The sequence below is a fragment of the Lutjanus erythropterus genome, chromosome 11 (assembly GCF_056507025.1).
Source record: "Lutjanus erythropterus isolate fLutEry1 chromosome 11, fLutEry1.hap2, whole genome shotgun sequence".
In the NCBI taxonomy this organism is placed as follows: Eukaryota; Metazoa; Chordata; class Actinopteri; order Lutjaniformes; family Lutjanidae; genus Lutjanus; species Lutjanus erythropterus.
In genome coordinates, this window is record NC_139327.1 from 22,691,880 (window position 1) to 22,753,069 (window position 61,190).

At 39.5% G+C, this 61,190-nt stretch overlaps 1 protein-coding gene across 1 annotated transcript; it reads left to right on the forward strand.

Moving 5' to 3' along the window:
• The first annotated feature begins 11,635 nt into the window (after positions 1-11,635).
• trpc4a (transient receptor potential cation channel, subfamily C, member 4a) lies at positions 11,636-54,504 on the forward strand. The gene is made up of 15 exons (XM_084729676.1): positions 11,636-12,248; positions 18,356-18,585; positions 20,373-20,591; positions 29,148-29,288; positions 30,823-30,999; positions 31,995-32,195; positions 43,849-44,185; positions 45,827-45,966; positions 46,055-46,255; positions 46,375-46,496; positions 47,416-47,611; positions 47,716-47,910; positions 49,556-49,597; positions 50,016-50,105; positions 52,109-54,504. The coding sequence occupies exons 2-15, from the start codon at positions 18,427-18,429 to the stop codon at positions 52,802-52,804; spliced, it is 2,916 nt and encodes a 971-aa protein (XP_084585802.1). The 5' UTR covers positions 11,636-12,248; positions 18,356-18,426; the 3' UTR covers positions 52,805-54,504.
• Positions 54,505-61,190: the final 6,686 nt, after the last annotated feature.

Consider the following 61,190-nt stretch of genomic DNA (forward strand, 5'->3'; position numbering starts at 1 on the left):
CACAGGTCACAGAACTGGCTTCCTTATTTATGAAAAGAGAAAAATGACAAGTAGAACCATATAAACCAAATTATGCAAAATTAAATAGCAGAAAACATGTAGTTTACATAGACATTTTTCACAGCAACCACTTTGACATATAATAGTAGTGTAAACACAGGTGTTGCCAGTGATACTAATTAAGATTCCAAACAGAGTCACTGGAAAGCCTCTGATGCACTAAATGTAACAGGACCTTCATGAGAATCATTGGTAACACCTGTGTTTACTCTACTACTTCATATCAACATGACAACTGTGATAGAAGTTTATTCTATTGACTGCATCTTAAGAAGTTTAACCTACACATGTGCGTCCTCACAATGTCTACTAGAGGTGGACAGAGACGCCACTATCTGCACGTGTTCAACAAAATAATCTCTCTAAATCTGTATTTTGATAGAAGGCCAGAAGAGGGTGTTTTGCTGTAAGGGGATTATGCGATCGCTCCTGTGTGTGCGTGCGAAAGTATGTAAGTCCTGCATCATCATGTCCTCGCCTAACACATTTTTGCCATAACTTGAGAAATCATAGACTAATTATGGCACAATTACATACAATATAGTGGTAAGGTTCTCATTAAAGTTCTTTAAAATCTTCACTACAAACATAATATGAGCCTGGAGAAACATGGATGGAAACTACAATTTGACTGGTTGGTGGAGACATACCAATGCGAGGCAGTAATTCTATTTGCTCTGTTTTATACAACCACTGACAGATGACTTCTCACTCTTCTTAACCAGCCGCTACAGGCCGCAAATGATCACCAGCAATCTGAAATCTTGTTTCAGCTTGGGACTGTGTATGTGGGGGTCATGTTAAGGTTTGGTTGCATTGCAGTAGGTGCTTCACCATCTGTTACCTTGTGGGGAGCTGCGCTCTACTCAGTACACTCTGCTAGTTGGCAATGCAACTGCTGTGCCTTCAAAGCAACAAGTGGATTTAATATTGTAATATGAAATATATTTCCACATCCTAATTCTGTAACATTTTCCCTAAAATAATAACAAGCAACTTAGGGTGGAAGAAATATCTGTTTCCATTGTATTAATCACGTTTTCATCATTATTTGCTTACTTTCCTCACTATGAATAGTTAAAGTTTCCAGCCTAATTTCATCCACTGGCGATTCCTAATACAAAAAACACAGATCGACAACATTTATTTTAATTTAAAAGCTCCTTCCTCTTACACAGTCTTTGACCAGTAGATGTAGTTTAGGAAACTACAGGCAAGGATGAAATTAATAAACTTTCAGGCTATCTTATGACACCATCATACTTGATTAAAATAATCAGTCCTGTCTTGGCGGCACTCTCTTGTAGATGTCAAGCGATGCACTCTGCTGCACTTCAATGTGTGAAAGTATGCCAAAACATGTCTTCAGAGTAAAGACTGCTCTTTTATTATTCACCATCCTTAAGTTTCCAACTTTAAAAGGCTTAAAAACGGACTCACTTTTGCAAATGCGAGTTTAATCAATGTTAAAAGTACAGCCCCTTTTTCTTTTGCAAAGTAGCTTTAAAAGCAGACTGTAGACATTCAATTTATCAGCAGGCCATTCCCTTCTGTCAAAAGTACAGCTGAGGGTGACAGATAAAGGGGAAAGTGGGCACATTCTGCAGCTGTATTATGTTGTTTTTGAAACTACTGAGTATTCAAGGGCAACCACTTTCATTTGAGTCCTGATGATAATAGCACGGTTACTGCAAAACCAAAAGGAGCAGTCAAGTGGGATGGAAAGATCATTGTTCAAACATAAATTATTTATTTGAATGGGCAACATTAACAGCAAGATTGTCTCAGTGGTTCTCGTCTATCACAGTTTTAATCACCCGAATAAAAGTCCTCAGTGGTGGTCCCTGAAAAGCATGACTGAAAAACAAATCAAAAAGAAACCACACAGCGCTCTGGAAACATTTTGTGTTTTCGTACAAGTGAGGGGAAAAATGTAGTGTTTATTGTTACATAACCCGAAGATAACTGCAGATAACTGCCTTGTCCTTGACAGATCACTGCGGCGGAGTCAAAGCTGCTCTTTCAGAAGGGTCAGTGTTCGTGAGCATCCTGCACAGTAGCGCGGAGCTTCAGGACGTACTTACAGAGGATGTGTGTGTACTCTGAGACAATCTGTTTATTCTCTCTGGGGTCTGGACAATGATAGCCGAGCAGTACGAGTCATTTCTGCTGCTGCAAACTGTGGTTTCTTTGGAAGAGCTGTTTACTCGTCCTTGGCATCACCCATATAGAGGAACTCCCCTGAAAGACGGTGTCTCAGTATTACACAGGAAACTGCTTTTAAAAGTCACTGGAATTTATACTCACTGTACTGTATTTACACCCTATCCAAGATTAAATGTCCATTACTCACAGGATATATATCTGGAGGGGAGTTTTTACATTAAAATAAACAAAGAAATAACAAATACACATTCTGGCTGGAAAAACTGGCTGCTCTCCAGTCAACATGTAGGCCAATGTCTTTATGTAATGCTGCCCAGATTATGGTTGTTATCAACATAACAAGTGTTTACATTATAATTACCTGCAAAATGTTCATTGTCAGTATCTGTCATTTGTTTCCCTTATGTTGTTCCGATCTGGCAGCAAAACCATTACCAATTTTTTTATGCTTGTGTTTTGGAAACTCGGTGAGAAAGAGTGTATTTTTTTCTTTTTCAGTGTCACAATAATTGCCTAAACTCATTCAGTATGTAAGGATGAGTTCACACCAGCTTTGGTTAGTCTGGAACTCTGGAGCTCATGCTGTGGTTTGGGTTGATGTACGAAATTTACGTACTAAAACAGGCACATACGTTTCAAATGACATAACCGTCTCTGCCCACATACTTCCACGCGTCCTTTGTGTTGTCATGCATTTTAAGAATACATCCACTCGAGGGTGCTGCTCTGAGTCAACCCCCGATACAGAGTCAAGGAAAGAGTCAAAGAAAAGAGTCACAAGTTTCTGACGACAGCAAACATGGCAACGCTGGAGGAGGCTTTAGTTTGTACTTCTTTAAAAAGAAGGAGGTCGTCCGTGTGTCATTATATACATCACAACATGTGGACGGAGAATTCTTTAAATGCCAATGTGATGACAAATTTAATTTATAATACTATTGGATTTTTAGATCTTCTTCGTTGTTTCTCGTGGTCGTGTCTCACTTGAAATACCAGCTACATTGCTACACTGCCCCCACGACTACCGGTGGTACTGCTTCGTTTGGTCCATAAGCTTTCAAAGAACGTGCAGAAGTCTGAATGAAATGAAGGCTCCATTCATATCCATATCCGTAAAGTAGAGCATAAATGAACATTTACACCGCTGTCAAGTGTGGTTGGGAGCAGTTTTCTCTTTTCCTCGTTCTCTTTTCTTAACTGATGCTGCGCATATGCTACCAAAATGTGGACTGGTAGGAGACAAGTCTGGACTCATGACAAAGTTAGAAATGCCTACATGAATAAATTATGTAATATCTAACGTCTTACGAAATGTTCATATGTGTGGTTGTCTAAAGTCTGCTGATAGGAGCTCCAGATCAACTCCAACATTTAACAGAACTTCATGGTGCTCCGTGATGTACCATCTCCATGTAGAAACTGGGCGGTTGGTTTTATCGTTACCCTATGACTGTATGACAAATAATTGAAAGACATTTCCACCACATTACTACATACATATAGGAGGGTTTCTACTTTAAAAAGGTATATGATTTATAACCACATACCACATACATACACACATGGTTTTGATAAAAGGTTGTCACACTTACTGCATTAGAAGAAAACAGAATCCAAGCAGCAATTGCAGTTCCCATCAAAGATATCTGGCAAAGCAATTTAGCTTTAAATTAAGAGAACTCCAGTCTGTGAACACACATAATGAAAAGTTGTTTCTTTTGTTTCTTCTGTCTTTTGCAAAAAAATTGAAGTGATAGGAAATAAAATACAGAAACACAGAAGCAAATAATTGCCCTTTACTGCAATGCCGAGGTGATGCTCTTTCTCTTTTCGCTCATTTTTGCTTACTGTAACAAATATGTATGTCGGGGAGCTAGGGTGGCAGTCTCACCCTCAGTGCATCTCCAGGGAGGACAGAGACAGATCAATTTTAATTACCCAGGAGCATTGCAGAGAGCATGAGAGTAATGGGGATTTAAACAGCTGAGATGGCCGCACTAACCTCAGGGAACCCCGAGAGCCACGCACACAAAATATTGCTCGCCTCCCACAGATGCACCCAGGAGAAAAGAGGGCTTATGAAAACCTGCAACTTATATAATCACGATGTTTGACAGGGGCACTGCGTTTTCAAAAAGTGATTCTATACATGGCGCGGTGTAACTTCATGAAAGGGTGACTGATTATTCTCAGAAGCGTGGGACAGGATGAGGACGGCGCTGCGTTTCCATGGCGATAAAAGAGAAACTCTGGGTTAGAGCACAAGTTTAGATTTCAGGGAACAGACACACACAACAGAGAGCAGTCCAACTCTTTGTCAAGCTTTGAACAAAAGTGGGTTTAACCTGCGGCTGTGTGAGAGAAAGAGCGTGTGGGAGTAGATAGGAGCTAGAAAAAGGGGGAAGACGGAGGAGACAGACGGACAGAGGGGAGGCTGCAGAGGGAGATGTCACTGCCAACTGGATGTTCATATTGGAATAGGGTGCATGTTACATTTCACAGACGGAGAGGGTGCCTGTTTGCTTTGTAGCTGCAGAAACAGCCTGCTGCACATTCTCTTGAGTTTCCTCTTACCTTGATGAGAACAGCACCATCTGTTAAAGCTCATGCAACTCTTAACTACGAGTACGCTGCTCTTCACTTGGTCATAAATGGACATCTGCAAATATATTCTTTAAAAGGCTGCTACACTACAGTGCTCTCTTAGAAATTAAGGTTCTAAAAAGGATCTTCTTTAAGGGCACATGTTTTAACCACAACCCCTTCTGAAGAACCCTTTTTTGGAAGAAAGAGTTCTGCAGAACTCTTTCATAAAGGGTCCTTTGTACCATAACATAATAGGGTTCTCGATAGAACCCCGAAGTTGGATTCTTGATAAAACCCTTAAGGGGCCTTCACATGACAAGAAATTTGCTTTTCACTCACTGCCAGGTAGGGCGCAGAGGCGCTGAGCGGACGCGGTAGATCTCAGGCATATGTCATCAACAAGTGCGAGCTATTCACTGTTGCTAGGCAACACCAAACAGTACTTGTCACTCCAGAAAGAAAAAGCGGCAGATCCAAGTGGTGCGCCATGCCGAGGGTGCTGCTTGGTCGGGCGACACTGCTCTCCCCATAGGAAAACAATGGGACAGCCAGCGCAAAGTGTTTTTACCGCTGATCATGTGTTGGGGCCTTTAGAGTATAAAAGTGTTCGCTATTGAATCCCCTGGATGGATTCCTGATGAAACCATTGGAGCCTAAAGGGGTTCTTGTTAGCACCCTTAGAGGGTGGAAGGATTCTGGATAGAACCACCCAGGAATAAGGGTTCCAAAAGGATTCTTCCTAAAGGACTGAGGTTTTACCCAGAGCCATTAACTTCTTCAGAACCCTTTTTTAGAGAAAGGGTTCATCATGGATTCTTTGTGAGACTGAGGGTTCCATTAAGAACCCTTTTTGTCCAAAGAACCCTTTTTGGAAGGGTTCTTGGGACAACCCCTTGCATGGGTTCTTGATGAAACCCTTGGACCATGCAAGGGTTTTGCAGTGAAACATCCTGGTTGCTAGATGAAACCATTGGAATATAAAAGGGTTCCTAATAGACCCCCCTGTGTGGGTTCTGGTTAGTACCCTTAGAAGGTGGAAGGATTCTGGATGGAGCAAACAGAGAGGATTCTGTGTTATTACATCATAGAAGGGTTCTCTCATAGGCCTGAACTTCCTGAACTGGTTCTGTTCAAGATTCTTGGAAGCTTGGTGCTATCTAGAGTATTTTGAGCAGAATACCTGACTTTCCAAATGGAAACGGTTTTACCATAAAAGGTTTTACCAGGAACCAAAAAGGTTCTAGTTAGCCCTTTTATTTCCATGAGTGTGCAGCACTGAGAGGACTTGAAGCAACACCCCAAAAGCTAAAAATGTGCCGCAGCAGCAGAATAGTTTGCGAAATAAAGTCTTATCAACAAGCACAGCAATAACACTGTCTTTATGCTCACTCTGCAATATGCTGTAACATTTTTATTAACAAGTGAAACAACACTGTGTTACTGATAAGGGGAATTCACATCAGGCAAGTGTTAAGTGAAAATAGAAAAAGAGCCCCCTGCCTCCACACTCCCCTGGCAGCATAAGCCATTACTGTGCTTCCCCTCGATGCAAAGTTCCATCATTACAACAAACGGTCTGTGCAATCATGAGCCAGCTTTTAAAAAGTGAATAAATCAGTGTAAGTGAAGCAAGTAGAGTCTCCCGTTTTGCTTTCCCCCTCCACATTGCATATCCGCCCCAATCAATCCCCTTTCAAGGCCCTTTTATGGGAGAAGAATTAGCTTCAGGACTATTTTTAGAATCAATGATATTTCCTGATTTCTGACCTGTCAGCCACACAGACTGTGCTCTGTAGTGTAAAGGAGATTATTTAAATGTGCCCCACATACTACTGAATGAATCTATTTCAGCTTTTGTTTGAAAACTTGCTCATCAGCATTATGCAGAGAAATGGAGACAGAGGGAACTAGCAGGGAGTTACTGAAACAGTAGCTTACCTTAATTGACTATTGATTACCATGTCTTTGATTCACTGGTACAGACGTGTTAGAAGCATTACCAATAATATGTCATATTTATTTCAGTCAAACTCAATTTTCCACCCTCCTGTCATGATCAATGCATTGCAGCCTTGAATCTCTATGAGTATGTGTGTTCAGAATCAGTTGGATGGGATTAACTCAGGTGGGGCAACTCCTAATGTACGAGAAAATCATCTGTGATGTAAAGCTAAAGCTCACAATTTATATGCTCACACTGTACGGATCGATTGTCAAGCCATGACCTGAGAACTCACACTGCATGGGTAAAATAGAAAGGCAAACTGGCTACTGATGATGGTCAATAAAGATTCATTTGGAAGCTCTGAGGCAGCAGCTAGGAGTTTGTTTGCTTGCAGTAATGCTAACTAGGCAGAATCGTGCTGCCATGATTATCTGAGCGAGGTGCATCTACGTATCAGCAGCTGGCAAATATGATGTGGACAATATGGTTTGTCTGTTTTGCAGAGGGATTTGGAGGTAAGCTACCTAAGTTTTACTCACTGTGTTTTTCCTCCACATGAAGCATTAAGTCATCATGACAGTTTCTTTCAATTCTTTGTTTACCTGTGCAGGTGCAGTGGAAAAAAGGCACTGGCTTTGGGGGATCAATTCGCTGTGCATCAACAGTGCGAGAGCCTGACAACGGCCGACCAAAACTTCTGGCATGCCAGAAATTTATCCGAATGTCACCGCTCCACCCAGCGCACTGCACAACAAATGATGCCGGACCAAGCTGAAATTCAGTCCAACTCCGATGAGTCATGCAAGTCTAAATTCGGGTCAGAAACATGCTCAAATTGTACATGGTTTCAGTATCAGTTATATTCCGCTATCTATGTTTTCAAAGCTCCCAGGAAATAACAGTAACCTCTGAGATAGCAACCTACATGCTGGATGTGTTCCATCAAAACAAGTTCCTCCCTGGTGACATTTTGCAGGAATACTGGTTTCTGCATCCTGGGTTTTGGTATGAAAAATAGGTAGTTGATAATAACACAAAAGGCTGTATCTGCAGCCAGTGTTTGATTTGTTCATTCTGGGCAACCATAGAAACATGGCAGTGCAACATGGTGGACTGAACATGGAAAAAGACCCTCACTCTCTGTAGATAAAAACAGCTCATTCTAAGGTCACTAAAGCACAATGTGTCTATACACTAATGAAAACACACATATGACCTATGGCCCTGGCCTCCTTAGAGGCCTTTACAGAGTGACAAAATGCTATAAAAAAACATTTTTAAAAATATAATTGAATTATCATTAGGTGAATTATTATAAAGTATAATTTTAAATGATATATAACATATCAAAATCTTATTTGCCATGCTCATGCTTCTTATTGTCCACCAGTTGTGCATCATGTCCTAAGCTGTCATTGTTGGCCTTGACTGCCACGAAGCAGCTCTGCTCCTGAAATGTAGTACTAGCTCACAAAAATGGACGCATTTTTCAAAGCAAAACAACAGCCCAGCTGACATAAACTCAGCTGCAAAAAAATCTGAAGAACCCCTGGCCAAATAAAACAGAATGCAGAATGTAGTATACACATAATGGATTTTATAGGCATGTAAGAATGGCTATACAAGTATCACAAATCCTTCATAAACTTTGAGATCCTCTTAACTCAAAAAGGCATCTTGCTATGCCATTTGGGGGGTCCTGGGAACCCTGTTATATTCCATTTTTGCCATATTCTCCCAACAGATCCTTATAAGTCCAACTCACTGGACCTTTAATAGTAATGGAGTCAAATTTCTTGCATGTGTAAACATACTTTGCCAATAAAGCCGATTCAGAGTTGCTGTACTGTACCCAAGAGAAGTCTCCATGTGGGATTTGAGCCGAGTTTCAGGGAACCCTGTTATCCCACGGGTACAGCCATTTAATTTGACTCCATAGAGTACATCAAAGAAATTAGCAGCACCAGGGACATGAATCTGTAAATTATTTTTAATTAAGAAATGCCTTAAGAGGCAGCCAAAAGTGCAAGGACTGAAGGAGAGATTTTTTTTCTGTAATGACTAAATTAGTATGTGTTTTAAGTCTATTTTTCAGCATGTACTAGAAGTATAAGAAAATGTATAAGAAGGCAACACAGTCACAGTCAGTGATGCTAAAGTGAATAAAGCTCAGAATGATTCTCTCGATTATGAAAATGAAAAAGATAAAGATGGATGATGGATATGTAGTTAGTTAGTTTATTTCATTTCTGTGTCACGACAAACATCTGGCCCATCCCACATGGCATTACAAGACACCTCCATCTTACAAAACACACATTTTCCGGTATTGCATAAAGAAGTCAAAAAAGTAAACAAAACAAGCCACTACATCACAAAACACCACCATAGTCTCTCAGAAAAAGAAGAGAAAAAAAGAAAAAAAACTTTTAAAATAGATTTCAAATGAACTGTACACTGAAAAGAATTACCACAAACTCATAATTAATCATGATAAAGATATGAAAATAGTACAAATCCACATTCTGTCCAATCTACGCTGACAAATGTCCCAATGTCACCCTCCTGACAGAAGCAAGCACTGAGTAATCGAAGGCTCTCCATATCCAGAAATCTGTCCCCTGTGACATTTCACTGTGGCTGGACTTGTAGTTTGAGATCTGCCAACATAAACTCACACATAAACATGCACACAGACACACACACACAAGGAATGAGTCTGGCCTGGAGACTATAAACATGTCAGAGCACATTCAACAGCATTACACACTATTAGGAAGAATTTACAACATCAACAGGCCTATAAGTCAGCCACACACACACACAGACACAGTGTTGGCATTTGTGTTTGAAGTATGATCAGTGAGCATGATAAGCTGTTGGAAGAAATCAGTGGGCAATTCATGATGTATAACTTGACTCCAACACCAACAATGTGCAGCGAGTCCAGCCCACAGATGAATAAGTCAGAATGGAGGGAAGCTCCATCCATATTCATGGATATGTATCATATGTATGTATTCGTATTTGTATAATTCTCACTGGATTGTACTTAACTGCAAGTCTACAGTTTATTTTAAGTTATTTATTTGTATATGTAGGCCTTCATGTTGTACTGCCATGTTTCTACAGTAGCCCCAAAGAGCAAAATCCAACACTGCTCTCTTGCAAGTTTCACACTTACCGTAGGTTCACAAAGATGCCAGTAAATCCTACGTACTCGTCATTAAAATTATAGTATGTGGCATTATAAAAGGTCTTAAAGTCTTTAACTTGGAACCCTGCAGAAAACTGTGAAGCTGCCCTGTTTTGCAAAGAATGTATAACAATGTATGTATGACAACGTGTCTAGAGCTGACAAATGCTTTCAGTGCTTCTTGTTTTTTTTAGTATGGATCCACAAGTTGTTTTAAGGGTTTAGAGGTCTATATTTCCCCTCATAATGACTGATGTTGTGTTTGTGTTTTGCCAATAAGTCCATTAGACTTATTTTGACCTTCTCAGAATCTGACAGTTTTATTACCTTACTTCTCTGCAATTGAATGAAAAAAAAGGAATGTCAATAAATGGTCAAGAATTATATTTATGTGTTTGGTTTTCAATCTACCTATAATAAGCTTATGGGTTACTAAAGAATAATTTAATAGAGGTCCTTTACTGAACCAGTGAAGGGTAAATTCTTAGGTTCTAAGTGAAGTTCTTTGGGGCAATATTTATGGTGCCTCAAAGAACCATTTTTTATATGGTTCTTTGAGGCGCCTTTGGTGGTTCTTTAAAAAACCTTTTGCAGAACTTGTTCTTTAAAGGAGAAATCTGTAATATATTTACTGTAATTAATAATAAAATGAACATGATATGTCATCAGAGGTTAAATAAAAACACTTGAAATACCAGCCTCTCCAACAACAACGCTACTGCTGCAGTGTCCTCCTTTGAAATTTCTATTCCAGGCAGTCAGTGAGCTCAAACACCACAGGGTGTACATTCACAGCAGTGAGCTTTTGTTTTTTAAGATAACAGGCTTAACTTCAAATTGACAGACAACTGACAGTTAACAGCTGATCAACTTACAGGACTCCTTGTTGCTTGTTATTGTCAAATTACATTGTTGTGCTTGCCATGCACACTTGCAGTGTTCCTGCAGGGGGGAAACAACTCCTCAGCTCTTTTATTCTATTTCACACTGTGGCTCCAACTTGCTATTTGGACACTCAATTGCTCCATATTGCTCCTTTAAAGAACCTCTTGCTAAAATGTTAATTGTGGAACTGAAAATGGTTCTTCTATGACATCCCTCCAGAAAGCCATTTTTGGTTCCATTTAGCACCTTTATGTGTCTGAGTGTATATGCTAGCAAAATCACAATTCCTCTGTAAATGTACATATTTCTTTTTTATTTAACACCTGCTTTAGCAAAACAAAAAAAAAACTAACAAAAAAAAAACACCTGTTTCCCATGGCAATAAAGCCCATTTAAAACATCTGCATTTCATTTGGTGATAATTGCATTGAGTTTCATTTGTCCAAGATAATTTATCACTTAAATATTATGCTTTTACATATGGGTTGCATGCAGAATTGTGCTTTATTGTATGTTTTAAACGCATTTAATTGATAATCACCAAAATAGACGTTAATCTTGAAATAATTTTAACTGGTCAAATTTAAACGCTCTTAAAATAATTTGCAATTTACAGTAACTGCCTTCTGTTTCCTGGATGTTATTTGTGAGACAAGTAGAGCTTAACTGGAATGTGAAATTATGTAATTTTGTTAGGTGTCATTTTCATTTGTCTGAAGACAGGCTGAATGTCTGGCTGAGGTGCTGGTTTAGATGATTTTCCCCTCGTCTTGCAGTGCCACAGTGCTCAATGCGTCTCCAAGTGCGCACGACCAGTCTGCAGCAGCGCTCCGCAGACCGCCTGCCAGGCATCTGGCTGCTGCTCTGTTTATTTCTGGAGGCGCTGCTTTTTTTGCTCAATCGCCCCCCAACAGGTGGATAAGTCGGGTGGGCAAGAACATCGGTGAAAATACACCCCGAGGGAAGCTGGACGCGCTGCACAAACCAGATGCAAACCACCGAGGAAACTTCGCTGCTGCTTGTTTTCGTCTCCAGGAGCTGAATGCGGTGTGCGCCGTGGCTGCGTTTCCCCCCCCAAATATGAGCGAATGGAAGTCGTGATCAAAACGGTGCGAAGCTGGATGTACTGTGGGAGCACCAAGTCTCTAAACATGAGAGGGCAGAATGCAGACTAGACTAAAAAAACAAGAGAAAGACGGACTGGCATCAGAAGGCGCCAACGCGTTAACAAACAGGGTCTTCGTGCAGATTCACACCGCAGTTTGCACATTTGGTGGATGCTAAATTCAAGAAGTTGAGGCGAATGATTTTACGCATCTGGTTTATTAGTCCTCGTGTGGTGTCGGGATATTTTCCAAAGGAGGAACACTGATCTCCATGAGCGAAGTTCCAATGCCCAACATCCCACAGGTTAGTTATTTGCTCCAGTGTACTTGATAAATCATATTTTGGCTAAGCTTTTTACACTATAAAAGTAGACTGTAAAAGACGCAACTGTGCGCCTTCAAGGTGCTTCAGATTGTAACTAAGTATAAGAACCCAGCAGATATACAAAGAAGAATCTTGTAATATTTTCACAATCATTTTTATTTTTATCCATGCTGTCCCTGGAACCTTTCCCGCACTCAAACAGAAATAAAAATGTCTAAATCTCACCTGCAGGCGCCATGCTGCCACAGTCAGCCTGCCAATTTACACAGAGCTGCTGCCGTTAATTAGTGAAGGCTGCTGACAATTTTATGATTGTTTCACTGCCACTGTAAACACAGGACAGGCCTCTGTCTACATGGACTGCATGGTCCACTGGATAAAGCTCATCTATGCAGCGTGTGTATGTCTAATCAATACAACTTCGAGAGTAAAATACATTTTGGCTAGTGGTGCTCCACTCTTTGTGTAACAAAACAGCTCAGATTTTCTTTTTCTAAACATTGAGTCCAACAAAAGTGTGATTAATAGAAGACAGAGCCCTCTGCACAGAAGACTGTGTGTGTGTGTGTGTGTGTGTGTGTGTGTGTGTGTGTGTGTGTGTGTGTGGTCAATAATAGCACAAACAGTTATCAGCAGACCATCCACAGATCCTCTTGTTGTGGTGCTCCTGCCTGGTGGGTAGTCTTACTTTATAGCTGCTGCATTTTGTGGCAGCTTCTGTCCCAAGTTCAAAATCAGTAATCAGCCCAGTGTGATTTTTAATTGGAAAAGACCTAATTCCAGCAGAATGACACAACAGCATTATAAGCAGAGTAGAACAAAATATACTGAGATGACATCAACCACATGTCGTCACCTGCAACACATCCTCATACCTACACGACAGAATAGGTTGGTTGCCAGTGACTTCCAAAATTACATATATAACTGATGGAGAGTACCAGCAGCAACAGGCTGACCAGACCCAGACGTACGTCACATGACATTACATTTGTGGTTAACATTAATTGTAATTGATTGCAGTTTGGTTAGGTTTAGACATAACAACTACTTTGATAGGTTAAAGTCAAAGATCATGGCTGGCATTAAAATAACTTTGCTATGTATTTTACGTGACAGAAATGATGTACCGCGTGCAATGGAAATAACAAAAATGAGCAAAGATATGTCCAAAAGAAATCTTTTGAATGTCTTGTCACTCATGACATGACAGGGCATAAATGCTTACAAGTGCTGTACTCTGCTATTAAATCCAGCAGAAGGAGAAGAAGCTCTACCAGCACTGAACAAGAACAACTACATGTGTAGCATATGCAGCTGCAACAACAGTTCCACTTCCCAGTTAGTCCAATCTGAACCCCCAGTCTGGGTTCAAGCTGACTTTTTAAAATAATACCACAGGTTACGACGGGCGGGTCAAGTGACAAAGTAGTGGTCAGAGTGAGTATTAAGGACTTCCAGAGAGATGTGCAATAGTCCTCCTGACTTCCTCTCCACTTCTCTGTCTCCCTCTCAGTCAAACACACACGCTGGCTGCAGCAGTGCACAGCAGCGCATCCAGTGCGCTCTGTCAACTCAGCTGATTGGTGCTCAAAGCACAACAAAATAGGTTAAATCTCGAAACTGTGGACTCTTTTTCTACACAGTGCAACCAAATACCAGGCAAAAAAATACAGTTACTTCTATTAAAAATTTACTGTTACAACATTAAGGGACAAACAGGGAGAGAATGAGAGAAATTTAGAGGGGAAATTAATATCTGAGCAGAAATCACTTTTATGTTACTTTCCAGACATGGCAATGTGATCCCCTGACAGTGATCAGTAGCAGGCTCAGTAAATTGATATAACATATACATCATACATTAAAGTGAAATGGACAATTTAGACCATAACTGATTGTATAAAAAATAGAAATATGTCTTTTTTAAGTAGTAAGTATAAATAAGTAAGTATAAATCTGGTATCAGTCCAAAAATCAAATCCTGTATAGACACCAATCTCTCTTTTCACTGAGTCTGCCTTGCTGCAGTGCACTTTCTCTGCATAGTGCATGATTTTTACTCTGCTGTCTCAAGATTGGAGTTATTCAGCGCTGGTGACTGCAGGGTCCCCATGCAGCCAATCCAGAGATATTTTTTGCTTCAAAATGAAATTGTTCCACAAAGGGACCATGGCAATATGAAACGAATGCCCAGGATCTCAAATGAGGTGTGAAAACCTGCTCTCAAAAGAGCTCTCCAGTCGAAAAGTTCTCAATGAAGCAAATCTGTCTTTTTATGATGATTTTTTTCTCTTTTTCATGGACTGATATTAGAGGACATGGAGAGCATTGCTACATCAGGAGAGTGGTACCTCAACTGTAAGAGGAGATGACAGGTGACATACATGTTGCTTAGGAACACCAGCCAACAGTGAATTTCATGTTGTTCCTTTAGTACCTACCTTATTAACTTGCATTTCTGTCATCTTAAACTCCTGCTCCTGCAGCACATCAGGATGATAATTGCTTGTGACCTGCCTCTGAAAATTACTGATCAACCTTGAAGATGAAACCACTCGAGTACCCACTTGAGATGTATCATGTTAACTCAACTAAACAAATACTTTGACTTGGGCATTTCTGGCTTTACTGCTGAGAGTTACATGAGATGACTGAATGATGTCTCTCTCATGTCTTTGCGGTATGTGAAGCAAACTTACCACCAGCAGCTGGTAGCCTTATCTTAGCACAAATACTACAGACACAAAGGGAAACATTTAATCTGGTTCTCTCAGGTCATCTACCTAGAACCTGTAAAGCTCACTAACTAAGACACTACACTATTTGTTTAAAGGTGCAATGTGTAAGATATTAACAGAAATTTAGTTCAGAAATGAACTAACATTGACAAGTCACAATTATGACATTATGTTAAAGTCATTTATATATTGTATTGCAGAGATATCTACTAAAGTTAGCATCGATCTAAGACAAGCACAATTGTGTTGTTAACTCAGAAACAAAATAAAAAACATAATAATAATAAAAACATCTTTCCACTGTACAACAATCATGTATATCTGTATATCACCTCAGTTCAGTATTTCCTGTCATCAGACTGGTCGACGCTGGTCCCTGTGTGGCGATGTTTACTGAGAGGTTGCTGAGCCTGGGTCCATTGCCTGTGCCAGTCTCCACACGTTCCAAGCTGCAGCCAGATTCAAGCTAGAGAAGCTAAGCTAAATTAGTAGCTACAGCCAAAGATAGTTACAGCAAAGAGTATTTGTGAGCAGTAGCTACTCTGATGATATGCTGCCCCGTATTTGTCTATATTGAACAGGTGGCCATATTTTGCACATTACTCCTTTAATCCGTACAAAAAACCTTTGTGTAAAAGCATCCTGCTTTGGTTTTACAGCAGATTGTGTTCCAGACTATTTCTTAACTTCCTGAAGTCTTGTCCTCGTCGTTGGGTTGCCAGGCTACCAGCAGGGACTCCAGGAACTTACTGCACCAGCAAAGAAATTGTGATGCACATAAACTCCCTAAAACCACTTTTTAACACTTTTTTTCTGAATTAAACAAAAAAGACGTGTTAATTAGTGAGCTTTAGAGTTGACAGAGTGTTAACAGAACAAACTCAGCTGTTTCTCCTTGATTCCAGTCTTTATGCTAGAGAACGCTAAAATAAGGTAATTCCTGTTCCAGATTAATATTTACTTCAAAGAATAGAATCAATCATCTTATTTAACTCTCAGCAGGAAAGAAAATATACGTATTCTCCAAATTGTTAAACTATTTCTTTAAATGTGCTATTTTAAGATACAGGGCTTTGGGCACAACACAGTTTTACACATATTAAGAAAAGACATTGCTCTTTTCCTCTTGCTCTTATGAACTAATTGGGCTTCTATGAGTCTGTTTGTTCCTAATCCACTCATTATTCATTGAATATAGTCATTTAGAGCAGTAATGAGTTGTCCGGGGGGGAGACTTGAACTCTTGTCTGTTTTTATATTTAATAAGGTGTAACCTTTTCACTTTACTTTATCTTGTTTAGTGTTTTTTGCTCACGTGCATCCCATGCACCTCCTGTTTTCTTGTCCCCTCAGTCCCCTAGGGATTTTAAATCCCTTATGTTTACTTTTATGAACATCTGTTCAATGGATAAAGTCAACTATAAATACTGATACCGATTTTAGAATGAAGTCATTATTATTGTTGCATTGTCTGAGTAGATCCATATCCAATTAAAATGCAGTAGAGATTTGCAAAAGAACCACCCAGACATCTTGACTGTTGCCTTTTCAGGAAGTATCACTCCACAGTGTCACTCTGTCACTGTGAAACCTTGTTACTGTGAGGCTACACAGCCAAAAGTGTTGGAAGCATCATTTTGCTGTCACCAGGCAACCACTAAATCAGCTGCTGTCGATCAATTAGCAAGCATCACTAATGACATTAAGTAAGCCATTAGTAACCTGAGACTTAAACATCTTACCATCCATTTCAGCTGCATCATTTCAAGCCTGATTCCATTTATTAAGGTGTCTCTTGGTGAAGCAGGTTGGGCAGCAGCAACCACTGCCAGCTTTTCCTCTATTTTTCTTGTTTAGTTTAGATTTACCTGACCAGAGCTGTTTCTCTGAGCAGAGTTTAGCATATTTTTAACATCTGTCTGTACTTACGCAATTCTCAGAAATATGAGCCACTTGGAGATCAAAAGCAATGTTTCATGGTCGCTAAGAGAAAATGCATCCTGGGTGACATATGTTCCTCATTTAGGCTGAAGTTAATGTGACCAGGTCACAGTTTGGGTGAGTTAAAAAACCTCAAATCATAACTATCTCTGCCTCCTCACTCCACTGTGAAGGAAATCATCATAGCTGGTGAACTCGTCACGTGACCTTGCATTTATTGAGGCTCAATCGAGAAGAATGGAGGAGCAATGCAACTGCATCATTGTGTAACTGCCACCTTATTTTGTGCTCCTGTCAAGCAACCTCGGTATTGGAAACTGTACTTTTCCTGAGTTTGCATGTCACATGCAGTGCCCTCTACTTCAGTTGTGTGTCAGTCTGTTTGGTCCGGTCAGTTTTGGTCTGGGGTCAGCAAACTGAGTCGTACGTGGTTCTTTTGCCTGTCTGGATTGGCTCCCTGTGGCTTTGACAAAAAATTATATGGAGATGAACTTTTTTAAAAACGTCTTTTAAAAATTTTGTTTAGCATTCCTGTAGGCCTAAAGTAATTAGCATTAGCATGTAGCCTATGCAACAAGTGAAGTTTAAGATTTCTAGGGCTGCCCCATAATAGTCGACTTAACTGTTAGTCCGTGAAATGAGTCTTAGATTTAAAGGAAATGGAGATCTGTTATGAACTTGACATGCAAAGACATGAACTTTTAAAGGAGCATTAAAACTGAAGCACTCAGGCAACAGTGAGATTCACAGCATCTGTGGGTCGAGGTGTGATAAATCAGGGAATGACACATTGTTACTGATAAGACCCAATCAGGAAGCACATGAGGGTGTCTATGTCATAGTATCCAAAAGTCTCCATTTGCGGCCGTCCAGACAGAAACGAATCCTGGAGTTTTAAGACTGACTGTCAGCAGCATTTCCAAACCCCTCAGTTTTAGGTGTTCTAATATACAGCAAAACTAATGCGAATTAAACGAAAAACACAGTAGTGTGGATGAAGCCAAAAGCATTGCCAGGACAGCTGCAGTGACCGGCCTAGAGACAGAGAGGAGGCAGAGGTAGATGAAATAGGCTTTTAGGATTTGTATGTGACCCCAAACATAAACTGGTTATATTACCTTTGGCTTAAAGGAGGAAATTCCTTTTCTCCTTTGTTTTTTTTTTTTGCTCTTATTGTAGGCATTCTTTGAAACTGCAGGTAAAGACTTAATCTTAGCTGATGCCTGGATAGGTCATGTTCTGAATGGGCAGGGATTAACTTCCTGCTTCATCTCTCTCATTCTGAATTCTCCTCTCACCCCCGTCCCTATCCTCGCTTTCTCATCTTTTCATACTTGTGAAAGTCAAAGCCAACAACAGCAAACTGTCTTTTCCCTCTAACACCTTTGTTCCTGTCTCCTCTAGTGTGAACTCTCCCAGCCTGGCAGCAGCTGTAGCAGTGTTAGCAGAGTGCTGGTAAGCTGAAGCCCGGGGAGATGTCACAACTATACTACCGACGGACTGACAGCTCCTCATACCGGGACCGCATCCCGCTGAGAATTGTGCGGGCCGAGTCGGAGCTGTCGCCTTTGGAGAAAGCCTACCTCGGAGCTGTGGAGAAGGGGGACTATGCGAGTGTCAAACAGGCTCTGGAGGTGTGTGTGTGTGTGTGTGTATAAATGCATGGAAGAATGGATAATTTGATTGGTAAATGGATGAATGCGTACAGGCACTGAAACTCTAAATTATGGATGGATAATTGGACGGATCTTTAAGCCTTAATCTAATTGGATTGATTTAGAAAAGATTAGAAGATTTATGGGTAACATGTGCAGCCATGATTATCCTCCTCTCAATTTCCAATAACATCTGGGGTCTTTATTTACCTGAAGTGTCAGACCCTTAGTAGACAATATATTGCTAGAGAGCAGCTGTTTGGTTGTCTCACAGTACCTGAAATGCCAAGCAGGATTTGTGACATAGCAGTGCAACACAATGCAGTAAAGCAAGAAAAAACAGCAATTAAAGCAACTGAGAAAAGTTACTCCTCGGATATCTATGCCTCACTCCATCCAGGCAGCTGCCTCAGTTGCACTCACTGCTGCACGTCTGGTGAAGTCTGCAGCTGCCCGTGCACACGTTCATCTGTGAGTATATTCAGGCCCTCTGACTGGGGTTGGGCATCAAGAACGATTTCAAATCCATTCAAAATTACAATTCCAAAGGAATCTTTTTAAAAAAAAAATACTTTCAATTCTGCTTATCAATTCCTAGAAAATATTTCACTCATGCTAGTTTAAAACTTAACCGTCTAGTGCAAACATCTACAGTTTATTGATCTGGCTTTCTGTACGCATCTATAGATGTGCAGTTGAATTTATGCATGTCTTTCTGTCTCCTAAAACATTTGTCTTATAACAATCGCACACCTCAGTTTAGGATGAAATACTCTCTATTATTACAGTAAATTAGCCTAAGTAATCCCCAGAGTATTCAAGAAAACAGAAAAGAAACCATCTTTGCTGTGGTTGTCTAGCTAACATTAGCTTAGTTCTGTGTTTCCATTGGTAACATTTATCTGTAATAATTAGCATTTCACACAAGTCTGCTGTGAAGAGTACAGGGTGACACTCAGTGAAGTGTAATTGAAAATTGTTAAGAACTGAAATTAATTAGCAGAATCCAAACCAGAATCACTTAGATGCAAATGATACCCAACCCTCAGACTCACCCTGGTTTAGACATGATGGCCTTAAGAATGTAAAATGATTTTACCTCAGAGAAAAACGCAAGGAGCACTCACTCTGCAGCAGCTTCTGGAAGCCAAAATGTCCCCTGAAGTACATGGCACACAGACAAGGAACAAAAACAAAACCCTGATTGCTCTACTCAAAGACTCTCAGTCGACTTTAAATTTTAAATTTTACGCCCGCATTACCCACAGTGCAACATCCAGCAAAAGTTCAGAGTCAGAGATTCAGGTTTGTTATGCTCGTAGCAGCTAACAAAGCCTTGGGCTGCTAGACTCAAGCATAATGAGCAGACTACAGTGGTCTGGTAACCACACTTCTCCACTCCATATCATCAGATTTTTTATTTTTTTTGCAGTGTATTAAATTTTGCACAGCTGCCCCAAAAGGCTTTATACTTCATTTTCACAGTTGATGTGTAAACTTGATGGAGTTACCCTTTAACTACCGCTAATATTGGTAGGCTATCAGAATGTGGTTACCAGTACAAAAAAAGAGCAATGCCTCAGAACAAAACTTTTAAGTTGTTCTGTTTGATGTGAAAGGCATGTAGAGTTTACATTTCCTTTTAAAAATCAATGTGCATTCTGTGTCAATGAGTATTTTCCCCTCTGATCAATCTCATTCTTTTAAACCAAGTCAGTAGCTCCTGAAACTAACCCTGACTTTCAATTGCGATATTGTTTTGTCAGGAGGCAGAGATCTATTTCAAGATCAACATCAACTGCATCGACCCTCTCGGCCGTACGGCTCTGCTGATTGCCATCGAGAACGAGAACCTGGAGATCATTGAACTCTTACTGAGCTTCAACGTCTACGTCGGCGATGCACTGCTGCACGCAATTCGCAAGGAGGTGGTGGGAGCCGTGGAGCTGCTGCTAAATCACAAGAAGCCCAGTGGAGGCATGCAGGTGAGGAGGGGACTGATGGGAGTGAAGGAGTTTCAAATTAAGAGTGCTTTATTCATGAGGCAGGAGTGTGTGTCGGTGCACACACAGTGAGCTGCTGACAGGGCTGGGGGGGGGAAACCAGGAGAGAAACTAGGATGCTGACGTTCACCTTCTCTCCAGTGGAAACACTTTTGTTTTGTTTTTTCACTCTTTTCTTCCAAGCCAATTATACTGTTTGTTATGGTATTTTCAGCATAAATTCATTTCTATTTTTTGTAGTTGACAAAATATGCAGTGTTAGGGACTTGTGCCAGTTTTTATCCAACAGTATGACACTGTAGAAGAAGAGGTGTGGACTCGAATCACACATTTGATGATTTAAGACTCAGCTTGACAAAATCAAAAAGGACTTGCAACTCAACTTGGACTGTAACACTAATGACTTTCTCTTTTGAGCCTTTTGACTTGAAAACACTTGCTACCTTCCCCAAAGCCCAAAGATGAAAAAGTGTTATTCAAAAGTGTGCCATAAATCAAGTAAAGTTAACGCTATTCATTCCCAGCAAGTCAACACTTAATTCCTCAGATCCACTGTGTTTGAACCGATCCAACAGCATCCAGTCAAATTGCAGGAGAGAACCATGAAGAAAGTTGTAAAAAATGATAAACCAAACCAAAAATAATTTTGTTAGTGTACAAAAGACTACAGGGTGGTCAATAAAAAAGTAACTGCAGTATAAACATGCAGGTCTAAAATTACGTACAGAGACACAATGATTTCTGTCTATGTTTGACATTTGCACAAAGAACAGCAAGTGAAGACTTACTGTTTAAAGCCGCTATATACCACATTAAAAAATGATTATTGTGCCGATGTTTGGAGAGTTTTTTTTATTTTTCAGCACCTGTATGACCTGACAATTATTTTTTCATTTTGATATACTGTTTCAACAAATTGGACCCAAAAACATACAAAACAAATGAAATCCGATCACATTTATATTGACCATATCCCTGTTTTTACTTGGTTCACCATCAAATAAAACTAGAATGGAGTTTCAAGCCAGTATTTTCAACTGAAGTTAACGGCAACACTCAGTGTAACATAGTTTTTATGCCGCGACATCTTGAATGAAGATCTGAGACACTGGGGGTTAATATGACATTACATTTGATGAAGCGAGCATCGTGACTTGTTGAGGACTCAAAACTCAAACTTGGGTCTTGGATTTGGAGCTTACCTGTCAAGACTTTAGGCTTGTTTGTGACTCGCAAAACAATGACTTGCTTCCATTTCTGGTACAAATGTAGCGATGTGTGTGAGCTGCACTGCTATACACATGTGACATGCCTCCCAATGCACCCTCCCAATGTGTCGGCCTATTTAAATTGCAAAAATTTCCCATGTCTCCTTCTGCCTGTCAGTGCCACTGCTGGCCTGCAACATTATCGCTGCCTGGTTTTTTCAGCCGCACCACCACAATGATATTTCCTCATCATTCCTCAGTATGTCTATGTAAACATAACCCGAGTGGAGTGATGACTCACGTCGCAATAACAGTTTATCATAAAATGTAAAAACAGTTATTTATATAACTAAATAAATAATAAAGGCTCAGATAAATTAGGCCACTGGCTCACTGGCCCTCGTGCCAAATTACAAGAGGAACTTTGGATGTTAATGAATGATAGAGTGCGGTGTCAGCCAGTAAAATACTGGTACTCACAGTGTAGCTTATAAGCCGTATGCGGTTGCCTGGAGCTTTTTATATGATCCAAAATAATTGACCCAATATTGTTGGCAACAACAAAAAGCTGACACTTCAAAAAGCTGCCTTCATAAGGCTTTTTCTGTCTTTTGGAAGAGGAACAGGTCTTACAGAAGAAGATTTAATGAGCACGCTCACTGAGAGAAAATATGATATATATTTTGTCCAGAGTAAGAATGTGTTCATAGTTTGTTTTTTTTTTATCTTGGGTTTTAGATTAGTTCACGAATGCAACACTGCTGTTCATAAACAAATCCCAGATTCCAGCTGATGAGAGTTGCCTGTTCAGAGATTTAATTACTGTAATCAGCAACAAATACAGCCAAATTAATTTCAGATTGGTAGCCCTTTGCACTAATTGCTCTCTACTCAAGGAGCATTTTCTTTTACTTTTTCCTGCCACACACGTACAATATGCACACACACTCACAGATGCCTCGCATGTTGTCTTCCTCTTTTCTGTCTATCAGCAGTAGCACACCATAAACCACAAAGGAGCAGATGTTTTTTGGCTCCATCGATCAACTAAACAGAAGATGTTATTGATGTTCCTTTATGTCCTGAAAGAAGCTGTTCATTTAGCTTTGATAGAGAAACTGCAAAAAAAAAGGGCAAAAATGAAGAGAGCATGCACAAGAGGGCTCAGGCCTGTGTGTTAAATGGATGTGAAGGGGACAGATATTCGGGCAGGCAAAAATTTGTAGTCCAAAGCCCTTAGCTGTGATATCTATCAGCTTCCACATTTTCTCTTTACCTTGGTAAGATGGTGCCTCTCTCTATCACTACCAAATTTACCCAAGAGAAGCTCATTGATTATATTAAAAGGCTGTCTGGGTAAAAGAGCATCCTCTGTGTTGCCAGTGTCTTCTCTGAGATTTATTAATAAGGAGATTCATTTTGTGCTTTGCTGGAATTGTGTGTATTTGTCTTTCTATTTCGCAGGCTGTCTAAATGATGTGTTTTTAATAATCTCACAAGTGTTGTGGCTTATTTGTTTTCTGCTGAGGAGCGCATCAGATACCAGCTTTTTAAACAGCTTCATGCATTATCCTCGGAGAACAGATATGCATCTGTCAGAGACACAAACACTGCAGCTCACAGTGTTTCTCAATTAAAAGGGCCTTCAGGCGCTTCTGTGTTTTGTTGTTTATTTTCTTTCCCACTCAGTCTTTTCCACATTTTGTTCATTGTTTTATGGGTTTCCGTGGAACCTACAGATCTTGCACTTAAAGATAATCACATAAGGGGATCCCTCTTCTACCTACATGCACTCTCAGAAATAAGGGTTCCTGAAGGGCTGAGGTTCTACCCAGAACCATTTGCTTTTGAAGAGCCCTTTTTTGAAGAGGGGGTTTGTCAAGGGTTCATTGTAAGACTAAGGGTTCCATTAAAACCTCTTTTCATCTATATAACCCTTTTTGGAAGACAGGGTTCTTCACAGATTGTTGGAATCATTAAAGGTTCTTTGTACTATAGTCTAAAAGCATTCTCTGTAAAATAACCTGGATGTGTTCTAGATAAAACCATTGAAATGTAAAATTGGGTTGGTTGTATGTAACATGCTTGGAATACAAAAAGGCTCTCGATAGAACCCCTTTGGTGGCTTGTAGATAAAGCCTTTGGAATATAAGCGGGTTCTTGGTGGAACCCCCTGGGTGGGTTTATGTTAGCACACTTAGAGCCTCTCATAGGGGGCTCTGCGTAAAACCTTTCACAGATGGTTCTGGGTATAACCCTAAACTAAAGAGCCAAGTTGTTAAGTAGGGCTGCCTGATATGCTAAAAAAAAATCATATTGCAATTATTTTGACAGATATCACCATTGTGATATGATTCATGATTAGTCGGAATGATCATTTTTGCATCATAGTTTTGATTTTAACTGAAAAAATATATATAAAAATCATGATGATGTGATGTTTGTTGGGGTCTGAACATGTTTTCTTACATCTGGAAGACACGTTTTGTAGATCGGGGCATCTCTGCAGCACCGCAGCACTTCATCATAATGCTGTTTTTTAACACCTTTACCCAAAAAACAGCAAAATAGCATCTGTGATTAGGATATTGTACTTGACCATGTTGCAATTCCGATAATATTTCCATCAAATGTGTAGTCCCAGCGACAAGTGAGCTTATTTTCTGCAGTGTCACTGAAACACAAAACCGCTCAGTGTCCCATTTTCTACTAGTTCCAACTAAACAATGTTTGTGATGTTTGTGGATGGCAGGTGGAATCCAGTGGGGAGAGCAGAAAAAGGAGGACAATGAAAACAAAAACACATCCATGCTAATGTTGCATTTTTAATGATTATGCTGATGGTGGATGCCTCATCCTGATATGAGTAACACAATTTATGGACAAGTGGGTAATAATTTTGTTTCTTTTCTCCACTATTATCATAACTTCACATCTACCAGCCTGCACTCCCCCTGCTCTCTGCTTGGGCACAGGCCAAGGCTGTTTGATGTGGATTATTTGATGTCCCTCCTCCTCCCACATGGAGAACAGAGTATATAGCTTATTAGATCACCCGCCTCTGCGAAATATGACGACTCTCAGACATGGCTCTGTGCCATAGTTCAGGGTTGCTGCTTCTGCGTTGTGACAGCTCTGAGAGTAGACTACACAAGTGATTATCGTCCATGTGATCAAATGATTTTCAGTGCAGTATGGATGATGAAACATATTTGAGAAAATGAACCAATCCCCATGATGACAATTGTTTATATTTTTTCCTCAGAGAGTAGAGATGACACAGTTTCACTGATACTATTTCTGTTTCTGCTCCAACAACTGAAACTATTTTTAAAACATCCTACAATGCAGAAATTCGCAGATCTTGTCTTAAATGTGACTTGTGCATTTACATCTATTCTAGACATTTTTGAGTGAAATAAAATCTCCATATTAGGTGTTGTAAAATATAAATATTATCAAAACGTACCAGTCAGACGTCAACCAGCCAATGATCAATGTCCTCAAGCAATGCTAGCAGCACAGCTCTTTAGATGGCAATGTCAGTCTGTCTGTTGGTTGGTCAGTGTGGTCCACCACTTTGGTTTGGACTGAAATATCTCCACAACTATCAGATGGCTTACCATGATATTTGGTGTAAACATTCATGATATCCAGGCAATGAATTTTAATGACTTTGGTGATTATTATTATTATTATTATTACTTTTAATCAAGTGCTACCATCAGGTCAAAGTTTTCATTTGTTCAGTGAAATTTCTCTTCATCTACCAAATGCATTTGCACAAAATTTGGGGAGAATCAATCTTAGTGACCTAAGTGATTCCCTGACTTTGCCTCTAGCACCACCACCAAGTTCACATTTGTGTTTTTTCATTAAATGTCTCCAAAACTATTGAATGGATTACCGTGAAATTTCTAGCTTTTGTGTCATCCCCAGACTATTCATTTAGGGCCACCAAGTCAAAATTTGCATTTGGTTCATGTCCAGTAGTTTGGGTTATGACTAATACTTTGTGTTTTTTGGCTAATCTGCTAAAGTCAGCATGCAAACATGTTAGGATGGTGCCTAAATACATAATTTATACAGATATTAATGTCATCATTAGGATGAAGAGTAATTATGGTGATCCCTTAAGTTTTTATTTAGTGCCAAGAAATTTAATTTGTCTAATACTTTGGGTTCCTCCTCCAGGAGCCAGCTGAGGTAGTTTGGGCATCTTGTAAGGATGCCATTTGGTCGCCTCCCTAGGGAGGTATTCCAGGCACGTCCAGCTGAGAGGAGGCCACAGGGCAGACCGAGGACTAGGTGGAGGGATTATATCTCCGCCCTGGCCTGGGAATGCCTCGGGATCCCCCAGTCAGAGCAAAACTACAAGCCAATTAAGTTTTCTTTCTTCCAGGCTTACTTCCTGCATATATGGCCCACTGAACACACACCCCCTCCCGTGAGCCTATACACTTTACATGGTGATGATGATTCGGGTTTTTTACAGATACAGAATCGCTTTTCTCATCTCTAGGAATGTGCTTAAATCATAGAAAGTATATAGAAAAATGGACAACATCAGCACTCCTTAAAAGTGAAGGCAAAACATCTGGATTGCCCCCTTGTGGCTGGCTGAAGGATAGCACGTGAGCCAAACTAAAATAACAAACTATTTTTTCCTAAAGATGGTTTCTGTCATTTATGGTGCTTCTTATCACACTCGTGGTTGTTCCATTCTTCATTTTTGTAAGCAGTTTGGTTTTAATTAGTTATTTGATGATATAAAAACAGGATTTTATGCCATGATTGGCAGCTGGGCTTTGCTTGCCACTGAGTCAGCCGGCTGTGTGGGTGAGAACTCGAAAGCGTGGTTCCAGCACTGGTCACTACTGAGCAGACTTTGGCTCCAAATGACAACACCAGTGCAAGATGGCAGCGTATCCGGGATATTTTGGCTTTAGTTTTGTACGGTGGGAGGAAGTGGAGATGTGTCATCCATCTTTTATTGATGTCATTGGCTTAAATGCAGCTTCACAGTCATTCCTCCATCACTGCACACCCTTTATTGTTATTTCATGCATTTCAGTTTGATTTTATTACAGCCAACGAACTAGATATTAATTTTATATCACTGTTAAATCAGATAAGTGGAATTATGCATCATTTGGGTGGAATATTTGCCTGTAAATACATTAAAAAAGGAGTCGTAACCATGTTCCTATTTGTAAGATTCAGTAAATCCAGTTAGTTGTCCTCACTTAAAAGTGCTCACGTGTTGACTATTTCTCGGTTCCCTTGTCACATCATTTTTCGGCCTGTCACTGTGTTTTTGCAATCGCTTATGTCTTCTCATGTAGAAAGCTGCCATTGAAAAGCTTCCCGCCGCTAATGGAGTACTATCAGATGAGAACACTCGGTTTCCTCTGAGAGATCCATATCAGCGTAGGCCATATTGCCAGTTTTGTCAGTATCTGTCTGTCCCTTGAAAGACAATAATACAGTCAATTTTGCAGCCAATGCTTAAGATAAGATACTTAAGAAAACGTTATAGTCTATTACATTATATGAAATGGACATTTGTCTACAGGATTCTGGAAACACAGTGTAAAACAGACAGTAAAGTGCAACTAACATACATAAAATGAAAAAAAAAGTTTTTATGGCATTTTATTAAGTCTCTCTTTAAAATAGCCACAGAAAATGACTTCTTGTATCCATCATTCCTGGCTTATGGGACCAATTTAGTCTCTAGCCAGATGGCAACAGCTGGAAGGGGTTGGTAGGGTCATTATAGACCAGGATGGCTTTTTTGTTTATGGACCGGTTTATAGGTTCTGCACATGCATTTGTTTCTGTCCAGTGATCATGCAGGCATGGTTGATCACCAGGGTCAGCAACTGAGAGACGATGCTGAATAGGTGTTAACGCTGTCAGTGGGTGACCTGTAGAACGTGGACAGGGTGTGTTTGTTGGCAGCAACGTGTCTATAGCTCCCCTACAGGTTGGGTGATATCTATCAAATTGGCTTATGAAGATATTCACAGCGTCTCTGCACCACATGTCTGTAGCTTAGCTGTGTTTAAGACGAAAATAATAACCGTAGTGGAATGAACAGCAGCAGCAGCTTCTTTTTATTTTCCCCGCCACATGTCAAAAAAAGAATTTAGGCAGCAACTTCATGGTGACTCTGAGGGGACACTACCTCAAATACTTAAGCCTTTTAAATCATTATGTCACTATGATAGACAATCAGCCCAACCCTAGTGAAAACACAGTAATTCCTGTTTGACATTGAATTAAAACCACAATTTGATTACTTGACAGAGATTTTGCAGTATAAAAAAGATTATGTCAAAGAAATGTATAATTTTTTGAAAAGGCAAATATAAAATCTACAACTCCAACTCACTTCTGTGACTGCAGTGTTCATTTTTGGACATGCAATTGTTACATATTGCTCCTTTAAGATTTTACAACCTATATACGAAGTAGACTTGAAACTTTAAACCATTTTTTTCTCAACTTCCCTGGTTGTGCAGTGTAATTATAGAGATGACCTGCTCTTTCAAGCCTCTAGTCTATCCTGTCTTTAACATAGTCTTTGTGAAAGTCTTTCACTAGAACTCGAGCCCCTTATTCCCATCTGTCCACATCAAGTTGCTAAATGCGTTCTTACCTATCGCATGTTTATCCTCCATCCATTCCTTGACTGTCTTCTCCCTCGCCACAGAATCAGATAATAGGCCTTCAATTAAAGAAGTGAAAAGGGCCAGCTTACTGCTCTGCAGCCGGCAGCCGTGTATTCCCAGTGAATGACAAGGGAATAGCAAAAGGGCTTAGCTGGAGTGGGTGATAAGAGGGATAGGTGGAATGGGTTTCTTTCTGAGCATAATGATTCCCTCTGAAATGTGTGAAATGCTGATGTCTTTTACTACACTGTGGCCTACACCTTTTACAGCGGTCTTGATATGGATGGCATCTGCGGCTTTGACCAAGGGCGTGATTTCTTGCTTGTATTTGAACAGTTTTAAATGCAGCTGCCAAACGCTCTAACAACTGTTTTTTTTTTATCCTGCTTATTCCATTTAACTTCACTGCAAAGACCTTTGAACTGCACACTGGGGGTGAACAGAAGATCTTCCAGGCTCTGTGTTCAACCAAACCAATTACTTCTACTGTGCACCGAGCATGTCAGTTAGACCTGACAGAAGGAAGAAAAACCCAGAGGTCTAGAAATTGGCAATAGATCACAAAGCCAAGGCCAAATGCACTGCTTGGCGAGCTTCATTCAATACATGTGCGTGATTAAAGCTTTTATTATCTCTCCTCTCCTTCGGAAAAGGTTCCTCCTATCTTATTGGATAAGCAGTTCTCTGACTTCACCCCTGACATCACTCCCATCATCCTCGCTGCACACACCAACAACTATGAAATTATCAAGCTCCTGGTGCAGAAAGGCGTGTCTATGCCACAGCCACATGAGGTGGGTAAAGTATACAGAACGTGTTTGTTTTTTAAATTATGTTTGCATTTTGTTGTTATTAGCAATGTGAAACCCCATATGTTCAAAATGTCACCAACTGGTCAGGGAAAAAAACTTGTGTGCAGCTTGATTATCCAATGAGGTGATGAAAGTGTTATATTAAGTGTCAATCACTGGAATCAACTCATGATACAGAGAGTACACTACGTCAAAAATAAATCATTTAACACAGGATCCAATTTATGAATAACTAATTATATAGTCAACAATCAATAGACAACAACTCAATCTAACTTATTAATTATTTTCTGATGCTGTTAACGGATTTTCTTGCATGAGTAATGTTTGTAAGCATACTGTATGTTTGCTAACACTTTACTTGAAGGTTTTTATGAACTTTTAATTAGGGGCCATTCAGTCAATTATGGTATTTGTGATGCAAATTTGACATTGATTAAATTTTCTTTGCTCTGACAACTTGGCATTAATCAAGACAACGTAACCTGTATAAGTCTTTGTCATGACAACTTGACTGAAAGAATCTTTTAGCTTTAGCTTACATTAAGCTGTCATATGCGATTGGTTTTGACACTGGTCATCATGAGACCATTATAAGTGTGTCATGAATATTTTCCTTGACCTCAAGTAAAGCGGTAATATTTGAACTTGGACTCATGAAGATGTAGTAGGCTAACAGCTATTTGCTGAACTGTAGCTGACGTTAGCTTGTTAGCTTAGTTATCTGTGGATTAGCTGTTGATTAGCCAAACCAGCAAGAAAACCACCTTGGTACTGTATTCCCTGTTGTCAATTTGACCGCCATCAGTCTTGGAGGCTGTGTTTGCTGGGCATGTTCACTGGGATATCCCAGTCCAGCCAGAGTCAGCTTGGTAACTGCATGGCAGGGCTGGGTGAAGGTATAACATTTAATGACTTCTTTCTGACAGCTAAAATGTACCAGTACCAAAAATATTCATGACATACTTACAATGGTCTCGTGCAGCTTCAATGTCAAAAGCAACCACATATGACAGTATAATACTACATTATAGTATATATTTATTTTCTAACATAAAGATAAAAAGTTTCTTTACATTTGATCATGTCAAGTTGTTATGACAAAGACATCTCAAAGACTGTCAACTTTTCATTAAAAATTACATAATTGACAGAATGATATTTAATGAAAACAGTCATATACATTCATAAAAAACATTCCTGCCACAGTCTTGCATGACAGTCTTATGCACACCCATTTGAGTAAAGTGTTACGTTACTTACGTTTTTTACATTATGATCAGTTGAGAAAGTGAGACGAAGTGAAAATATTCAATATAATATGTAAATATGCACATAATTTATGAGGTGAAACACTCAATGATTGGGCCTTTAGTGTCCAAATAATACACCCAGTCATGGCAGTATTTAGTTGACACGGTGGATACAGCGCTTTGCATTGCTAGACTGAAAACATCTATTACTAAACAGGGGGGAGCCTCATTAAAATGTACCCATGCTTTATTTGATGTTGCAGGTGCGCTGTAACTGTGTGGAGTGTGTGTCTAGTTCAGACGTGGACAGCCTGCGGCACTCACGCTCACGCCTCAATATCTACAAAGCGCTGTCGAGTCCCTCTCTAATTGCTCTCTCCAGCGAGGACCCCTTCCTCACTGCGTTCAGACTCAGCTGGGAGCTACAGGAGCTCAGCAAGGTGAGGACAAGACAGCCAAATAATAGTGGAACTGAAATAGAGGACACTATTTTAAAGAGCTGGAGTATTCACTGAATGTTGCAATAATGCCCTTTCATAATACCATTATGGGGCGTTCAGTGGCCAGTTCAATTAATTACCGAAGCAATCATATGAATCTGTAATAATAAATGTCATTTGAAAACTGGATCCTTGTCTGCTGCACTTAATTTTCAGATGAAAGATATGAATATTAAACAATAAAAATGAGAGATGATAACAGCTGCTTTCATTGAGTCAGAATAGAAATGCTTTATAATAGATGCTCTTTAAGAGCCTGCTAGCTACGTCTTTATGTCAGTGTTACCTGACACTAATTAAATGCAATTTAGTGTGTGTGCGCTTATCGCATTTTAGTTGGTTAGATTAAAAATAACCCACAATAATAGACAAATGGCCTATGGAATTGGCCCTTTCATAATACCATTGTGTTATCCAAGCATTAATATACGTAAATTGGTCTATGTAAATGTCATTTGACAAAACAAAAAAAAAAAAAGAAAAAGAAACCAGGCTCATCTATGAAAATTCACAATAATAATTACAATGGCCGTAGATTCTGGATTCTTTCATTGAGTTGAAATGGAAATGTTTTAGAACAGATGCTCTCTAGTTCACACTGCATAAGTCTGTGTGCTTGCCTGTCTCCTGAGACTAATTAAATTCAGTTTTCATATATTTTACACAAATTTTAATGTGTGCACTCATTACATTTTAGCTGGTGTAAAGACAAACCCTCAAAATCTGCGATGGATGGTTTACAGAGACTGGCACATTTAATAAATGTCTGTAAACAAGTTTGAAACACAAAATACCCAGAGGCAACATTTGATTTAGAAACATCTCTTTCTACCTGCATTCTGAGATAATCACTATATTGACTTACATTTCAATTCTAACAAGACCATTGGTGTGTATTAACGGTATCCGTATTCTGCATACTCTCTTTTTTTAAGGTGGAGAATGAATTCAAATCAGAGTATGAGGAGCTGTCTCAGCAGTGTAAACAGTTTGCCAAGGACCTCCTGGACCAGACGAGAAGCTCCAGAGAGCTGGAGATGATCCTTAACTACAGAGATGACATAAACCTGCTGGATGAGGAGGGCAACAATGACCTGGCAAGACTCAAACTAGCTATCAAGTACCACCAAAAAGAGGTAAGCATGATACGTAACATTAGTGTTTAATGTTTAATGGACAGTTCAGATTATTTGATGCGAGGTTGTATGAGGTACTTAAATAGTCAGTCTATTACCTACAGATGATGGAGGTCAAAGATGCCCTCAGTTTGGAGAAGCAGTGAGGCGCACCAGCGTAGAAGCTAAGCAATAATGTCTCCGATGGCAAACACTGTGAAAAGAAAGTGTGCTGTGAGCTCTACACTTGTAGTTAATTTAATACTCACTCTGCCATCAAATCACAATTTAAACACAAGAATACAGTCGCCTTCGAAGGACAAACAAGGACACAGAAACTGCTGCTTCTCGGTTCTTTATTTTAGAGGCAGCAGAAATGGGAAGAAAGAGAATATCATCCCGTCGGCCATCAACAAAATGATCTCACACACACAATACCACTCAGTCAAGCGCACCTGCCCCCTCTTGTACCTAAGGGGAGCTGCTCGAGTCAGATATGACTGCAATAACCCTATTAGCCTTTTGAAATCTGTAAAATAGATGAAATCACATCTTGTTTTTTCATGCTCTTCTTTGGTTCTCCTCCTCTAATCTTTTTTTTCCCTCTACTGTCCAGTATTGCTCTCTACATTATCTACTGTACAGCTTGTTGTTAGATTTCAGTGTGCCCCGGGCAGACAGCGTTCACTGTATGTTGCCCGGGGAAGACTGCCAAGCCTGGAGCTTTTGCAGCACCAAGCCAATGTCTTCTCTCAGGTGTAACTGCCAGCCAGTATGAGTCAGTGTAATGATGTTAGATTAGCATCAGGTTCTTTTTTGACGGTGCCAGACGCTGGTTTGGATAGGATTTTTATCTGTTTTCAATTTGGCAGCTCACACAGATGACTGATAGGCAAAGCTTGGAGCTGCAAGATAACATGAGACTCCATATTAAAATTGTTTCTGTAGATCTTAATTTGTCGACTATTAAGATTGGGCAATATATTGATATTATATCAGTATCATGGTTTGAGACGTCATACCGTCTTAGGTTTTGGATATCTTTATATCATGGTTTTGCATAAGAGTTGTATTTTCCTGGTTTTAAAGACAGCATCACAGTAAAGTGATGTAATTTTCTGGTGTTAAAGGTGCTATATGTATGAATTTTAGCTTAAAACAATCTGCAGTTAACTAAAATTATCTACAGAAAGCGTTCTGATTTCATGTCCAAGACATCTGTATATTTTACTGTGTTATATTGACATATTTACTGAAGTTAGCATGCCAGTGTGTGTACTGGGCCATTTTATTTAGTATATTTGTTGTGATGTGAATTCCATTCTAAACACACATGAATAATTATGAGAGAAATGGTTCAAACCTGATAACACCACAGCAATATTACCTTTACAGTCCACTGCTCCCATACTTCTACATACAGTTACAGCAGTATGGGGGGGGGAGCTAATTGAAAAGCATTTCAATGAGGTAAATCAGTAAAGACGAGCTGCTGCTGTACAAACCTTCAATACCTAGAATAACTGACAGAGACGGTGTCTAAAATGTATAGCGTTTCTTCCCTTAAAGTGATAGTTCAGATCTTCTGAAGTGGGGTTGTATGAGGTACTTGTTGGGTCAGTGTAGTACCTACAGTAGATGCTGGTGAACATGCTCCCATTTTGGAGAATTAGAGAGGAGTACCTAAACGGAAGTTAAGCAATGTACTGCTGTGGACAGAGTCCCAGAAAAAGTTTAATTGATTATGTAGACTATTTACACGGTTTTATTTTGCCATCGAGCAGCCTTTTTGATGGGAAACAGCCAAACATTGCTTTCCCCAACCAAACTCAACAGACAAAGTGAATATTTTTACCTCCAGAAAACGTGAGTTTCTGGTCTACCGCTGCCTCAGGCTGTTAGTTAGTTTGTGTCATTAAGTGGCTACTGTGTTTTAATAGGGCAGATTGAATTTGGCAAAGCCACAAAATAACACAAACTAACAGATTGAGGGAATGGCAGGCCAACAAGTCTTGTGTTGTGCAAGATAAAATTAATGTTTTTGCCTATGGAGTTTGGTTGGTTTTGAGTGAGTGATTTATGGCTTACATAATGGAAGTTCCTGTTAGAAAAGGCTCTCTGATGGCAAGGTGAAGTGGTAAAAATACTCTAAATATAGCGAAAAATCAAACTGATATCATTTTTTTTAGGCGAACCTATTTAAAGTGGCTAATATACCGTACATTTTGTTGCTGACCCTGTCCACAGCAGTACACTGCATATGTCCATGCGCCTCTCTGTTTCTCCTGTGCCAACCACCATCGACTGTTAGTAATATACTGACAATGGATACGTTTCTAATACAACCCCACTTCACACAATCCAGACTATCCCTTTAATGCCCCAGCGATGTTATAATTGTAACAGATGAGTAATACAAGATATATTTTAAATGATTTATCTGCATACCAACTCTGCATATTAACTGATATATTCATATGTTAAAAGCATAGTGCTGTGGGGTGCAGAGAAAAGAGTTAGAGTAGAAAATCATACAATTGATGCATGAGCTATGTTTTCTGGGAATCCCGTTTCTGAGAGCATTGCTACGTTATGGGATTGCTAAAGGTTTCCTCAGGCAACAAGAAAGGGGTTAAACAGATATTACGCTGCAGAATTGTTCCGCTGAATATAAAGGTGAAGCAAAAAGATGAGGAAGCAGACACATTACTCCCAGGAGCGACGTATAATTCATTCAGCTGTCTTTCGCTGGGTGCTCTGCCTGGCTGTCGGAGCAGATGCACTTTTGGAGGCGTCTCGATTTATGGAGCTGCCGTTTCCTCTGTCATCCATCCAGTTGTTGCTCATCAAAACAGAGGTTGGCAGATGAGCTTGTTGAGTCACAAAAGGACAATTGGGAGTACTGAAGGTCCACAGGTGGACATGATGATGGACAGTCCCCTGTCAGATTGCCCAGCCTCTCTGTTGTGGGCAGTAAATCTGTCATCACACACACACTGTGAACAAACAGCCCGTCCTGCTGGCTCAGTCACAACTGTTCCTCCACACATCTCCTCTCCCCGGGACTGTTTTAATTATCCAGGAGATATCCCAGCATGCCCTTCTCCTGCATTATATCAATAACACCCTTCGATCGCACAGGGGCTTTGATGGAGGACGGTAACTCATGATGTGGGTAACAATCCACCCAGCTGCCCTTTTCAAATGATAAATGTCCCAACAGGTAGCGTGCTTGGCAGTCATTTCAAGGTAAAGTTATTCTGATGGAAATTATTTTTCTGTGTGTGTGTGTGAGTCAGACTTAAGCTATTTTTGGTGACACATTTAAGACTCAAGACCAGTTACTTGGAGACAGCTGGTGCAAATGGGGACAAAAAACATAACCCCAGTTAGACAGTTGGGTTAGGTTAGGGTTTCCAGATCCTGGTCCTCAGGACTTACTGCCCTGCATGTTTTATATATTCTCCTGCTCCATCACTCATCATCAAGCCTCTGCAGAGGCCTGATATCAACTTTGTCATTTGAATCAGGCGTGTTAGAGCAGGGAAACACCTAAAACATGCAGAACAGTGGGCTCAGTATTGGGAAACATTTGGGAAGAGGAAGGCTTAGGTTGAGGCAAGCAGTGATTATTGTTAGGGTAATGTCCCCAGAAATGTTGTAAACCTGTATATGTGTGTGCATTTTTGAGTTTTGCGAGTACTGTTGTGCACTTAGTGGAAAAAAAAAATCCTCCTTATAAAGTAATTTCTCTCTATAATTGAGTTTGTAAAGTCTTACATTTCTAAAACAAATGGAAATCTTTTTGGCAGCAAAACAATTTTTAGCCTCCCTTACCTCAATGTGTTTCCAAATTAGTTTCAGGTATTTTCTAAAGTCAAGTTACATTTTTCATTCCAACAAAGCAATCTGCATTATTGTTCCTTTCAAAACTCAAACCCAAATTTGTGAAAAACAAAAACGCAAACAAAAAAGCTTGAAATAAATTGACTTTATTGAAAACAATGATGATGATGATAATGGTGCAGATTGGGCAAAACACGGAACAGGGACCAGATCCGACTCACTGAAAGGTTCAGTGTGGCCCACAAGGCCATCATGAGCACTTTGAAATACTGCAATTACAATTAAACAGAGACACTTGAAAGCCTGCTGAGTCAATTTCTATTTCTAACCACCATGCATGTCTATATAAATTGCTGAGGGTCAGTGACAAAATGTTGGTATTTTACAAGTTGGGAAAGAGAACTGGATGGATGGATGGATCTACATGTCCCATAGAACACTTCTGACTGTTCCACTATTAGAAATTTGGCCATTATTAGAACCTTATATCACGCTTGTGTCCGGCCTACAACAGCCTGATCAATTTCTCAAGTGGAACACCATGAAAAAGAATTTCCCACCTCTGTAGTGTTGACAAAAACGTCAATTTATCAATACATATTGATTCCGAATATTTTAAATGGTTTCAATACTAATTTTCCGTGGTATCGATTCACCAGTACCAGCTGCACTTCCTTGTTCTCTCCTCCCACTGACAGTTGGAAGTGGACACTATTAACTATTAATTTTTTATTAATCATTTTTTAGCTATTCATTTCTAAGATTAGTTAATTATATAATTTAGTTATTTTAGGCCTGATCTAATAAGAAAATGTTGTCCTGTTACAGCCTTGTTATATTTACCTTTTACTAAAAATCAAAAAAATTATGCCCCCATGTTTCCCCCATGGTATCGAATATTTTGTAGTATTGTATTGAGTTAGAAGTTCCAGTATTGTGACAATACTGCACGTCAGTACAGATGTGTAGTATTGTGACAATACTACACATCTGTACTGACTGCACTGGGAGATTTTTTTTACTTGTTTTGATCTCAATTTGTCAAAATTTGTAGTGATGCAGTTGTGTGACTACTGGTTTTACCTTTGTAAAATGTTGAGACAGTATAGTAGTCTTGCAAAAGTTCTGCAGTTCTGCACCAGGTCTGTGCCATGAGGTGCAGGGTTTTTCATACAGTCTTTAATAAACTGTTCATTGAGGAAACATGAAATGTGTGAAGTACACAGCATTAAAGATATTGTCCAGAGTCTCAAATGACGATTTGCATTGGAAATCGTTTCACTCGCTGTAGAACTGCGTGTAACAATGATTTCTGATGCAATCTGCTGGGACATCTGCACAGAGTAAATGTACACACACACACACACACACACACACACACACACACACACAGATACAGAAGTATTTATTATGATTGCTTTGTGCCTGTGACATATGATCTTTAAGCCAGACTGGGTTTTGCCCCCTGTGAGGCATCAAGGGTTAAGTGGACACTCAGTTGGACTGCAAAGGCTCATTTGACTGTTTTTGCAGAGAGCAGTTATGTCTCTGGTGTGATCACTACTCATCTCTTTCAGCCATTTTGCAGACAAACACTCAAAGCTCCTATAATTGGTGTGACATTCAGCCTGAATGTGTGTTTTTTTTTTTTTTTTTTTATAGTCCTGGCTGTTAGTAAGTGTTGCAGCGAGTCACGAGGACAATGTTTTTGACCCTCAACTGAACAAACTGAAGGACAGCTCTCCTCTTAACCCTCTTATGTGTGTTTAAAATCGCTCACTTATGTTTTTTTAGTATTTATCCTTGCATCTGTGTGTGTTTTGCGGCTTTGCTGCTGCTGCGCTCCCAGGGTTTGGAAAGTCAATTTATAACAGTCTGAAGAGAAATCTCCACAGGCCTCCCATCTAAAGAGCTGAACTAACAGAGCAGCCTGCGCTTTGATGCAGCGGGAGGCTAAATCAGATAAATATGATCAGTAACACATACGCATTAAAGTGGCGATTATACCCTCTACCTCCCTGAGGGATTCAGCAGTGGATTACTTTCATTTGTACTCATATACTTGCAAAAATATACTGTAGGTGAGTACATTGAAGAGTCTCAGTGTGAGTGAAAACAGCTGTCTCTTGAACATTTGAAAGTCTCAGAGGCGCCAAGGGAAACCTATAAATGTTACATGCAGTAGTTTGACATTGCCCCCTTGTGACATCTCATAAAAACTGCAGTTCAGTGTATCGAGATCTTTTTAATGTCTCCATTAAACAGAGATGAAATTGGACTAACAGGAATTTGTGTTATATAGTGAAGGACCATTAGCACTCAATCGTCAGCAGTTCACTGCAACTGATATCTGTCTTCACAGTTCAGTCTCAAGTGCTGAGCAATGTTCAGCCTTCAGATGATTTAAACAAGAGCAAGAAAAAGACATTCACTCCACTTGTTCCCAACGCAGTTTGAAGAATACTCAAATGTCCATGTAAATCTCATTGTTACAAAGCAGTTGTGCTTTATATAATCTGATTGTTACTGTAGTTTCTATTATGAATGTACACATAGTCGTGGGACACATTGTGAAAGTGGACATTTTCAGCATCAGCCTTCATGTTTGTGCTGTTTTCCTGGGGTCAAGTAAAGTCCATCACCACATTGTTCTTTGTAAGTGTGAGACCAGTTCAGATGGTTTAAAGATGACAGACACTGTGATCATCAGTGTGTCTGTTGATTCAGAAATCCTATTTGTCATCAAGCTGATAAAATACCAGATGTCAGAAAATAACTAAAAATGTTAATAAGTGTTTCCCAAACCCGAAGGTGTTGTCCCCCAAAATGTCTTGTTTTGACCACCAACCAAAGATTTTCAGTTTAATGTCATATACAACAAAAGAAACCAGAAAATATGAACATTGATTATGAACATATGACTTTTTTTTAAGTGACACCAAACAATCAATTATCATAATAGTTGGCAAATTAATCAAATAATCAATTAATTGACTAATCATTGCAGCTCTCCTGTAATTAACTTATAACATACGATGAGGAGCACTTCTTTCATTATTAATTCATTATAAGATTAATACGATACATTAAAGAACAAATAACAAACAAGTCATGAATTTAAGCTTACACACTCAAAAATAGATAATAAGAATAACTTTATTTATATCGCACTTTTTAAAATGGAGTTGACAAAGTGCTTTGACAAAGCAAGAGCAGGACCAGGAGGCAATGTAACAGCAGAAAGTCAAACAGTAAGGCCAAACAAAAGCAAGACAAAAATAAGGTAAAATTAAAAGAAACAAAAGTCTTTGTAGAAACATAGCAAAGAGAAGAAAGAATGATAAAAGTGATGAGAACAATAAAAAAAAAAAAGTAAAACAACTAAAAAAGTCTAAATATAAATAATAAAAAGATTAAAAGAATAAAAGCCGAGTGTCCTCACGGAAAAAGCACAGTCAATTAGATTTAGACCGCAACTTAGGAACGGCCAGAAGGGCCCCATCTGGGGATCTAAGGCTGCGAACTGGCTCATGTGGAGTCAACATTTCTGCCATAGCCTGGCTCCAGACCCAGACCAGCTTTGAAAGCGATCAGTAAAATCTTACAATCAATGAAGAGAAGCCAGGATTGGGGTGATGTGATGTGATGTTGTCTGATAAAACCAGTGAGGAGATACCCTTTCCATGACAGCGTCCAGTTTGTGTCGATGATTTTTGGCACATTTGTCAACTACATGGAGTGATCCTTATTCTTACTTTGAAAAATATTTGAACCAGTCTATGGTCTTAAAAATAAGGACTTCATATCAACCTGTGTTTCAACTCGTACCAAAGCAAATAGCGGCTAAAACGTAACCAGCTGTAAGTCGCACGCTTGTCAGTGTGTGTCTGTGAAAGTGGAGGAGAAGAGTTTCAGCAGAGCTTTCATGTTGGTAAAGCTGCGGGGGAATCTGTCTTCACAGAGCTAGAAAGCACCCTCACTTGTCCCCTCGCACGCTGATAAGCACTTTTCTGGCACTTCTGGATAGTTGACAGCGTAGAGAGGCAGGGACGGCTGTGGAGGGACACTGTTTCAACTGGCCTTGAAACCAGGAGTGATCCTGTATGAGTTGTGTGAACAAGCCACCTGAGGCAAATATGGACGCTTTACTACGGCCGAGTTTTAGAAGTAAATCGCTTATATGGATGTTATATCAGCAACTGCATGGCCAATTTGAACAACACTGGAGTGGTTAGGGGGTTGGTGAGGATGCTGAATCCTTTTCAAAGCTATATTTTAACTCCCTGTGGGCGGATTTTAGTCAGTTTAGGAGTTTTAGAATGGATTACCACAGACAAGCGGTATTTGGAACATTTTAGGGGTTTTTTTTCTATTTTTTGTTTTGTTTTTGTTTTTTGTGTGTGTGTGTGTGTGATTTAAAACTGGTCACCATTCTCTTAAACTGTTTGGGAGATTCTGCAACTCTCTTTTCATGTGAAAATAATTTTGTGCACTTAAGAACTAAACCAAACCTTCAGTCATGAGGGTGAGAAGAGGATGACTGGAGAGTTTTCTATATTTTTAAGCTGTAACTGTTCAAAATATAAAATGAAAATAATTAAGTAAAAACCTCTCTTGAAGTAGATAATATGATTTTGGAGAGGTGGTTATTATTACAGCTCATGGATACATAGTTATTATGTTAATTACCTTAATTTCTGACCTCATTAGCACCACAGCCAGTGTTTAATGCATCATGCTGATTAAGGCAAGACATCAGGCAGCTCAAGTACCTCTTGTTTACTGTCATTAATTAGGAATAAAATTCTGACAGGCAGTGAAAGATTGAAGCTAAAAATGAGCTCTTTTGTTTCTGTATGGACGATTCACTCCAAGTGTCCAAACACCTGTGACAAAAAACAGGTGTGGAAAAAAAATATATCAAAGCTCCCTGTAACTAGACGGTACAATTCTACAGTTGCCCAATTTAAAACAGTTGCTCAGTTTTTATTTTATTATTTTCTGGCCTGAAGTACTTCATTACAAGGCTTAGCCTGCACCCATGGGTCAGCTTCAGATTTTCAGTTGCGACTAAATAGGGTAAGCCATTTTGTCTGTAATAAGGTTTATACTCAAAGGAGTCGTATGAAAATAGAAAATCAGCAGAGGAGCTTTTTTTTTTTTTTTTTTGCTTTTCCTTTCCTTTTTATTCTTCCATTGTCAGAATATGTTGACATGTTGGTGAAACGAGTTGACACTAGATCATTGATTGATGTTAAAGGGGTTTTCAGTAGAATTCTCTGAGTGTGTTCTAGATTCTAGATAAAACCCTTGCAGTATAATTAAGGTTCTTGATTGAACCCCATGGGTGTGTTCTAGATAAAAAAAAACCCTTGGAACAAAAAAGGTTCTTGGTAGAACCCCGCAGATGTGTTCAAGACAAAACCCTCGGAACATAATAATGTTTCAGTGGAACTCTCTCGGTGGGTTCTTGTTAGTACCCTTAGAAGGTGAAAGGTTGTGCATAGAAACCCCATAGAGGGTTGCGGGTAGAACTATTACACCATAGAAGGATTCTCTGCAGAACCTTTCATAGGGTGCTCTGGGTGGAACTTTACACAAGGTAGAACCTTCTATGGATTCCAAGTGGAACCTAAAAGATTCTACCAGGAACAATAATGGGCTCTTCCTTGGGGACAAGTGGAAGAACCCTACATAGTTCTAGTTAGCACCTTTATTTCTAGTGTACAGTCACAAACCCAAATCAAATATGAGAATCAGTCAGCGAGCGAACAGCACTCAGTTTGAACACAAGAAAAATAATCTGTATTTGATATTAGTATTTAATCTGGTGTTGTTTCTATCCCTCTTCTCTCATTTGGAAAAAGAAAGAGAATTCCTCCTCTTCTCCACTGATCCATGATACTCATCCCCTCCTATATTCCCTCTGTGCATTTCCTCTCAAGTTTAGTGACAGGACTGTAGTTAAAGTATGGAAATGTGAGCCACTCTACTCAAGACCCCGACGCAGTGGGGATCTCTGGTTCCCATGGTAACCAGGCTGCAGACTAACAGTGCCGGTCTACACTTTGACTCCGTCAGAGAGCCTCGACGTGATGTGTCACATTGACTGTGCCTGTGTAAGTGTGTTAGCATGTACATGTGTGCGCCTGCCGTTCGACTCATTATAGTGTGAGTTTTGGTGTTTTCTTTTTTTTTTTAAGTAATGAAAACAACAATGCTTATTTTAAGGTAATTACAGAGAAATGAAAACATACACATGGTGAATATTATATGTTATTTCTGCCATATTAGGCCAATAAATCCCAGTAAATTTTACACACTGGACCTTTAAAAGAAAATGTATCCCAGATAATTTGAGATTATCACCAGATGCTGCTGATGCTTCAGTCCGTTTGGCTGAGGCAGTCCCACAGCACAGCTGCAGTTTGGATGCAGTGATATTTTGGCCTGGCTGATTGTAAACCTGTAGTCAGTTACCAGCAGGCGCATGGCATTAAAGTTAGTCAAAATTTCCCATGGTTTTCTTTTAACTTTTGCAGCCACATAAGGTATTGATCTCACAGCAACACAACAACATCAAACAAGCCAAACAACAGAAAAGAGGACAAAACATTTCCCACACGTTGATTTATGTTGCAGACATTTTCTTGTCGTGAGTAAGAGACAAAAATTGCTAGATGTCAGATATCTCAAAAGATACCATGTTATTATCCCAGGAAAATCAAAAAGAAATGCAATGCAGTCTAAAAAATATGATCTTCTTGTCTCCTCACCTAACATGTAAATTCCTTTTTTACTGACCTCACAGCCCACAAGGATCCTTTTTGCGTTGTATTTTGTTTTGTTTTTGGTATCATCACAGCCATTATCTGATTTCCTACTGAAGTATCCATGTGAGTCAACAACACAAAACATCAAACGAGCCAAACAACAGAAAAGAGGACAAAATATTTGCCACATATTGATTTATGTTCCATATAGGGGTGTTGCAGTATTGATGATAACTGTGATATTTAAAAAATGAAATATTGATGTCACGTTAATAATACACACATGATCATATCAAGTAAATAATCAAATGCCTCTTAAACATACTGTATGCTCTTATATCAGTTAATCTGGTTGCTTTTTCACTACCTATAAAGGGACAGTTCACCCTACAATCAAAAATACACATTTTCCCCTTACTTGTAGTGCTATTTATGCATAGATTGTTTTGGTGTGAGCTGCCAAGTTTTGGAGATTTAGGTTGTTGAGATGTCTACCTGCTCTCAAATATAACGGGATTAAATGGCACTAGAACCGTGGTGAGACACCAGAAACACCAGTGTCTCTTTCCAGAAATCATGACCTGTTTCTCAAAGTAATCCACAGAGCTTGTTCTGAGCAGTTTCATGGAAGACCTACTTTCTTTCTAATAGAAAGAAAGTAATTCCGGTAGATTCTGTGAAAAAACAATGGATTATCTTGAGTAATCAGACTTCTGGAAAGAGACATTGCTGTTGAGTTGATTTCCTGATTTCCGTCTGAAATATCCATGCATGTTGATGATTACCCTTCAAATTCTGACACCACCAACACATCCCACTCCTACGTTTGTGTGCTCTAAACTGGAACTCACTGCAGGTGCTAATTCTGGCATGTGGTCACTAGAGCATTATGTTCTGTATAAAATCACTACGTAGCCTCGGGCTGGGGATGCTGTTTCCCAGCAGGTGAACATGCTGCAATTCCACCACAGATTAGTGAAGTTGCTTTGAGTCCTCTCTGTAGATCAGACAGTTGAAAAGTTTAACTCTCCCCTCTCCTCTCTTATTTCTTTAAGTTTGTAGCTCAGCCAAACTGCCAGCAGCTTTTGGCGTCCCGGTGGTATGACGAGTTCCCCGGCTGGAGACGCCGCCAGTGGGCAGGAAAGTTCTTGACCTGCGTCTTCATCGGCCTCCTCTACCCCGTGTTTGCTCTCTGCTACCTCATCGCTCCCAAGAGTCGCTACGGCCTCTTCATCCGCAAGCCCTTCATCAAGTTCATCTGCCACACAGCGTCTTACCTGACCTTTCTGTTCCTGCTGCTGCTCGCCTCCCAGCACATCGTCACCACCGAGCAGGACAGGCAGGGGCCCGCACCAACCACTGTGGAGTGGATGATCCTGCCCTGGGTGCTGGGTGAGTGGAGGGAATGAGGCCTGAGGGTGTTTGTAGTGAAGGGTGCTTGGGTGTCCTCACGATGTACAAAAATAACACTTTGGCCTCTTGACATAGGCAAAAAGATTAGCAGATGTTCAACTTATCAACCATTTGTCAAGTTTGCTTGTTGTCAGTTTAACCAACTTTATTCCTGAAACATGTTTATTCCATCAGTTATGTTAAATGGCTCCAATTACGACCCGTTAATCCTCAGTTAGCGTTCTTATGAAAGGGACACCAGTGCAAGGCACCAATCATAGATGTTGCCTATTCAGAACATTTTCAACATTCACATTCAAATTCAATTTGTGTGTTTGTTTGTCTTTAATTCACCCACTGTGATGCATGCAACAGAAATTTTAGTTCAGTGATTTGATGTTTCTTAGAGAAATACTGTTTGGGAGTCATAGTTGACTTCTCTCCTTACGTCTACAAACACTAGCAATGTGGTTATACATATGGTAGAAATCTGTCATAAGTTGGTCGTCCATTTTGGTCCCGACAGAAATATCTCAATAACAATTAGATTGGTTGCCACGACTGCCACTGATTTTCAATTTTGTACAGATATTAATGTTTCCCTCATGACTTAAATGTTCCCCAGACTTTTCCTCTTGTGCCACCATGAGGTTAAAGTTTGTGGTTTTGAGTGAATTATGTCTACAGCTTTTGAATGGATTGTCATGAATTTTGCCGCTGTAATGTTTCTGGGTAGATCAGAGACTCAGACGGTGTGAGATTTAAAAAGGGCATACACAGGTATTCAGCCCAAACAAAAACAAATCCAGGCAGGGAGTAGGCAAAGTCCAAAACAATATAAAGACTAACACTGGAAAGGGATGAACCCACAGGATAGAGCAAAGACAATCGGGCAAGGAACAGAGAAAACAGGGGAGGGCAAGGCCAGGGGCAAGTATCTGTGTTCGATTCCAGCCTGTGGCTACTGTGGCTGGTGTATGTCATCTCCTCTCTCTCTCTCCCTCTCTCTCTCTCTCTCTTTCCCACCTTTCTTGCCATATCTTCAGCTGTCCATGTCAAAACTGAAACTGAAAATTTTAAAATTAAATATGGAAAAAAGCAGGAAACACAGTCTGCACAAGTTAACGTTATGTCACACTGTCATGGTAAATTTTGAGAACTTCTTTGATTCACAGACTGTTCATTTAGCACCACTACTAAGTCAAAAATTTTATTTGGTTTATGACCAAATACTTGGTTCAGCTAAAGTCTGTATGCAAATGAAGATGGTAACCATAATAAACATTGTACCTGCTGAACATCAGCATGTTGGCGTAACCACTGTGCATAAGTACAGTGTCACAGAGCTACATTAGTCTTGTAAATGAAATAAACAGATATTTTATAATGCCGTATCTGATCTTTTGTTCTGGTGATTCAGTCAGGAGAGTTTCATGCTCATCCATGCTAGAAGTGCTGTAACTCCCACTCACCTAAAGTTGTCTAAGCAGAAAATGAACGTGACTTTTTTTTGGCACAAACCCAGATGCCTGAAATAACTCTGTACTATTTTAAGGGACACCTGCCAGCCAATCAGACGCAAGTATTTTCGGTGTCCTTTCTGTAAAGATACTTCTGAACCGATGATCTGTGTGTTTGTAGGATTCATCTGGGCAGAGATCAAACAAATGTGGGATGGTGGTTTCCAAGACTACGTCCATGACTGGTGGAACCTGATGGACTTTGTCATGAACTCTCTGTACCTTGCCACCATCTCCCTCAAGATTGTAGCCTACACCAAGGTAACCAGAAGAGCAGTGGAACAGACTGCTGTAGTGTAACCTTCATGTGTTCTCACTTTATCTCCCTGCTGTTCTTTGTCCTGATCAGTACAGCGGCAGTAAACCCAGGAACCAGTGGGAGATGTGGCACCCTACACTAGTAGCAGAGGCTGTGTTTGCCATTGCAAACATTTTCAGCTCCCTGCGCCTCATCTCGCTGTTCACAGCCAACTCTCATCTGGGGCCGCTACAGATCTCTCTCGGGAGGATGTTGCTGGACATCCTCAAGTTCCTCTTCATCTACTGTCTGGTAAATGCACAAATCTTTGCATGCAGTAATATACACATGTATACAGTAAATATGACTAAGAAAGACCAGGGTTGGCTTGAATAATTACACTTTGCACACACTGTGTTCTCTTTCTCAAGGTCCTACTGGCCTTTGCTAACGGGCTGAACCAGCTGTACTTTTACTATGAGACCAAGGCTGAAGATGAGAAGGACAAATGCAAAGGCATCCGCTGTGTGGAGCAGAACAACGCTTTCTCCACGTGAGTTCACATGAATCTAAACGTGCTTGCATGTGTGGCACAGATGTGTGATGTAGTGAGCAGAGGATAGACTTGTGTCAGTGTATGTTACTGCTCAATTTGTGAAAACTCTCAAAAGTTTTTCACTTGCTTAGAGAAACTGATACTTTAGCTAAATTTCATAAACCCAGTTTTTCACATACTTATGGGAAATCCTTCGGTAACACTCTCTATGGCAATTATGTCTATAATACATTATAAATTTTCTTATAATGTGTTAGAATCTGCTTATAGCACTGTAATTAAATGAAATACTGATTAGTTAAGCACTTGTCAATATTCAAAATGCTATAGGACAGAGGTTTTTCCTGGGGAGGCTCCAAACAGTTTCAGGGAATGGAAGTAAAAAAAAATATTAATTATAAAAAGGAGGTCACATAGAATAACACAAATGTATGTGATTTGGTTAAAAAAAAAAAAAATTCAGCGATGCAGTAGTTTTGTAGATTTTTAAAGTTTTTCCAGCTTTTCTAGAGTCAGAAACTAATAAATACCTTTGAACAGTATAATCAGTATAAATTAATGTATAATCACACAGTGAAGCATTATAACTGTGATTATAACACATTTACAAATGATCATAATGTAAAACAGCTGGGAATTATAATACGCTATGGCACTTGCAAAAAATGTCAGTGACCAGAAATTATTATCTGTTATGATACTTGACCTTATAAGTCATTATAACATGCTTTATAATGTGTTAGGATTATTACTATGTGTTATAAAGTATAATGAAGATTTGTGGGTGCTTATACCTGTAATTATACATTGCTATAAGTGGATTATTACCCATTACAAGTATGTAAGATATTATAAACATAGAAAGGGTTACCAATGCATATTATTTATCTGAGTAACGTGTGTATTTCTACTGCAGGTTATTTGAGACTCTCCAGTCTCTCTTCTGGTCAATCTTTGGTCTGATCAGCCTGTATGTGACCAACGTGGACGCAGACCATCAGTTCACTGAGTTTGTCGGCGCCACCATGTTTGGCACCTATAACATCATCTCCCTGGTGGTGCTCCTCAACATGCTTATAGCCATGATGAACAACTCCTACCAGCACATCGCTGTGAGCACAGATTAAAAGCACTGCAGTCACCACATGAGTGTGTGTGGAAAAGATAATGCGCTTGTGTTGGCAGCGCGTTTCATGTTAGTTAATCTTGGTTTCAGGATCACGCAGACATCGAGTGGAAGTTTGCCAGGACAAAGCTGTGGATGAGTTACTTTGAAGAAGGGGCCACTCTGCCGGCCCCGTTCAACATCATCCCCAGCCCCAAATCCTTCTGGTACCTCATGTGCTGGATCAAGAGGCAGGTGTGCAAGAGGACAAACTCTAAGCAGCCCGAAACTATTGGAACTCTCGGGGTAAGTCGTCTGTCAAAGCCTTAAACACATTTATGTGTCTCACAGAGATATAAAGAAAGAATCTGGTTTGTTTGAAGAGTAAACCTCAGAAACACTCAGATGAGCTTTTCTAAAATATTACACAGCGCACCCATGATGCAGTGTGAAGAAGTGTTATTTTGTCAGCCAGGCACAAATCACTTACTTTTAAAAGCCACCATTATTTGCCTCAGCCGTTTATTAAGAGTAGCAGAGTTTTAACAATTAGTCTGGCAGCAAATAGTAGGAATTTGCTGTCAGACAGCACCAATTTGTGTGTCAAAGAGTGAATCATTAATTGATTTAAAAACACACACACAAACACAACTTGTTTTAAAGGCTTTCCTCCTATATTTGCATGTCCAGAAAACAAAAATTCTAAGTTGAATTAATGTAATGATCACCTAACATCTAATTCTACTTTATTTTACTTTATTTAAAATATTGTAGCGACAATAATTAACAAATAATTTTTATTGCTGGGCTGGCTAACAAATATATGCCTACAGGGAATAATGTGAATTGAGGAGTGGTCCAGAAGAAAATGATCAAATTTATATATTTATATATCTGTCCATTTACAGTCAAAGTTTATGACCAATTTCAAAACACAATGCTTTAGTGTAAACTTTTGTAAGCATTTATGCACTGACTCTGAATGTCTAAACCTTGGAAATGGTCAAACCTGCAGCTGGGTTTGAGAATTCAGTTCCCAAGGTAAACAAAACCATTTTGTTCCTTAGTTAATTCATTTAGCTGCTTCACAGCACATAGTATGTTAACGAACATGTGTAAACAAAGCACCTGCTCCCCGCTCACTCCTCTTTGAGCACTCTTCACCACTGCCCTCATCATCTCTTGCAACCTGCTTAAATAAACTGGTTGTCCATTGCACACTATACAGCTTTTTTCTTTTGGTGTACGTTCTCTTTGCCGCCAGCTGCAGGTTTTCTATTTCTATCCATGTTCTGCCAACAAGTGCTAGATACTCTTAACGATTTTTACATAATTTCAGTTGCAGTGGTGATGGAAGCTGCTGCTATGCCACTGCAGCTAAGTTGGCGCATTGAATATCTGTATATAAGCTATATAATGCCTGAGCTGGGATAACAAGACCAACCCACTGGGAATCTTCCCGCTGGCCAGTCTGCACCCAGTCGATCGGCAGAAAAATAAATTGGATTATTCATTTCAGTCAATGCTCCTGCTCAGAATGTCAGGATTGTCTTCATTATATATGATAGTAAACAGAATATCTTTTTATGACTGATAGTGAAATAAAACTGAAATTTCAAGACACCATCATGTGCATTTTTCACAATTTTCTGACATTTTGTAGACAAAGTTATTCAGCAATTCACTGGGAAAATAATTGGCAGATCAACCAATACTTCAGATAGTCATTACTTGCATCCCCAAAGAGGAGAATGCATTTTTTTCAGATGGTAGAAAACCCATTTTAGAGCAGAAGTCTTTGTTGTTTTCTGCTGCAGTTCTCAGGGGCCTCATACAGTGAGGTCCACAGACAGCAAAGTTTAATACAAATCTGTGATATTACAATGAAAAACTAAATATGCTTTTTGTCTCATCTCCCACTCTTTCTCTCTGACATCTGATGTGTGTGCAGAGGCGGGCAGCAGAGAACCTGAGGATCAACCATCAGTACCAGGTAAATGTAGTCTTTAAAAGCAAACTGGAATTGATTACTGCTCTCTGCTTGTGTGCGTGTGTGTGTGTGTGAGTGTAAATGACAGATCACACATTATGCTCTTTGACTGCCTTTGAACACTTTCCATTTCAGTCCGTCAATAGAATGCTTTTGCGATGTCTCACATAATAGGCAGAACAATTACGCTCAGTGGGATGTTCATCACGTTCTCTGTGGAGGGTTTTCTATTTGTCTCCATATCTGCAGGTGGTTATTGTAGTATCTGTATTTCACAGTAGATGTAGCTTGAATTCTTGTATGCACATATGTTCGCCATCTACTTCCTGACTGATTGACTAAGTTTGTATTGTAAAGCATGACTTAAATTCAATAGGACAGGATTTTATTGTGTTTGAAGACATTTTTTTCACTGATGTAGGAGGTGCTGAGAAACCTGGTGAAGCGTTACGTGGCCGCCATGATTAGAGATGCCAAGACAGAAGAAGGCCTGACTGAAGAGAACTTCAAGGTAGGAACAGTTTTACAGAGCAAAGAATAAGACTTAAAGTGGCTTCAGTGAATATTTCTAGTTTAACATTAGATCGCTTGACTACATATATTTGACGGGGGTAGCGCACAGTGACAGACCTAAAGATAATTCTCATTTCCACCCCACAAATCTTTGGTTTTGGTTCACTCACGCTGCTCTCATAGTTAGCACATAGTTTTCAGTTGTGGCAGGCAGCTGTTTCAGTGAAAAATAAACCAATAGAGGCGGCTGTTTAGCTCAGCTGGTAGAGCGTCTGCACCATGTATGAAGGCTGTTAGTCCTCTGCAGCAGCCACTGGTTCAACTCCCACCTGTGGCCCTTTGCTGCCTGTCATCCCCTCTCTCTTCACCCCCTGTCCTGTCTACTCTTCAGCTGTACTATCAAATAGAGGCAAGAAAAGCCCAAAACAGACAGAATTGGCACCTCGCTGATAAACTTAATAAAACATTAAGTAGCTATTGAAGAGCCACATATCTCCCTTAGGTGGTGGAGACCAAAACTGAGCTAAAAGGAGAGGGAATGTTGGACTCATGTTCATCAAATGAATTCTAATCTTGAAATAATCGATTGCTTGGCTTCTCTTGCAGTGTCCTTGAGAACCACTCATTCAAACCACTTCACACTAGACACTGGCTTTCCAGGGTTACTAAAACTTCAACATCTTAAATCAAATTAGCTGATGCTTCATTGATTATAACAAGTGCCATTCAGAGGGTTAACCTTAACCCTCTCTTTACATGGCTCTGAGTATAATCTGGGTATAGAGAAATAACTGAAACGATTTACAGGCTGTAACAACAGTCTGTAAGGTTAGTTGGCCATAGTTTTGACAGTCTCTCTTGTTTGAGATGCTCAAAACACCTAACACACATTTTTACAGGAGCACCCCAACTTGAAAAATCTCAGAGCAGAAAAACATCACTGGTGTTTTTTTTTCCATTGTCCAATTGCATTATTGATATTGAGACACAAGCCGTCTCTGCTGGTGAGGACAAAGTTTACAGATGTTTGAAAATAACAATTATGGAGGACAAATTAATAGTGGCTGTTGCTGGATAGTTGGAGCTATATGATTTTACCAGCTGTAGTTACCAATTAATTAATCAATTTTAAGTAATTAGTACTAACAGTTTTGAGTGTCGATAATTCTAATATGTCATGCTTGGGCGAGGACAAAAAGTAAGCACTCTGTCAAAATTACTACTTCACATTTAATGCTGCACTTCCATGGGTCCCCCACAATACACCCACCAAGTGTGAAGTCAATCGGATTATGGTTGCCAAGAAAAACGAGGAACACATACAGACAGTAAGTCCTGCATGGTGAAGATGTGCTCAACTCAGTACACAGAGCGCTGAAACCCTGACAGCACAGTGATTTTCACCCCTTTATTCAAAGTTTATTCATACTGAACATGTCGTGTGTCTGAATTGCACAGATTAGACAGTACATGTCATTGGCTCCCCAGTAACACACCTGCCAAGTGTAGTAATAGATTGGGTGAGTGGTTCTCAAGGTATGCAAAAAAAAAAAAAAAAAATAGAGAGAGAGAGAGATCACCTCCTTTTTAGTTACATTAGAAGAGTAGTATAGTAGTCATTGTTGTGTTTACAGCTTGATTTCGCTTCCCTCAAGTTAAATTGAGTTAAATCAGCCATCATTTAGCAGTATAGACTCTTGGCTTATTATGAAGACATATTGTCAGTTACTTGTCAGCTGTGATTTGGATCTTACAAGACATGAAATCACCTAAAAAAGCAAAAAAAATACCCCATATAAAGGTGTTCTTTTATGCTTTGTGTAGAAAAACAAGGTGCTGTATCGTTATTTTATACATTAAACTTTACCCACTTAGTATCGACTGAGTTGAAACAGAATCAATACGCTGCAGAGTGCTCTGCAGATTCAACAACTGGGACTAATAATTAAGTGAAAAGCATTTATTTACCAGGGGAGCTCACTCTTTGCTTTAATCTCTCAGGAGCTGAAACAAGATATCTCCAGTTTTCGTTACGAGGTGATGGGCATGATGAAGACAGGGAAGCCCACTCTACAGGCAGCAAAGGCCAGCGGCAGCTCAGTGGACTCCAGTCTTGCTTACTCCGCCTCCTCGCTCGAGGTTCCCAGCTGCCCTCAGAGCAGCCAGGTGAAAAGCAAACTCAACCGGTTCAAGGTCATCACATCCATCCTAAAGCAAGGCAGCTCTACAGCTTCACCCAGGCCGCCTGAAGCCTCCAATGGACTTCTCAACGGACTCTTGTCCCCGGTCGCTGATGAGAGCACCAGCGAAAAGTCAAGCCAGAGGAGAAATTTCCCCAAAGATATCACTGACTTAGGCTTGTTCCAGAAACGCCACTGGGGCGGCAGCGAAGATGCATCTGGTGGAGGAGAGATTTCCAGAGAGATTTACTCTTTGTCAGAGGAAGTAGGGGAGTTAGACACAGAGGAGCAGGTCAAAGAGCACAGGGCAGGAGGTAAGGATGAGAGAGGACTTCTGGAGACAGACAAGGAGGACAAAACAACAGTAAATGAGGCCCTGGATGAAAATAACAAGGTCTCAGACACCAACAACAGCTCAGATGAAGGTGGAAAAACTGAGGAAACGGAGGAGAATTTACCCTGCAGTGATTCATTAGCTGATGGATGTTTGTCAGGGTCATCCAGAGATGAAGCCTAAGATGTGACAAAACACGAATCTAACTCCAGGCCAAGTAATGCCGAGCTGAACACAGAGAGACTGACAATCAACGTGAGCTGAGGACGTTCGTTTTGCAGAGTCTAAACTTTTCCAGTTATCACTAAACTGATGATCACATTTGATCTTTGGAGACTCAGGGAGGCCTTTGGTTTAAGTGTTTTAAATGCTGTTATATAAGCAGAGGAGATGGAGCAAAGGTAAACGGAGCTCTGTGTGAGCATCGCAAGGATTTAGATTTTAGAATTAAGTCATTTCATCTTATCCCTGCAGATAATTGGAAGGTAATTATTTACTGAAACAGATAATTTTCTTATTTTTTAAGCTCCTCTTTCTCCCTGTCCCTTATCAGCTGTTTTTTTTTTTCAATTAGCCATCATTCAACATATTCTCTTCTTCATCAATCTCTCTCTACCTCTTTTCCTTTCCTATTTATCTCTACACGTGCTTAACTCCCCATCCTTATCTCACTAGAGCAATAGATATGTTCTGTTGTAGACCTGACTTTCTGCCTTACTCTGTCTGTTTCTGCACTTTACACACTTTATACTGGCGTATAATTATCTCAAAGATGTGTCGAGCTCGGATCGTGCAACAACAAATCTGTTAATGTTTTTCTATGCAAAAACCTGGGATTGTGATTCTCATCATTCTGAAGAGGATACTGGTACATTTAAAAGGATAGGTTGGATGATTTAACGTGGGGGTTGTATAATCAGTGTATTAGCTGCAGATGCAGGTCAGCACACCCCCCCAAAAGCAGAGAAGAGTACCAGCTCAGAAGCAAAGCAATGTACTGCCGTGGACAGCACCAGCAACAGAAAGTGTTTAAACCACTTAAAAAAGGTTCACCTGAAAAAAATCAATATCAGTTTAAGTGTATACTATAGTAAGAATATATTTACCTCTGACAGGAAACCACCATTACATAAGTCAAATATCGCTCTTTCCAAATCAACCAAACTCCATAAGCAAAATTTGTCATTTTAGTTTGCAGAACATGGGAGTTGTTGGTCTACCGCTGCCTCAACTGCTTAATTTGTTTTCATTATTGTGTGACCTTGTTGAATCCAAACTGTCCTTTTAAAGCACCAAAGTCACACAATAACCCAAACTAACCAATTGCATCAGCCAGCAACTCCTATGTACTGTGAGGTAAAATTACTGATTTTGCCTATGGAGTTTGGTTGGTTTGGACAGGACTCTGATGCCACAGTGGGTGGACATTGTTTTAACTGGCTAAAATACTTTTTGTCGTCGACCCTGTCCGCAGCAGTACCTTGCTTAGTTTCCATGCTGGTGCCTGTCTGTTTCTCCAAACTGAGGGCATGCCGACTGGCATCTACTGTCAGAAAATAGACTAATAACCGATAAGTACCTCCACAACTCCACAATAAATGATCCAAACAATCCATTTAATAGTGACAGTTTATGAGTATTTAAGATGGAGCATGGCCGACTGTCAATCAAAGAATAGTGGGTGACATACAATATGGACACAGCCTATCAACCATTTAAAGCTACATATTATTCATGTTTTATTGCTCCCACAGAAAATAAACTAGTTATTTTGAACAAATTTGCTGTTTTTATCTGGTACCTTTAGACGTCTTGTTAGTTTGAATCAATGATGTTATAGAAATTAAAACAGAAATGAAAAATAAACTGAAAAATACACTCTTTATTTGGCTTTTTTTCTTCTGTTCAGTGCGGCTTGCAGACAGATACAAACACAAACATACAGCTTGAACACTGCGGCGCTGCCATGATGGGCCGGCACAGTTGTTTTGAAGTAGGTCACTTTTTAGAAATTTACTTTTTTTCTGACAATACTTTACTTTTGAGAGCTTTACAGTTTGTGTAACTATATTGAGGTTTTCCTTTGTAGTCACTCATACATAAAGGCTTATTGATTCTGAAGAACACCTCTGAGTGAATCAGAAGAAATAACTCCACAAAACATACTTGGATTGGTTTAAAAGATATTTTTTTTAAAATTCCCTGCCATTTTTGCGAATTTTCACTGAAGAAATAGTTTCAGTCATGAAAACAGAATAACATGGTACCACAACAAGGAGCTTTAATGTGTTATGTAGCTTACACATTCATGTTTGTTTGGTTTACAGTCTACTAAAAACTTACGCTCTCATTTAGAAAGCAGATGTCCACAAGGCTCGCTCCAATGCAGAGGCTGCAATTTAGAAACACATTTGTAATGAGGGCTCGTGCAGCACTTCTAGATAAGATGTGTCCTGGGAAAAGAACGAGGAACAGGCCCAAGGTTATCAGAACTTTTTTCTTAGATTATAAATTCTACATGGACACAGTAACAGTTATCTGAACTGTGTGAGGTTAGAAATATTTATATATTTATTATTGTTGTCTCTGCAACCTTGCAGGGGATGCATGTGTGGGTGTGTCAGCTAATCTCTCACACTACTGGACCCGTCAGCCTAATGTTGTTTGTGTGTATTTATGGTTGTATACTCAATGGACTCTTGTAGTTGCAGTGACTCACAATTCTTGAAAAGTATTAATACTGACTGCTGACTCCTCACTCATCTTACCAGGTGATAGCGGTCACAAATGACCAACAACTGCTAGGCTGAAAACAAGTCTTACCAAGTCTGTTGCAGGCCACATTTTGGCCTTAGTTGTGGCTCAAAAACTGGCATCCACAGAAATGTTTTGTCTGATGCTAAACCAGAGCATCTGCAGATTAATTCCATACCTGATATGTTATGATCCACTAAAATTAGGCACAATGCAAGATGAATTAATCCCTGCTAGTCTTGACTGTAAGGCAGCTTAAGGGGAAAACTGAGTGAAATTCAATTGGTCTTTGTGTTTTAGAAGGGGAAAGGGAGTTAGGGAAGTGTTTTATTATGTGTGGTGTGTTAGAACAAAATGTTATTAATAAATAACAATGGAAAAATGAAAATTGAGAAGTTTGGACTTATTGTACTGATGTTTTCTTATTAATTTTATAGAGTTAGTTGAAGCCAGGTTGCTAGATTACCATTATCACTATGCATCTTAAAGTCTGTGAAAAGGATGTTAAATATGCTAGAACATATTTTCAGAAAACATGCAAAAAACTGAGAACTATGTAGTACTGAACTGCGGAGTTAGACTGTTAAATCTCTGCTGATTGCATCTGGTATTGCAGTAGGTGTGTCACCATTTGTTTCCTGGCAGAAATCTATACTACTGAGTGCACTCCTCTGGTTTAGAGTCATGTAGTCATTCTTCCCTTGTTGCAAAATCTTCCATTCAGTTACATTTAACATGCTGTCTTTAATAGTTAAAAAGTTCAGAAGACCGATGAGTAAACTTTAAATGTTTAAATTGTTTGATGGAGCTTCAACATCCGTCTTTTTGTTTTCAATGGAAGTATTGTTAAAAAGTCTGTATCCCAGAAGTGAGGGCTATAAAACAAGTGCATTAATGGAGTAAATTGAAGCACTGAGGACTGAGTGACTGAGACTGACGGGAAGCTTTTCCCTTCTGTCCATTAACAGATGGTATGTCCTTCCATTAGTTCTAACAGTCAAAGGAAATTTTTAATGTGTTACTTATCTGAAGGTTTCTAAAACTTCGTTAACTGGTCTAATACTGCAACTAGAATCTCTTTCGGTCATGTAAGCAGTGTTAATTTGTGTCAATCAAATGTATACTATAGTTATTACATTGATTTCACCTTTCTAACTCTGTGAAATTGTCTTATTTACTTTTTTTTTTGCTACTTTTGATATGAGTGTTGGCGGCACATGTGCCGTTTGTAATGATGTTCTAACTGATGTTGTAACTGGAGAAAGATAGAAAGAAAGAAAGAGAAGGACAAGTACCTGCTTTTAAAGACCAAACAAAGGAGAAAACAGGGCACTGCCAAAACCACCAAAACTCTGTCAGCTGCCCTGTTTGTTCTCCCACAGATGGAACGTTTTTGTTTTCTCTGAACTGCATTCTGTCGCTTTTCTGTTTGTGCTTCTCAGTGGCCTGTAATTTCCATCAGCGAACAAAGTGATCAAGCAAGTGAAAAAGAGATGAAATATTCAACAGATGATGAAACTGAGCTCCATGTGTGATCAAAAGGCTGAGCTGAAACGCTCCTGGGTTTGGGATGGATCTTCAACTGCACTGAACCAGCGGGGCTGTCACAGCTGCAGAAACACGTGAAGAGAGTGTGCTCAAACTAGCTCATATAAGCGCTCGCACATTTTAAATTCTTAAACCTGATTCAATAATATCATCATTATGGAAATGTATGCTGGATGCTAATTTAAAATACTGAAGTGACTTTAAATGATTAAATTATTCTGGCTGAACTGATAAGTTCTCAACCTTCATATTTCCCTTTAACACTTAACAATTCTTTGTCAATTAAGGGGAAAACTAATATTCCCCTGATAATATTTAAAGTGAGAGTGGTGGATCAAAATATATTATTTAATTCAAACAGAGGATAAATTACAGGGATTCATTATGAAGGTGAGCTGGTCTTTTCTCAATCAGTTTGTTATTTTCTTTACATTTAAAAGAATTCTGTGTTTTTACCCAAAGTGCCCTGTCAAATACGTAACTCAAAATTTGAGTTGAGTATCTCAAAAAGTGAGAACTTATGCACACTATAGCCTATGATATATGCAACTATACCAATTTATTTAATTAAACACATTGTGCTGCAGCTAGCATGCAGAAGTTTTTCTTTTTGTCCTACTTGTCCTTTTCCTTAAGAGCCAGGTGAGTCATGGACGGTTTAATCAATAAGAAAAGTGTCAGTTTTGTTTTACAGACATATTGGTAGATATTCACTAGTCATGGGGAGACAAATATTACCCATGAAATTTGTTATTTCCCTGTTGTCATATGTATTATATGTGTATATGTTCATATGTGTCAAAGTTTCAGTAAAGATGCGTCACACGACTGTACTAACGAGCTCTGTCCACTAGGGGGAGATGTCATTATAGGATGGCTGTCCTGCTCCCTGCTTCCTCTCTGCCAGTATCTCTGCATGATCTGAGATCCAAGATAACCACCTGCAGCCTGGAGAGGACTGTGGTGTAGCAACAGGATCTAAATTCCACTGAAAGGTTTGTCTTTGCTGATGGGAAGCTGACAGAGCGGAGACTAATGGAAGGGGGGCATTTTACTGTAAACTAATCAGGATTATGTCATCAGATCACAAAAAATGAGTAACTATCATCAGTCCAGATAACATTTGAAAAATGTGTTGTCAAGGATTACTTGATTGCTTGCTTGATTCAGTCTTTAAAATATGTCAATTTTTAGCTCTATTAGCTCATGAAAAGTGTGTCAAACATACAGGGTTTCTTAGACAAGTGCAATAAACTTTATTAAACCTACAACGGTCCTTCTGGTTTTGGTCCTCAGACCTTCATCAGTTAAAGCAGAGAAACGAAGAACATTGCAGGCAGACAAAGCCAACACCTGCTCAGGTGAGCAAATCAGGGATCTGTGCTGAGTGAGTTGTCAGGCAATCAGTCCCACGGGCTGTGAGTATTTGGACCATTAGAAGGCAATCACATAGTAGTACAAATAAAATACAAATAGGGTTCAGCTCAGCACAGGTCCAGCTTTGCCAAGAATGTTCTTTGTTTCTCTGCTTTACCTGTTGAGGATCTAAAGACTGAATCACTGCATCCTTAATAAAGCTGCATGTAAAGGACAGTGCGCTCAGGTCTCTCTTCTCTTGCTCATACATTTTTCTCCTGTGCGCCTGTCTACAAGAAACTGAAGGTGTGCAGTTGCCTTTACTTCTACGTTTAGAGAGAAAATAGGATATTTGTGGAACATTTTGTGGCTGTCCCAATGGTACGAGATGAAATATTTTGATTTTAAAGTAATCAAAAAGAGTTCAGATTAAATTACTTTTTTTGTAATCCAATGGATTATGTTACTAATTACAAAAATTCTGTGTTTCAATAACTGACTACATTTCAAAGTAATCTGATTCAAACACTGGTGTTAATCATGTGGTGTTGTGCCTGTGTGTCTGTGTATGCATGTATTTTGTGCGGGTGCAGGAGGGGGTCTCAGAGGAGACTCAAGCAGGGGAGCGAACATAAAGGAAATCAATGGCTGGTTTAAATTACTGGGATAAATATGCATGTCCTTTTTCTTTCTTAAATGTTAAGATAGCATCGTGGACAGGAAGTTTTCCCCCAAAGGGAGGAGGCCCTGTTGGAAACAACTCAGTCTCCTGCATACTGCTGTCCACCCTGGGATCAGAGTGGTCATGTGAGTTCATAAGGACCGAGTAAATCTGTGATGTACTCTTGGTTAATCAGTAAATGTGGTTACAGTTAAATCTGCTTCCTTTATTCTGCAGATCTGATCAACTATTTATTGTTTTTGAACAAGAAAAATCTCCCTGATCTCTGATTTACATATACATTCATTATATATAAACAAAACTTTTAACAAAAAATTACCCATACCTGGGTACACTACACTGTCTCATTTATGGAGTGAACCATAAGATTTAGCTCCTAATTTGATGAATCAGCATAATCAAAGGAGTGCTGACCGGCATGTCTCCAGTTAAGGAGCATACCTTTTCACAAGTCAAGACCATACATGACAACGTTTCGTGATGACTTCTCCTTTGAAGCTGTATCAGATCTGGCTTCAGCACAGGAGACGGAGACAGCTGCTGTGCGGAGAAGTTGGGACAGAGGGAAGAGTTGAGCTGATGAGCGATGAACATGACAGCAGGGAGGATGAAGGGAGCCCAAATGGGAGTTCAGGGGAGGAAAGGCTGGTGGAAATGATGAATCAATGCTGTAAAAGTAATGAGGAGGAGAATGGTATCCCAGGGGATGGAGGATAAAAAACACCGTCAGGCCTCTGTCGAGTAAAGTGTAAACCTATCATCAACACAGATTCATCACCATGGCTCTTTGAGTTTGATTTATAGCCTCATTTTCATGCATATTAATAACATTTCTTTCAATTTAACTGACATACTTTGTTGCCAAATGACCCAGGGGCACGTATTAGAAGTGTGTTTTCTTTACTGCTTGCGTGTGCTTGAGTGCTTACGTATGAATTTGAAATAGAATTTTAGTCACTATGACTGGGTTTGACCAACAAAGACTAATTCAATCTAAGAGTTGAGTTAGGCAAAACTGTTAATATGTTTAAAATGAGTGAATCCAGGTTTAAAATTAAGCAGACCTCTGTTGCGCCATTAAAAACTAATCTCAGTTTATTTGTGCAACTGAAATTAAAAACTGTAATCAGTATGGACATGCTTGCTCACCCAACATCAAATAGATACATTTTAAAAAATAAATTCAAGTATGAAAGAGGGGGTAAAACTGACTTAGTTTTGGCTGCCCTATATTCTTAACAAAACATTACATTGTTTGCCAGCAAGCTAATAAGTTAAAGTGTTAAACTGTTTGTGAGCTAGCTACAAAACAAACATTGTTTGCTAGCTAGCTAAAAAAAAAAAAATGAACAAGCGTTAGCACTAGACACTATGCTGGCATAATTATCCCACTATGCAATGCAGTAGTCACAACAGCAATAACAGCCAAAGGTCAACAGCGACCGAGGCAGCTCTGCGTGACATCAATAATACTTTTATAAGTAAGTTCACAGTTGGCACGTTTTACCATGGTTACGCATCTCCAACCGCCAAGGACACTCTCAGGAAGTGACGTGATACGCACTAAGCCATGCTCCGAAAAGATACATACTATTTACACAAAAGTATCTTGGATGATACACATTTTGAGTATGGTGTCAATAGTATGTGATGCAAATGCAGCATCTGTTTGCTGGCTAGCTGAAAAGTTAATGACACATTACATTGTTAGCCTAGTTATTGTGGCTCGGCAGAGAAGCTCTGATTTCTCCTACTTCGAGAAAGACTTGGCAGAATTTAGAAATATGGCCAAATAAGATAATCAGAGATTTACACAGTGAGGTGAAAAAAAGAGACTGCCTGGCAGCAGACCGTTTTAACAGATCAGATGGAGAGATAGAAAGAATGGATTTGGAATTTGTCCCATAACTTTCTTTGAGGAACCTGATTTTTTTTTTTTCATCTTTTAAAAAGCCATTTTAAAAGTTAAACCTCCTCAAGTGTAAGTTTAAAGTTAATACTTGAAAGGGTGTAATTTAATCTAGGTTTAGAGTAAAAACTAAACTGAGGTTTAAAGAGAGGTTTCAATTTAAGCTAGTTTTAAAATTTTGTGCAACATAGTTTAAAGTTGATTTGATGAGGTTTAAAAATGAATTCTTGGTGCAACTCCTTGGTATAACTCTCTATTCCTTTATAGGTTTCTTTTTGTGCATATTTCAACCATGATGGGAACTGCAAGTGTGTTCCCCT

Coding starts and splice junctions, on each gene's coding strand:
- trpc4a (XM_084729676.1), top strand. CDS start 18,427: ATGTCACAACTATACTACCGACGGACTGACAGCTCCTCATACCGGGAC. Junction 32,196..43,848: donor TCAAGTACCACCAAAAAGAG/GTAAGCATGATA, acceptor TATTTCTTTAAG/TTTGTAGCTCAGCCAAACTG. Junction 46,497..47,415: donor CAGAACAACGCTTTCTCCAC/GTGAGTTCACAT, acceptor TTTCTACTGCAG/GTTATTTGAGACTCTCCAGT.